The sequence below is a fragment of the Gorilla gorilla genome, chromosome 3 (assembly GCF_029281585.2).
Source record: "Gorilla gorilla gorilla isolate KB3781 chromosome 3, NHGRI_mGorGor1-v2.1_pri, whole genome shotgun sequence".
NCBI classification, from domain to species: Eukaryota; Metazoa; Chordata; class Mammalia; order Primates; family Hominidae; genus Gorilla; species Gorilla gorilla.
In genome coordinates, this window is record NC_073227.2 from 100,064,238 (window position 1) to 100,125,185 (window position 60,948).

Below are 60,948 nucleotides of genomic sequence, written 5' to 3' on the forward strand. Positions count from 1 at the left end.
ATAATTGCCAGTTCTAAAGAAACCAAGAAAATTGAATAGAACAATCTAGGACATGCAAATACAAAGCAAAAAATTGCAACTCCTGTTTCAGAAAAAAAAAATATAGGGAATAATCAAAACCAAAATGTATCTTGGTGAAGTAAAGAATAATCTATAAATCTATGCAGAAAAAATAAAAAAACAAGAATTAAGAGAAAGATTGTTCTCATATTTTTCGTAAACAAAGATGATACATTTCCATAAAGACATACAATTTTCCTTTAAGTGAACACTTTTCAAAATTGACACATATTAGTTCCAATAAAAATATTAATATAAGTCAAATTGTTACATAGCAAATAATCCATGTTGTGATCATGAGACAAGAAATCAATAATAAAAATAGAAAACAAACCAATACTTTTAAAAGTTGGGAAACAAAATTATTTTAAACTAAAACTGGGTCAAAGAGCAAGTATAATATGCCAAAAATCTGTAACTATAGCATATATATCAGAACCTATGGTATATGACTAATACAGTTTCCACAGGAAATTTTATAACATTAAAAACACTAAGAAACTACTTAAAATTTTAAAATGCTTTTTAAGGGAAAAAATGTATTTGAATGAAGAAGTTAAAGAAAAAAACAGGACTAAACAAAAGCAAAACAGAAAAAAGCCATTAACAACAACAACAACAGAATCCAGAAAAATATGAACTAGAACAATAATAACATCAAACACATATACTGCCTATTCAGGTGTTCTTTCAAATGTGTAAATCAATTATTAAAATTTTTAATCTTTATTGATTACTGTATAAAGTAGACAACTATTATTATTTTCATTTTATAAGTGAGAAAACCAAATCATGTAAGTGTTAAGTAACTTATGCAAGGTCATGCCGCAGTGGAGCTGAGATTTGAAAACAGGCAGTTTGACTCCAAAGCCTTTACTCTTAATGACTATACTACTAGAACTAGTTGATAAATCAGAGTTTGTTCTTAGAAAAGGTAAAATATGAAAACGAGAAAGCATGAAATCGCACAACTGGTCATGAGAACAGAGAAATGAATTCAGGCACAGAGAAAATTCAAAGAAGTTAAATAAAATGCTTTGCTTAATTCTATGCAATTAAATTTAAAATTCTTAAAGAAGTTTTTGATTAGCTAGGGAAATATAAATTTAAAAAATTAGCTCCAGAAAAAATAGCTACTTGTGGAAGGCACTGAGAGAATACCCAGAGTTATTCCAAAGAGACACTGATGAAGAATTTTTCTTTTTCTTTTCTTTTCTTTTTTCTTTTTTTTTTCTTTTTTTTTTTTTTTTTGAGATAGGGTCTCACATTGTCCCCCAGGCTGGAGTGCAGTAGTGTCATCTTGGCTCACTGCAGCCTCGACCTCCCGTGTTCAAGTGGTTCTCCTGCCTCAGCCTCCCAACAAGCTGGGACTATAGGCATTTTTGTATTTTAAGTAGAGATGGGGTTTCACCATGTTGCCCAGGATGGTATCGAATTCCTGAGCTAAAGCAATCCACCCACCCTGGTCTCCCAGAAGGCTAGGATTACAGGTGTGAGCCACCACCCCCAGCCATGATGAAGAATATTTTATCAAATCTTATCAAATCTTTAATTAGTAAAAACACAAATACCCTGTAAACTGTTGCAAATTATAGAGAAGATAATCTTACAATTTTTTATAATGCCAGAATATTATTATTACCAAAACCTAACAAAGGCAGACTTTTATAACAGTCAAGATGGAGTAACTAGGAATGGATTTATCTTCCTTCATGAAACATCTAAAAAACTGAATACAGTATATGCCACAAGGTTAGATTCCTACATAGTTAAATAAATTAAATTTTCAAATAAAATCTTCCTACAACAGAGCATTAGATCAAAATGGCTCTATTGTTGATATTTACTGAACATTTCAGAATAAATAATATCAACCCTCTACAAAAGCTTTCAGAAAAGAGACCACTTTTTTTTCTTCTTTTCTTTTTTTATTTTTTGAGACAGAGTCTCGCCCTGTCGCCCAGGCTGGAGTGCAGTGGCGCGATCTCCACTCACTGCAAGCTCCTCCTGCCGGGTTTACACCATTCTCCTGCCTCAGCTTCCCGAGTAGCTGGGACTACAGGCGCCGGCCACCACGCCCAGCTAATTTTTTTGTACTTTCAGTAGAGACGGGGTTTCACCGTGTTAGCCAGGATGGTCTCCATCTCCTGACTTCATGATCTGCCCACCTCGGCCTCCCAAAGTGCAAAAGAGACCACTCTTAAACTCATTTCATAGGGCCAGCATTACTCTGATACTAAAATATGACAAAGATATTACAAGAAAAACACAGATTAATGCTCCTTATGAACACAGATAAAAAATCTTCATCTAAATTATCACTTATAAAATCCAGCAATATATTAATAGGATGATATATCTTTACCAAGTGGGGTTTTTCTAAGAATGCATAGTAGAATTAATAATTAAATATCAACTTATGAATGTAATCATATTAACTGGCTTTTTAAGAAACTATATGATAATCTCAATTTAGTAGAGAAATGTCTAAAAAATTAGTCTCATTGATGATGAAATATTTAGCAAATGAAGACTAGAAGAAAACTTCCTGAACTTGAAAGAATATCAATAAAAAACTAAAACTCACATTATATAAGTGAAAGTTTGAACATTTTTTTCCTAAAATTAGGAAGAAGACAAGGATATCCTCTTATCATTCATTTCCAACACTTTACTAAAATTCTGGCCAGTGTAATAAGGCAAGAAAAATCACACAGATCAAGGAGTAGAAAGAATTAAAACTATCTCTATTCAAAGCAACATGAGCATCTACACAAAATCCCAAAAATCTCAAGGTCAATGTACAAACAAAATTTTATAGAAACTATTAGAATGAACTCATGGTTTTTGAAATGCATATTTTCTAGCTATGTCCACTGAAAAGGCTTAGAAACAATGACCAACCCCAAAGCAATGATTGATCATTCTTAGACAGCTTATTAAGGTCTCTAAATATAATTTCTTACAAACAAAAACAAAAACAGAACTCTTTGAAGAAATGGCTAATTCCAGGTCTGTGGCAAGAAATATACAAGATAAGCCTAAAACACATTGTCTTATAGCAAGCAAGGAAGCTATTGAAACCTACTCAAGCTAGATCAAAAAGAGTCTAACTTAAAACAGTTCCCTCAGATGGACAGCTGGTCAAAGACAGTCTTCAGATAGACAACTGAACATGAAAGAGTATCCTATCTACAATGGATCAACATACATCAATATACAGTGTTAACATTCATAAATTTCTAACAATACTTAAATGAGAAAGACATAATGCCCATCATTCATTTTTGGATTATGTGAAGAAATCAACTCATTACTCTGAAAAGTGACCCCAAAAATGGCAGAGTTAAGAATGTATCATGCATTTTTAAAATTGTACTCATTAATCATGTAACTGATGAGGGCAATTTCAATGTAGAAAACTTCCATCTAATAAATTAAGAAGGGATGACAGTTTCATGTTGTATCACCATGTCAAAAATCTGAATACAATAACTAATCTAGGATAGAGCCATCATTATGTGAATGACAATGAGTGTCTTACAATATATAAATCAGGGTGACAATAACCAAACTCACCATTTAATTTTAAAATAAAAAGTGAGAGATTATGAGATATTTGGGACCTACTGATATGACATAATAGGAAATGAAAAACATCACCTATAAAGTTTTCTTGCAAAACAAAAACAAAAAACAAAACCACATAAAACTATGTCTCTAGCTCACACAGAGACAGAGGAGCATGTGAATAACTCCATTAAGAATGTGGAAAATCTATAGGGTAAATAACTCGGTTTACTATATCGATAGATAGTAAGAGGAAAATTGAGATTAAAAACTTATAGTTTAAAAAGTCTTAAAAGACAAAATGTAAATTAGTTGTTGCCAAGGGTGTGGGGAAGAACGGAGTTGAGAATGACTGCTAATGAGTACGAGGTTTCTTTTTATGGTGATGAAAACGTTCTAAAATTAGAGTGGTGATAATTTAACAACACTGTGAATATACTAAGAAACACTGAATTATACACTGTAAAAGGGTGAATTTTATAATATATAAAGTGTATCTCACTACAATTATTACTTAAGGAGAGACATAAAAGACATTACCAAGCAAATACAATGTGTGGACTTTGTTTAAATGTTGATTTGAAAAATCAATTATAATTAAAATTGGTCAGAGACTTGGGTTTATGTTTGGTTTATATAAAATTTTTCTACCATAGAATTATTTCTAAATCTTCCCTATGCTTTCTTCTAGAATTTTTATAATTTGCTTTTGTATAGAAATAATTGCTTTTTAAAATATATTGTTTTCCTAATGTCTAGAGACAATTAGGGAGATCTCAACAATAAAGAATAATCGATGTTATGAAAGAATCATTAACTTTAGGAATGACAATAATACTATTTTTAAAGTCCTTATCTTTTAGGCATGCATGCTAATTATTTAATATTGAAATGCTATATCCCTGCAATGTTCCTCTATTATGACCTGAAGGGAGGTGTACGGATGAAAAGAAACTTTTCCACAGATTAATATTTCTTGAAGCTTAGTGGTGGACATATAGAAATTTATTATATTAATTGCTGTCTTTTTTATATATGTTTCAAACTTGCCATTATAAAAAAGCAGGTAAAATATTATTGAGGTCCAGGAAAGAAGAGTATGATAAATTGAAATATACACATTTTTCTTGGATAGGAATTTTCCATATTTAAAGGTGTCATTTCTCTCTAAATTAATCTAGAAAGTTGATATCATACTGATAAAAATATGAACAGAATAATTTTAACCTGACAAACTGGTTTTAAAGTTCCTAATAAGAAATAGGCTGTAAGATTTGCCAGGAAAATTCTGAAAAACAAACAAGCAAGCAAAGAATCCTAAAGGAATGTGTATGAGAAAGAGAAACCAAAACTACTAGATGTGAAAATATATTCTAATGCTATTATTTTGGAATTGGCTCATGGATAGTCAGATCACTGAAACAGAAGAGACTATCAGAATTAGACTCAAACATAGATGTCTTGTTATATGATGAACATGGCATTTCAAATCAGTGGAGAAAAGATGGGTCGTTTCCTTAGCAATGTTGGGAAACTAAGCAGTCATTTTAAAAATGAGGAAGAAAGAAAAAAAGAAATAATGTTAGATTTGTATTTTGTTCAACACATCAATATCCTTATCTTATCCAACACAGAGATATACATTTTAAAAACCAATGATTTTCATATAAAAGCAAATCATAAAAATTCTGGAAGAAAGCATAAGAAAAGTTTTAGAAAAAATCTTATGGTAGAAAAATTTTTTATAAACAGTGTAAACCCAAGTCTCTGACCAAAATAAATTGGTAAATTGAAAACTTTCATAAAGCTCTAAATTTAATAAAAAATAAAAGGGCAATTAAAATGTTCCATATGTTTCTATTAATTTGTCAAAATGTACACATAAAAACTATGAATTTCAATACTCAAAAAAAACAAGTGAATAGTTGAAGACTTTTTTGTGACATACACAAGAGAAAGAAAGGCTCATTTGCTTGTTTACTGTAAGGAAAAAAAGCAGGTAAAAATCCACTAACAACTCTTTTTAAAAATTTAATATTATTTTATTTTAAGTTCCAGGATACATGTGCAGGACATGCGGGTTTGTCACATAGGTAAATGTGTGCCGCAGTGATTTGCTGTACCTATCAATCCATCACATATTCAGCCCCACATGCATTAGCTATTTATCCTGATGCTCTCCCTCCCGTGCCCGCCCTGCCCCTGTGTGTTGTTTCCCTCCCTGTGTTGCGTTCTCATTGTTCAGCTCCCACTTACAAGTGAGAACATGCAGTATTTGGTTTTCTGTTTCTATGTTAGTTTGCTGAGGACAATGGCTTCCAGTTCCATCCATGTCCCTGCAAAAGACAAGATCTCATTCTTTTTTATGGCTGTGTAGTATTCCATGGTGTATATGTACCACATTTTCTTTATCTAGTCTATCACTGATGGGCATTTTGGTTGATTCCATGTCTTTGATATTGTGAATAGTGCTGCAATGAACATATGCATGCATGTATCTTTATAATAGATTGATTTAGATTCCCTTGGATATATACCCAGTAATGGGATTGCTGAGCCAAATGATATTTCTAGTTCTAAATCTTTGAGGAATAGCCACACCATCTTCCACAATGGTGGAAATTATTTACATTCCCACCAACAGCATAAAAGCGTTCCTGTTTCTCCACGACCTCACCAGCCTCTGTTGTTTCTTGACTTTTTAATAATTGCCATTCTGCCTAGTGTGTGATGCTACCTCATTGTAGTTTTGATTTGCATTTCTCTAATGATCAGTGATGTTGCTCTTTTTCTCATATATTTGCTGACTGCATGAATGTCTTCTTTTGAGAAGTCTCTGTTCATGTCCCTTGCTCACTTTTTAATGGGGTTGCTTTTTTTTTTTTTCTTCTACATTTGTTTAAGTTTCTTGTCAATTCTGGATGTTCGACCTTTGTCAGCTGGATAGATTGCAAAAACTTTCCCCCACTCCATAGGTTGTGTGTTCACATTGATAATAGTTTCTTTTTTGTGCAGAAGCTCTTTAATTTAATTAGATCTCATTTGTCAATTTTTGCTTTTGTCACAATTGCTTTTGAAATCTTTGCCCATGCTTATGTCCTGAATGGTATTGCCTAGATTTTCTTCTAGGGTTTTATAATTTTGAGTTTTACATTTAAGTCTTTAATCCATCTTGAGTTAATTTTTGTATATGGTGTAAGGAAGAGGTCCAGTTTTAATTTTCTGCACGTGGCTAGCCAGTTTTCCCAGAATCACTTATTAAATAGGGAATCCTTTCCTCATTGCTTGTTTTTTCAGGTTTGTCAAAGATCAAATGGTTGTAGATGTGCAGTCTAATTTCTGAGATCTCTATTCTGTTCCATTGCTCTATGTGTCTGTTTTTGTACTAATACCATGCTGTTTTGCTTACTGTAGCCTTGTAGTATAGTTTGAAGTCATGGTAGAGTGATGCCTCCAGCTTTGTTCTTTTTCCTTAGGATTGCCTTGGCTATGTGGGCTCTTTTTTCTTTCCATATGAATGTTAAAGTAGGTTTTTCTAATTCTGTGAAGAATGTCAGTGGTAGTTTAATGGGAATAGCATTGGATGTATAAATTACTTTGTGCAGTATGGCCATTTTCACAATATTGATTTTTTCTATCCATGAACATGAAATGTTTTTATATTTCTTTGTGTCCTCGGTGATTTCCTTGAGCAGTGGTTTGTAGTTCTCCTTGAAGACATCCTTCACATCCCTTGTTAGCTGTATTCCTAGGTATTTTATTCTCTTTGTAGCAATTGTGAATGGGAGTTCATTCATGATTTGGCTCTCTGCTTATCTATTGTTGGTGTATAGGAATGTTTGTGATTTTTGCACATTGATTTTGTATCCTGAAACTCATTTTTTAAAATGGCCAATGGCATAAGGAATAAGTTCATAGAAAAGTACAAATTTGTTATAAATTCAGGAAAATATACCTAATCTTACTCATAAATAAAAGCAATATAAAACACAATAGGATTCTAATTTTTACACATTACATTGCCAAAAAAAATTTCAATTAATGCACAAGATTTGTGGATGTGCAGGAAAATAAATTCTTCAGTAACGTTGGTGAGACTGTAAGTGGGTTCAAACTTGTTTGATAAAGTTTAATTAAATTATATACTGAACCCAAAAGAGAATATGAACAATAAAAAGTGAACCTATAGAGATGTAAGTTAAAAATCATGAAACTACCATCTATATGTGTATATATATATGATTTAATATATTTTGTATAATATGAACTACTTCATATACTTCTATATAATCTGTTTGTATGTACAGACATACACACTGTATATATGAGGTAGTGTGTGTGTGTGTATATATAGTATGTGTATAGTATATAGTGTGTGTCTATAAATAGTATGTGTGTATTTATATACAATCCTTGTGTGCATGTGTATGTAAATTTAACAGTGAATATGCTGCATATATTGATAGGGATTTTTCTGTTTGAGAAATAGTTTACATGTAAGTAAAAAGTGAGATCTAATATGAACCTTGTGGAGTTTAATTGGATAGAAAGTGGCAGTGTGAACTCATGGTTTTTAAATATATATTCAGATAGATATAGGAAATCAAATAGGTATGTATATATAATATGTGAGTTGGTATATTTATATTTCTTTTTTCTGTCCACTGAAAGAACCTAGGAGCAATGATACTTCTAAAGCAATGACTATAGTTAGTACTTAAATCTAGGTTTCTAAGCACTATACTCTAATAAAGGAAACTAGAGCTTCTTGGAAAAATCAACAATCTTAGGGTTGGGGCAGAAGAACTGATGAATCCAGAACATTTTATAGCACCAAAAGCAAGACAGAGATTGCACAAGAGATGGAGACATGTCTAAAAGATATAGAAGCCAAACTAAGAAACTCCCAATAGCCAAATTTGGAACAATGAGAAAAAAATAATTAATAGTAGCATTTAGTTATAACCCAGAGTATAAAATAAATATCCATGGGTCTATAAAGATATGAATAAATAATTGAGCAAATAAATAAATGGAGAAGTAGCAGCCCTTTCTTACCAGAGAAGGAATGAAGGAAACACAAATTCATCATTGGGTAAACATGACTGTAATAATTATTCCAACCAAGATCTGTCAGTGAATGAAAAATACAGTGAGTGAAAGTTGGCAGAGAAATAGAATATTCACAGAGTCCCAAAATATCTCCCTCAAGATATTTGTCTATTAAAAAAGGAAAATAGTAACTATACTTGAGAAACCTAGCAAACATCACTTTTTCATGTAATAGAGGTTTACACCACTAGTGGTAATATATACATGGGAAAATCTTTTTCCTCTCCTTATGATTCAGTGAAAAAGAGACATTACTTCTGTCGTTTTCTTCCCAAAATATACTACCTCATTCTAATGAGGGGAAAACATCAGGCAAACACAAATTGAAAGACAGTCTATAAAATAAGTGACCAGTACTCATGAAAGGTGTCACAAAAGGGAAAGATAAGGAAAGACTGAAAAACTGTCACAGATGAGAAAAAACTAAGGAGTCATAACAACTAAATGCAAGGTAGAATCCTACCTGGATTATGGAATATATATATATATATATATATATATATATATATATATATATATATATATATATACAAAAAACTGAAATTTGAACAGGTCTCTAGTTCAGCCAACAGTATCATCCCGATGTTAACTTCCTGGTTTTGATAATTGTACTATGATTTTGTAAATTATTAACATTGTGGAAATCTGGGTAAAGCTATGCATGAACTTGGTACTATATTTGCAAGTATTCTGTAAGTCTAAAATTATTTTAAAATAAAAAGGTTTTTAAAACTTACTATAGAAAAATTATGTAAGTTGATGTACTTCTAGAAGTTTATCTTTGAAATTCAATCAAAGAAAATTATGCCACTTCAACAATTAATCTCACACTTTTACTATAAAAACTTGCTATATGTAAAAAATGGTGTTTGTGTATGTGTGTGTGCACACGTACACGTACACTTAAGCTGGGTTCAAAGGCACTAATTAGAGACAGTATTGAAAATCTCATCTTGTTCTCCTAAAATTGAAAGAATTTTAATCTCAGTCACAGTTATTACATGCTTTTTTCTTTTTCTTTGTTATTTTCTTTCACTGGAGCTGCCAGTGTTTCATGCTTTTTTCTATCAAAGAGGAAAAACTGGGAAGAAAACTTGTGTTATGTCTTTTTAGAACAAAGAATTTTTTTTAAGAAAGCAAAATGTTTGCTCAGAAATAAAAGAATGACCAAATAATTCCTTTTTAAAACACTTACTCTACACATATTCTCAAACATGCATGTAAACTTAAATCAACTAGGATTTCTCTAATGGAACACCCTGAAACTACAAAAGAGAATAAGGTACATAGATACATTTTATGGAAAAACATAAATCCGTTGTAAAATTTCAAATAAGCCAAAATAGCGTGTATTTTGTTCCAACTTGTGCTTTATGTCAGCAGACATACGTGTTTTTAGGTGAGAATTTCTCACAGGATCTCCAAGAAAATTTTGACAGTGGCCACCTCTGGAGGTTAGAGCTTAGGGGATGGAGTTAAAAAGTGGTACTTTAAATTTTATATACTTTTACATCATTACATTTTTATTATGAGCCTGTATTATTTTCACAATACAAATATTAAAAGGAAAATTATTTTGGTATTTGGAAATAAAATTGCCCAGTATGTACCATTGAATATAAATAGAACAATTGAAAGACACTTCAGAAAAATACTTAGCTGCTTAATGTGAGAACACTCATTTTTCACACTTAAAATTGCCCAAAGATGGAAGTGATCATCACTCATCATATAGACACTGCTAATGAAGGTGTTCAGATATAGACTCACAACACAAGACAATCACTTAGAAGAAACCTTGTGTAGAGAATACAAGCATTTGGAAGAGTAGTTGGACTGGCTGGTTTTTAGGATCCCTTCCCTTACATCCCTCAGATTGTAGTATCCTTTCTTAAAGTACACAAAATGATGTCATGCTTCAATGATAATGTACATTTATATAGCAAAGAGAATTTTTTATCTTCTCTGAATTTTTTAAATACTTGAATGATAGAAAAACTATTATTATGGTTACTCACATACTTAGATGTTTGAATATTTTAAATTGGCATATTCAGATGTCACAATCATTTTATCTCCCAAAGGAGGGATTCAATTAGAGCAACTTGAAAGTGAAGAGTGAGTCACATTTATCTAATTCAGTCATGTCAATGTTCTTTTCTATGCAAATGAAAAAAAATGTATCTGCAACCTTCAAATTTAAATACAGGACTTAGTGGAAGGACAAGTAGAAGATTTAGGTTGTTGACATCAAAGAAGCCACCCACTATCTACCAGAAGAGCAAAGCATGCATAAGGTAAGTTTGGTCATCATAATTTACGGTGATTAACTTTTAGATCTCAGCTGAAAACAAAAGGTGTTGGACTCAAACTTCAATCAAATTTAGCAGAAATCTAAAATCTGGGTGGGAAATACTATTCATTTATTCGTTTATTTATCTACTTAAAAACTATTTATGGAGCACCTACTATATTCCGGGCACTTTTCTACACACAGGAAGATAATGGAAAAACACAAGTTCCTACTATCATGCGGATTACATTCTAAAGAAAGAAGATATTTTAAAAGACAAAACAATTTTACATAGAGTTAAGTGCTCTGAAGAAAATAGGGCAATGAGTTAAAGAGTAATGGGCAGGAATTCCCCCTTGAAGGGTTGAATTGAGTTGAAAAGGAATTTATACAAAAATATTGAGACTAAGTATTCCAAGTAGAGGGATCAGCTAGTGAAAAAGGCCCCGAAACTAATCAAAAATAACTCCCTTAACTTGTCCAAGGAACAAGAAGGCCACTGTGATTAAAATGTAGGTAGAGGAAAACAGATTGAGGAAGAAAAAAAATAAAACTCTCTGTTCAGTTCTTATCTGTGACTTGATTTCAATCATATTTGAGTAAAAATATTTTGTGGCTATTAAATCTTTCCTATGAATCTCTATGTTCTTTGAAAAGTATCAAGTTGGCATACTATGACTGTTTTATTAGTCTTTCAGTTTTCTTCCCCTTTAGTCACTCAGAACAGTGAGTTATAGATGATAGATAGATTAGATAGATAGACAGACAGACAGACAGACAGACAGATAGATAGATAGATATGAATGATTGAAAGCAAAGAAAGTAGCTAAAAAGAAAAATCTGTTAAAGGATCTAGGAAACTTTGATAGAATTGTCAGGTCTGTTGACAAGATGAACTGCTAGAGTAGGGTAACATTCTGCTTTGATCATAGTTCTCTTCTGGAAAGGATTTTTCCTATGAATTGAAATTTCTACGTGTTCAACAAAGCTTTAGAGGCATCCATCTAAATATTCATCTAGCTGAATATTTGAGAGATAGCTAGGAGTAGAATCAATGTGAGTGTAGCATTTGCCAACTTAAATCTCACCACTGAATAAACAGATGGAGAGGAAAATTATTAAACGGTATAAATGTCACCTTCACTTTTTTGATACAAGCAAAGAAATGTGTGCCGGCTTGGTTAGAAGATTTTTTCTGGACAGATGTATGCTCAGATCCAGCCTATTTATTAGAGAACACTCTCAGCTCTCATTTTCAATTTTAATCACTGTGTCAATTTTGAAAGGGCAGTTCTCATTATATAAACATTTGGAAGTTATAAAGCTGAAAGGTCAGGGTATAGCCAAGACAAAAGATAACATGCCACCAGCTGGCATAAACTTCCATGAGCAAAATTTTCCTCCCAGCAAGCCTAACCCTCAGACACCAAGATCCTAGCACATACGAACCATTGTCAAACATTTTTCTGTTTCTCCAAATAAGTATTTTATTTGTGGGGACATAGTTATACATATTATTCTACTGGAACATTATGGAGGGTAGAATTCTTCAAAAAAACTTTATGACAATTAGTATCATAATTTGACAACCAAATAGCTTTAGATTAATAATCATAATTGCTACTGTTATTCAGCAATAACTGTACCAATTGTTCACTCTCTGTTATTTCAGTTAATCCTTACCACATCTTTGTGAGGTAGGTATTTTTATCACGAATATACAGAAATGGAAATTAGGATTTAGGGAATTTAAGCAATTTTCTGAATTATAATTCAACAGGTATGTGGCAGATATAACTTTTACCCAGATCTGTCTAACTTCAAAACATGGGATTAATCTCTATATTAGGCTATCTCCTTGAATAAGTGCAGCTTGAGTTGAAGGTTTCACTTTAGATACCCTAAAATTTGTACTAGAGGATTCAGGAAATCCTAAAATACCTGGGAGAAAAGAAAGCATGAATCTTTGACATCACAGTATTTTTATCACCTTTATCTAAAAAAGTGCAATATAAACTGAAAGTTCTATAAAGTACTGGTTGGACTATTAGTTAAATATAGAAGAATAAAGGTCTATTTTCTTATTCTTTTTCTTTGAAACTTATGAAAAATTATGTATATGTGTAATTATATATATAATTATATACTCTCTATATATATCAGGTATATAAAATATATAGGCAAAGATGAAATTTGACCTATTTATTTCTCAGACTTTTCTTTTTTTTTTTTTTTTGAGATGGAGTCTCACTCTGTCACCCAGCCTGGAGCAGTACAGTGGCACAATCTCTTCTCACTGCAACCTCTGCCTCCCAGGTTCAAGTGATTCTCCTGCCTCAGCATCCAGAGTAGCTGGGATCGTAGGCACACACCACCACGCCCAGCTAATTTTTTTTTTTTTTTTTTTTAGTAGAGACAAGGTTTCACCATGTTGGTCAGGCTGACCTGATGATCTACCTGGCTCGGCCTCCCAAAGTTCTAGGATTATAGGCATGAGCCACCATGCCCGGCTGACTTTTCTTAAAATTAAGAAGCATTGTCTTAAATGGCCTATATGAATATCCTTTGATTGTAGAGACAAGAACTAGGAGTATATCTATATCACATGAGAGAATGGATAAGACCCTGGTAAAACCTTGTCTGAGATCACAAAATACAAATGAACGTGGAGCTGAAGGGGAAACTGAGCTGGTCACAAAGCTGTAAGTTCATTGTCTTAGAGAATCAAGGAAGAAAAGAACAAAGTGATAGTAACCCAGAAAGCTGTGACCTAAAAAGCTGTCTTCAAATTGAACCTCTTACATTAACAACAATAACAAGGACAGGAAAGTTGCCCCCAGGACAAAGGAAAATAAACTTATTGAGGATACTTGCAACAGCAATTCCAAGAAGATGCTGACTGGCTCATTTTACTATTTCTATTTCTCCCCAAGTGATTCTTCAACAAATAGCTTCATTGAAAATAATAATAACAATCCAATTAGTAGGAAACTCTTTAGGCAGGCAAGAGGGTAAATAAAGAAGAATCAGAACATGAGGAAAATACAGATGACAGATGTAAGAGTAAATACACAAGGAAACAGAAAAAGAAACTATAAGAATAGTTCTTTATAGATGTTGTTGTATTTTTAAAAATAAAGAAAAACTACATTTTTTTTCAAAGATGAAATTACTCAAAATCAAGAGGTGAGTTTGAACCAACAAACCTTTAAGACAAATTGTAGGAGGAAAACAAATACATTAAGAGAAGAAAAACACATTAAGCACAACAACCACAAAATACAACCACATGTGTTTACAAATATAGGGAGTGATAGATAAGATAGAGAAAATCACATAAAATGACATTTAAAGAGCTCTTACAGAGATCCTACTTCTGGTGATAATGGAAGGCCTTGTATTGAATTAACTCTTTCCATGTAAAACAGTTATAACAAAATATTTATAAACAACAACAACAACAACAACATTTTGAGATACTAGAGTGAATACAAATAGGCAGAAGCTGGAAGAAAGTGGAATCTTAAAAGAAAAAAAGAACTGCACTGCTATATATACATTTAACACAGCTTTTTAACTGAGGGCATTTCCCAGTTCTAATAACATAAGAATCTAAAACCTAAACAAAAAGTCATAGTCTTGAAGAATCAGAGGACCAAGCTGCCACAAAGTTTCAGAAAAGAAAATATAAAAATTAGTCTATAAATTCTGATTAAATCTTTGGTTAACTCAAAGTTGCAAATAAATGGACTGACTCCAAGGACAGCAGAAGGAAACACTGCTGGAAAGTTTAAAGAACCAAGTAGAAATTTAATTGCTTCTGGGAAGGAGAGGCAAAGCTGAAAGTCTGAGTCAAGCCCAGTTAACTACCTGCTAGAACTAAAACAGTACTCTTCAGAGGAAGATAACAAAATCTAGAGTCTCTACAATATATTACCTAAAATGTCTAGTATAATATAAAACATTATGAAACCTTAAAAAAAAAAAACAGAAAAGTGTTCACATAATAAAGAGAAAAATCAGCCAATAGAAACCAAACCTTAGATGACCCAGATGTCAGAACTAGTATACAGGAATTTAAAATAATTACTGCAAATATTGACTAAGACCAAGTAAAACAAAGTCACAATAAATTAATGGGTGGACTACCTCAACAGAGAAATAGAGACTATTTTCTAAAAAGCAAGTCAAAATTTGGAATCTAAATAAAATATCTGAAGTTATAAATTCACTGGTTAGGCTTAAGAGCAGCTTGGGAATAGCCCCAGTAAAATTAATGGTAGATCAATAGAAAATATTCAATCTGAAAAATAGAAGGACTGGGAAAAGCATGTCTCAATGACCTTCAAGACAATATCAGGAAATCAATTATAAATGTAACATAGCCTCAGAAGATGAAAGAGTGGATCAGGAAAAATTATTTTTAAATACTAGCAATTTTCAAAAATATATGGTAAAAAACATAAACTTACAGATGTAGAAAGCTGAATGAAACCAAGCAATCTAATAAAAAATACAGAAAAAGAAAAAATACTTAAAGTAACCAGAGAAAAACAACAAATTACCTACAGAAAAGCAATAATAGAAGTGATAGCAAACTTCTCATCAGGAATAACAGAGGCCAGAAGACAATAAAATAAAATCTTTAAAGTACTGAAATAATTTGATGTTCATTTCTATTTTTTTTTCAAAAAATGAAAACATAATATAGACATTATATAAAAATGAAAACTTGGAGAATTTTAGCAAGATATGCTGAAAGTTCTTTTGGCTGAAGGCATGTGATACCAAATGAAAACTCAGAATTACAGAAATAAATAATGAACACTGGGACTGATTATTACATGTATTTTTCTTTCACCAATTAAAAAAATGACTAATGCCAAAATTACAACATTATATTTCATGGGTTATAATGTATACTTATGTTAAGATATTTGACAATAACACAAAGGATAGGATGGTAAATGGAGCTACACTACTGCAAAGTTTCATGCTTTATGTTACGTGGTAAATTAATGATTTATAATGTGAGTTCCTACATCAACTACTAAAAATGTACTGCAAAAATTACACTAAAAAGGCAATAAAGAAATTGAAATGCAATATTAAAAAGTGTCCGATTACCCTTAAAGAAGGCAAAGTAGACAGAACAAGAAACTGAAAGAACAAATAAAAAGAAAATAGCAAAATGGTAGACTTAATTTCAACTAAATGAACTGATTACACTATATGTAAAATGGCTGAACATTCCATTTAAATGTCAGAGCTTGTCAGCCTGGATAAAAAGTAAGATGCAACTATAAGTTTTCCATAAATGATGCACCTTAAGAGATAAATAGGTACAAATAAATACGAAAATGCATACCATGAAGACAATGGGCATTACAAAATTGGCATGCCTATATTACTATAAAAACTGAGTTTACAGAATTTTATTAGAGATAAAGAGAACATATTTTATGGTAGAATAGTCAAATCATCAAGACAACATAAAAATCACAGATATATGTGCACCTAATGACAGAACTTCACAATACTTGGGAGAAAAACAGAACTAAAGGGAGAAATACTTGAGCACAGCTTCATAGTAACTCTAACACCAATCTGTCAGCAATTGATAGAACAAGTAGTGAAAAACTCAAAAAGCCTAGAGAATATTTGAATACTACTATCAAACACCTTACTTTACTTGATATTAATAAGCATTTAACCCAACAAATGGAGTATATTTGCTCTCTTTTAGTGCACAGGAGATGGTCACTAAGATAGACCATATGCTGAGTAAAGATAAAAATTTCAATAAATATCAAAAAACCTAAAATATTTCAGAGTAATTGTTATTAACACAGTAAAATTAAATAAGAGCTTACTAACAATGATTCCTAGAGAAGCACAGATAGAAACAACACATTTCTAAGTTGCCCCTGGGTCAAAAAAGAAACAGCAAAAAAATTAGAAATTCAGAAAATATTTTAATTAGAAAATTTCACAATTTGTTGGCTGCGCTAAAGTCATGAAAATGTATTACTTTAAATGCTTAGATTTGAAAGGAAGAAAGGTCTAAATCAATGACCTAATATTTCACCTTAAGAAGCTGGAAAAAGGACAGCAAATCAAACTAAAAAAAATAGTACAAGGAAGGAAAAATAAAATCAGAAAAGCGGAAATCAATGAAATAGGGGAAATAACTATGGTAGGGAAAAATCAACAAATTTATTAAGTAATTCTTAGAAAAGATTAATTAAATTGATAAAATGCTAACAGGAGTGCCCAAAAAGAAAGGGGAAAACACAAATTACCAATAACAGTGATGAAAGAATATACAACAGTGAAATCCTAGGTATAACTTAAGAAGAAGAGACTATAATAAAACTACTTTATGCCAATAAGTTTGACAGTATAGTTAAACAAATTCCTGAGAAAAGCAAAGGAACAATTTTGACCCAAAAAGAAATTGATAATATTAATAATCTTAAATGTATTAAAGAAATTGAATTCATTGTTTAAAATGTTTTCATTGAAAGTACTTAATTCAGATTGTTCTGCAGTAAATTTCCCAAAATTTTAAGAAAAAAGATTTATTTCAAATTTCAAATTATTTCAGAAATTAGAAAAAAGACACATTATTTTATGAGTCCAAGATAATTTTTATACTTAACTGAAAAGGATATGAATAGAAAAAAAACACAGACAATTCTTTTTCATAATGACAACTGTGAAAATTCTAAATACAATATTTCTGTGAGTAACTTCAAAAATCTTCTTGACTTATCTTAATTACGTGGTTTATACAAAATATGACCATTACCGGCCAAAAGGAATAAAATGGTAAAATGTGTTTTAAAAAATAATAAATGTCTAAGCAAACTGCATAGGTTTTGATGTCAGAATGATGTTACACACACGTGTGCACACACACATGGTTTAATAATACAGAGTCTATTCAGCTATCTTGCTATATGCTGCTTTTCTTAGTTCTACAGATCCATGGGAAACAGCAACATCTCACAAAATTGCATAATATGACTTACAAGAAAAAATGGCTTATCAAAAGTTGTTCTTGATATGTTGTTTACTCAGCAAAGAAAATATAAATAAGGAAGAATTACATGAACTCTGAAAGTTGCTACAAACCACAAAATATAATGGTGGGACAGGCATAGGACAGACAACTTTCATTCCAAAAGGGAGAAACAGGAAAGAATAAAGCAGTAACTGGTCCAAAGCAAGTTCAAAACTCAACAGGGCAAACAACACTAAGTCCTAAAGCTTGAGCATAATATTTGACTTCATGTCCTGTCTTACAGCACACTTAGACAGGAGTTGGCCTCAGGCAGCCTTGTTCCTATGCTTTGTGGGGCTTACTCCATGCAGCAGCTCCTATAGGTTGGAGTCCCATGCCTGCAGCTCTTCCAGCCTGGTATTGTATGCTGGTAGCTGTACAGTTCTAGTATCTTGAAGATGGCCCTGTCCCCATGGCTCCACCAGCAATTGTCCTAGTGGGGACTCTCTGCAATAGCTCTGCTCCTATGACAAGTCTGTTAGGGCTGCCAGTCTATCTATGACATCCTTTGAAATCTAGGTGAAGAAAGCCATGTCCCACCAGCTCTTGGATTTGACATGCTTGCAGAGTTAGCACCACATAGACTGCCAAGGTTTGTGGCTTGTACCTTTTGGAGTTTGGGTTGAGTCAAATTCAGGGCCTGCGTGAGCCATGGCTGAGGCAGCTGAGAAGGGTTGCCCTGGAATGCAGGAAGTTGAGACTTGAGGCAGCTCTGGGCAGTGAGCCCCAAGGTCCTGAGGGTATTCTAGGCCTCCCTCTTGACATATTTCTCTCCCCCAGGCCTCAGCACGCTCTGCCTGTGACGGGAGAATCTCCGAAGTGCCTTTAGGATCATTCTTCCATTGTCTTGATCCATAGCTTCTCACTTCATTCTATCCATGCTAATCTTCTTGTCAAATGGTTGTTTGGCCACATCCTTGGTTTCCTCTCCTGAAAATTCTCTTTCACTCTGTACCACAGTGCTAGGATGAGAATTCTTCCAATCCCTACATTCTGTTTTCTTTTTAATTATAAATTCTGTCTTTAAATCCTGTCTTCTCTCATTTTCCTACATGCAATTAAAAGAAGCCATACAGCACCCTAAATGCTTTGCTGCTTAGATATTTCCTCTGCCAGAGAGCCTAGTGCACTGCTTTGAAATTCCACCTTTCATAAAGTCCTAGGGGACTGATAACAGTTCAGCCAAGTTCTTTGACACTGTAACAAGAATGGCTTTTCCTCCAATTTCCAAAACCTTGTTCCTCATTTTCGTCTGAGATCTCATCAGAATGGCCTTTATTGCCTATCTTTCCACCAATATTTGGATTACAACCGCTTAAGTAATCTCGAAGAAGTTTCAGACTTTCGCCACAGCTCTCCTCTTCTGAGCTCTCATCAGAATCACTCTGCATGCTCCATTCATAGTAATATAGGCTTTTTTCTCACCTGCTCTTCCAAATTCTTCTAGCCGCTACTCATCACCCAGTTCCACAGCTGCTTCCGCATTGTCAGGTGTTTGTTACAGCAACACCTCAATTCTCTAGTACAAATTTCCTGCCTTAGTCTACTCATGCTGCTATAACAGAATACCTGAGATAGGATAATTTATAAGGAACAGAAATTTATTTCTTATAATACAATTCTGGAGGCGGGGAAGTCCAGGATCAAGTTTCCAGCATCTTGCAAGGCCCTTCTTGCTGCATCATCCCATAGCAAAGAGCAGGAAGAAGGGCCAAGAAGGCACACCAGAGAGCCAGAGAGCAAGAGAAGGCCAAGCTCTCCCTTTTATAACAACACTGATCCCACCCATGAGGGTAGAGCCCTCATGGCCTAATCACCTCTCAAAGGTCCCACCTCTTACTACTGTTATAATGACAAATTTTAACAGAAGTTTTGGAGGAAACAACATTCAAACCATAGCAGTTTATGTTTATTTTCTATTCCTGTGTAACCAATATCATAAGCTTAGGGGTATAAGACCACACTGATTTAACATCTCTCAGTTTCTATAGATCAAAGGTTGGGGGAACATCATGACTGGTTTATCTGCTTAGGGTCTCACGGGGCTGAAATCTAGGTGTCAGCTGGGTCTAGGATTCTCATCTGCGGCTCAGGACCCTCTTTAAAGCACTATTGGAAGAATTATTTTTTGTCATAGAACTGAGGCTCCTGCTTTCCTGCTGGATATTGGCTTACGACCACCCTTAACACCCAGAAGCTGCCCATGGTTTCTTGCCACGTGGCCCTTCCATCTGTAAAGCCAGCAACAGTGGGTCTGTCTCACATCAAATCTCTCTCATGCTTCAAATCTCTGACTTCTTCTGTGTCTGGCCTCTATAGCCAGATTTAAAGGGGTCAAGAGATTGGGTCAGGCTCACCCAGATAATCTATCTTTTTTAAAATTATGCCATAGAACATTATCTAATTACAAAAATAAAAAAAAAAACTATGAGATTCACAGTCCTAGGGATAAGGTATCAAAGTGTACATCAGAAAGTGGAAATCTTGGAGGACATTTTAGAATTTTGTCTCTTACAGGGTTGTTTTAAGGATTAAATAATATAACATGGAAATACATATATCTGAATACCTAGTCCTTAATAGGGACCTAATAAGTATCATTTATTTTGAATATGATATTTGGAGGGAGGGAAGACAGTTGACCTACCAACTAGGCATTGTCATTTCTATAGATTAAAAATATTAAAATATCAACAATTTTATATGGTTGTATTATACCATGTTTGCTCAATGTAATATTCTACAAAACTGAAGAAACACCTCTATAGTGAATTTTTAGTCAGTAAATCATTCATTTTCTTCATTCATTCATTCATTTTCCCACAAGTCTGAGCTAATACTTAATACCTAGTATGAAATAGCCAATAAGTGGGGCAATTTAGAGCATACATAAAAGAGAAAGACATCATCCCTAACCCTCAAAACTTTAGGATCTAATGGAATTTGAGTCTTCCTAGATTTTAACAGTGTAGTTGATATTAAACAAAGCTGCTTCTAACAGAGCTAAAAGAAGCAACACATATAGCAATTTCATGTGTCTAACCTCACATTGTTTATAATTCTATGACAAAAACAAATGGAGAAGATAAATTTAGAAGAAACTGTACTACACAGGCTCTGTGACAAATGGAGTTTACAGTCTTGGCAAGCAGCCTCCAAGGTTTTTCAGCGTTAGCTGGCATCCTACTTTGGAAATACCTTTCTTAGTTTCTCAGCAACAGTTCAGATATGACAAACAATTCTAGTGTCTCCTTTTTTGGCTTCAAATAAAATAGCATAAGCATATTTAAACATCCATCTTCTTCTGGCTTCTAAACTCTTTTTTCACACGAGCACTTAATTCATGGCTTTGTGCACCTTACTTGTGTCCCCCAAGGAGAGTATTCCAAACATCCCTGGACATGTAAAAGCTTCTTTTGTAAGGTGACTCAGAATTCCATACTTCTTCAATTTGTTTTTTATTATTTCATTGGTCAGAATGTGGGCAGCTTCTGCTGCAGATACAGTCTCCAGTAACTGCCCTTCTAATGGTGACTTGGCTGAGTTATACTGTGATACAAAGACAGTTTCCAAATCTCTGCCAATCTTCCTTGTGTTGATATAATTGCAATAATAAAACATACCACAGAATTTATCTTAGACACACTCTAGTCTAATCCCCATCATACTTTTAATTCTTATTGCAATATCCTTAACAATAACACTCACTCTCTTCTTGAATACTGGGATCGAAATGGAGTTCCTTAGCAAAGAACATTGCTCCTGCTTTTAATCCTTAATTTCCAAGTTGGAAAAGTTATTGCTGAATTTCTGGTCTTTTGTGTTGGTTGTGGATGGGCAAGTAGAGATTTCTCCACTCTCCCAAGATATAAACAGATTAAAACTCCTGATTTCATTAGTCAAGGACACAAATAATTAATAGGAGCAAGTTAGAAACAGATATAACTTCTCTTGATGTGAATTTTCCTAGGCCTGTAGTTCCCTAAAAAGGCAGAAACTAACACATTTCCAGAATAGGATAACGTCTGATATGAGAAAATAATCTAATTTGTGGTATGACAAGCCTTTCGTATTTGGGGTTTATCAACTGCTATAGGCAGAATTAGGAGTCCTCAGCCCCATATATGTCCATGTCCTCATCCCCAGAACCTGTGACTATGTTAAGTATCCTGGCAAAGGAGCATTAGGGTTACAGTATCGGGGAACCTGCCCCGATATTCACATAGGTTCTTTTCTATTTTCCTTAAGTGTCGGCCAGCTTGAGAAATAAAGGGACAGAGTACAAAAGAGAGAAATTTTAAAGCTGGGCATCCGGTGGAGACATCACATGTTGGCAGTTTCCGTGATGCCCCACAAGCCGCAAAAACCAGCAAGTTTTTATTAGGGATTTTCAAAAGGGAGGGAGTGTGCAAATAGGTATGGGTCACGGACATTAAGTACTTTACAAGGTAATAGAATATCACAAGGCAAGTGGAGGCAGGGCGAGGTCACAGGACCACAGGACCGAGGCAAAATTAAAATTGCTAATGAAGTTTCGGGCACTATTGTCATTGATAACATCTCATCAGGAGACAGGGTTTTGAGATCAACCAGTCTGACCAAAATTTATTAGGCAGGAATTTCCTCTTCCTAATAAGCCTGGGAGCTCTATGGGAGACTGGAGTCTATTTCATCTCTGCAGTCTCGACCACAAGAGACGGCCACGCCCAGGGGGCTGTTTATAAGCCTATACCTCCAGGTGCATATTCTCCTTCTCAGGGGTGTTCCTTGCTGAGAAAAAGAATTCAGCAATGTTTCTCCCATTTGCTTTTGAAAGAAGAGAAATATGGCTCTGTTCTGCCTGGCTCACTGGCAGTCAGAGTTTAAGGTTATCTCTCTTATTCCCTGAACAATTGCTGTTATCCTGTTCTTTTTTCAAGGTGCTCAGATTTCATATTGCTCAAACACACATGCTGTACAATTTGTGCAGTTAATGCAATTATTACAGGGTCCTGAGGCAACATACATCCTCCTCAGCTGACAGGATTAAGAGATTAAAGTAAAGACAGGCATAGGAAATCACAAGGGTATTGATTGGGGAAGTGATAAGTGTCCATGAAATCTTTACAATTTATGTTTAGAGATTGCAGTAAAGACAGGCATAAGAAATTATAAAAGCATTAATTTGGGGAACTAATAAATGTCCATGAAATCGTCACAATCCACGTTCTTCTGCCATGGCTTCAGCCGGTCCCTCCGTCTGGGGTCCCTGACTTCCCGCAACATCTCTCCCTTTCTTTTTATATAAATGTGCAATGGCGATGAAGTCTTGTTCGTTCTCCCAATTTTGACGCAGGATTCTTTGACTGGTCTGGCACACTAAAAACAAGCCGATTAAACAGAGAAACATAATTCCAAAATGTACTACAGTGGAGACCCCAGTAGACTTAATCCAAGTCGTGGGGTTTAATCCATAAAGATTTTCTGCCACCTGATCTAATGCCTCAGCTCCAGGCACAATGGATAAGTGAGCTTGAGAGGCTTCAAAAATTTGTTTCTTTAATTTAGTTATGTCCAATGATGAATTATCTTCTCTACCCAGAAGATGTCTTTTGACCATTTCCCAAGAATGATCAGTCTCATTATAGGAATATATGGTGATGTAGAAATCTGAAGTATTCCAATCGCACTGCATTTGCATGAGATGCTCGAGACTCACTACCCGATCTCCAACCCAAATAACAGACTGTCTTAAATCATTAATTTGATTTGCCAATTTTTGATCGATGCCTTGTTGAGAATTCCACATTTGGGTGGAATTGGCTTGCCAATCATTAACAAAATGAGCCGTTTGAATGGATTGGTGTAATGCCATTCCAGCAGTGGTGGCCATTCCAGTGACTGTAATTAGGCCCATGATAACAGTGATTAAAGTGAAAACAAATCTCTTAGATCTTTTTAGAATTTGCTGTAGTACTTCCTTATTGAGGGGGAGGATTCCCAAGGTCTAGGTAAAGTTACTGGAATCCAGATTCCTTCTGGAGCTCGAACATTACATTTTTCCTGGAGTCAAAATGGGAGTTAATACAAGTGTATAGATGACAATTAATGCATTGGACAGTTTGATTATGTGTCCAAATTTTGATATTTCCTACTAACGCCATGTAAGGAGGCTTAACACAACTCTGTATGGGAACAGTCAGGTTGGAGGTAAGTAAAGCAGAATGTCTGGGTCTACGCTGATACTGAGTGGGATGGTAGTGGGAACAACATTCAGAATAGTTTTCCCTTCCACACTCGCAGTCCAGACATGACAATAGCCAATTTCCAAAGTTCTGGGTGTTCTGGGCTCAGAATGGTGAGTATCATATGAGGCCTGGGGCTGGGGGGTGTAATGCCTTTATTTACCCATTTTAAGGGAAAGAATGAGCTGATCCTCCTATGAAAAGTAGAATGACGATTCTCGTTCTCTTGATAAGAAATAAAATAAGTAGCCTCCAGGCATTCCCTTCCACCAGAGGAGCAATTGTTTTTTAAATAGCCCTTTGGTGCCCAGTCTATTACTAAACCATATGAGTCATTTTTTAATATTACTGCATGTGAGTTAACACAGTCTTCCCAAATTAAAGTTTTAGATGGGCCCTCAAAATTTTTAGGGCATGGTTTTCCTGCAGGTTTATATGGAAAGTATGGGTATCTCCCATTACTCCTCCTTTCATTTGTCTTAAAGGAGAAAGGGAGAGGCCAGAGACCAAATGTCCCATTTTATCTGTAGCTGAACTTTCAGGAAGATAAGCAGCCCAGACTTGAGTTTCTAGATGTATACAACCAGGTGCATGTCCAAGGCACAGAGGGTGGTATTTATAACCCATGGTAACATTAAATGCAGTGTCTTATTCTCCTGGTTGGGCAGTGCGACGGTTATCTATGGCTCCAGGCATCCACACACTATTGTTAGTGTAGATTTCTGCAGGAGCATCTATCCAGGTGAGAGGTCGAATAAGTGGAGGAAAAGGCACATAAGCCCAATAAGAATATTTATGTGTAGCAGGTAAATCAGTGTGAGAGGAAACTGGTGAGACAGAAAGTATAAGGAGGAGAATCATTAAATAAAACCTATTGTAAGTGAGATTCAGTTCTGAAGAAGGAAGAGAAGAACAGTGTTAAGTATCCTGGCAAAGGAGCATTAGGGTTACAGATAGAATTAAAGTTGCTCGTCAGCTGATTGAAGATAAGGAGATTGGCCTGGATTATCCAGGTAGGCTCAGTGTAATCAGGAAGGACCTTTAAAGTCAGAGAGGGAGGCAGAAGAGGAAGTCAGAGCGATGTGCTGTGAAATCTACTACCGTTTGCTGGTTTTGAAGATGGAGAAAAAGAGTGATGAACTGAGAAACATGGATGGCCTTGGGAACGTGGAAAAGGTAAGGAAACACTCTTTCCCCCAGAGTCTTGTAAGAGGAATGCACTCCTGAAACGTCTTGGTTTTAGTCCAGTGACATGGTTTTAACCCATATTGGACTTCAGAACTATAAGTTAATAAATTTGTGTTATTTTAAGCCACCAAGGTTGTGGTTACCTATTATAGCAGCAAATAAAAAACTAATCAACCTTCTGACTTGGGTTGGTTTTAGGCTCTGAAATGAGGATTCATGTGAAAGTGTTTTAGTAGGAAGTGTTCCCAGGAAAAATTATTTAGGGAAGTAGGAAAATGGGATCAGGAAGGAAAAGATGCCAGGCATCGGTGTCAAGTCATGCTATGTTTCATGCAGGACTTGGATTCAATCCTATATGAAGCAACAATAATACATTTTACACTTAAAAATTTGATAAGAGGGTGGATCTCATGTTAAATGTTCTTACCACAATAAAATTTTAAAGAAAATCTTTTTAATCCCATAGGGGAACTCTGGAGAAAATGTGGGTTATTTGTCAGTTCTCCGAAGTCAAATGGCAAGAGAGTTGAGTTATTCATCTCTGACCAGACATTGCTTATACACCACCCATGGTGGTGAGGTAGAGGAGTAAATTCCTAGGCAATTTTAGATCTCCATGCACGTAGAAAAATGGAATCTGAAAGTTTGAAAGCATCCGCCTACCAACAGACACAGGTGTTGGCTGTTAGGAATGAAAGCTGACTGGGAGCTTACACATATGACAACGGCAAAGAAACCCAATGAGAGATGGGTTGAGTACTAACAGTGTCTGCAACAGTTTCCTAATCTATGCACTTTTACTCAAATGAATGTTAACAGATTGCATTTTTTTATTGATTTTGTATCAAAGTCAGCATCTGCAATGCCACATACCATCCAGGGTAAGAAAGACTCAGTGCCCAAATGTTTCTGAAAAGTATCTTCACCTTCTCAGAGATCTGCACAATTCAAATAATCCAGTTGTCAATAAGGAGTTCGAGTATTGCTGTGTTCCAGGAATAGTCTCTGAGAATCTAGTAACATACTTCTCAGGTTTCAGTAGAAGTTGTGATAAGATTACAAAAATATAAAAAATAATAAATGATCGTATTGAATGAAAACAATCCAATCTTTTATTTTGTCTGTCATTGCTCCAAAAGCATGACATTATGTAACTTCAGTGTTTAAGAATACCCTGACTATGCCCAGCTTCTCCTTATTAACTTTGCGAATGGATCCATCACATCAGAATCAGCTGCATCACTTTTCTAAGTCACCAGTTGTCTTCAATGGACATCATCTTTAAGATTATGTTCAAAATGGATTGTTTTCCCTTATAAATCTGCCTCTTTTCCCAACTTCTCTTCCTTTATTAGTGGCATTACTATTATTCTGGCCTCTCAAGTTAAATTTATTAAACTTTTTCTTCTTGGTCCTTTTCCCATTTGCCCTGAAAATACTCACTGGTGGTGCTTGTGGCTGCAGCGTTTAACCTGTGATAATTTTGCCATGAAATATCTTGCTTTTATTATTTTTACATTGCTCTAGTATATCAACTTTGGAAACAAAAGGCATCATTCTATTTATAGCATTGTGTTTTTAGTAGTGGTATTTCCATTTGCAAAATATAGTAATTCTCAATCACTGTTAAAATTTGAAGAAATTAGTACCTTCATACACTGCTGGTGGGAATATAAAATAGGGCAACCACCTTGGATGACAGTCCGACAAATCCTCAAGTGGGTTAAACATAGGTTACCATATGACCCAGTTATTCTACTCATAAGTATATATCCAACAATAAAAACATAACTTGTTTCAAACATCTATAGCAGCCATATAGTTGAAACAATGTCTATCAACCGATAAAGTGGAGGAAATCACTGTGGAATATTATTTAGCCATAAAAAATAATAAAGTACTAATATATGCTATAACATGGATGAATCTTAAAAACATTATGCTAAGTAAAAGAAGCCATTCACTAAAGAACATGAATTATATGATTCAGTTTATATAAAATGTCAAGAATAGGAAAACCTATAGAGACAGAAAGTAGGTTAGTAGTTGCTTAGGGCTTGGGTTTGGGGGCTGGAAGGATAACTAAGAGTTACAAGATTTCTTTTGGAAGTGTGTGATGTTAACATCGTTCTCAAACAGCTGTTGGCAGAAGATTCATTTCACGAATCTGATTTTTCCAAAACAGACAATTCTGATGATTGAGATGATTTTGATGTTAGTTCTGTTTAGAAATAACTCCAAGATCAGTTTTTATATTTTATTTTCACATTGAAAAGCTATCACCTTTGTTTCAGCCTCAAAGAGTGTGTTTATGTAAAATTAAATGAGCACTAGCAGTGAGCTGCACTCTTTTTTTTTTTTTCTAAAGGGGAAAAGGGTTAAACCTGGTTTCAAGTTTGTCATTAAGTCTTAAGATATTGCTGCTACTTGTTTTCTCCCTGTGACCGCAACTTCTGACAGTCTAAACTCACTTTTTGTTTATATTGCTGGCCACCTAATATAGTGAGTCCAGTAAGTCTATCAGAAAAACCAAAAATATCATTTTTCTTGTCACTTCCTTGGTCAAAAATCTGCAATGAATTACTTTTTACAGCACCAGGAATTATGACCAAAATGTTAATGTTTTATGCATGAGGGATCAAAGCCCCGGTCTCCTTCTTACTACTGAATATTATTCTGTTTGACTTCACCCTGTTGGTTTCCTCTATACCCTTTTCACAATTTGAAATTACATTATTTGTTTGTTTACTGATTATTTTTTATTTATTTTCTATTTCTATTTGGCTACATCTAAACTGTAAACTCTCCAAGGGTAAGAGATAGACATTTTTGTTTAACACCATACATCTTGTACCCTCTACAGGCTACTTATTAGTGCCAGGCAAATAGAAGGTTTTCAATCAACATTTGTTGATTTAGTGGAGAAAGGAAGTAAGGAGGGAAGAGGGAAGATGAGAGGAAGGAATTATTTTTCGGTTCTTCTTGCTGACCATCCCACCTACTTCCTTCCTTCTCCACCCTCATCTCATACTTTAGGATAATTTTTATGTTTGCCTTTTTTTATGCTATACCTCTACCCTCTAATATCTCCTTGCTTTTTCTCCTGGTCAAATCAAGTCACAAATTCTGTCTCATCTCCACTTTCTTGATTTCTGCACCCATATCCTTTCCAACCAGAGACATTTCTCATGTCTTAACTTCTGTTTTAGTTTCCATCTGTATAATTTTGAGCACTTGGTTACATATTTTCTGATGTTGCCATCTAATACTTTAGCATTTGGCATTGTTTCTACATATAGGCCTTCCAGTATTTGCCTTCTGCCTATCTGCTCTCAGACTCATTCACCAGCCTTTCCCTGCTCTGTCCTCTTTTATATTAGTCTACATTTCTCAGGCTTTCTAATCTCTGGCTTTCTAAAAAGTTTATCAATGGGAGAAATTAATGGAAAATTAGGAAGAGGGAGGAGGAGAGAAGCTGGGATATTTCTGCTTGCAGTGGCTATTCCTGCAGCGATTATGTTTTATCCATGGTTGTAGCTCCTGCCAGGCAGCCTGTACCATGGCTTTACCTCTCGCCAGATGTCCCAGTTTCTGGGTTCTGGTGATAACATCTCTTCTTGTGATTTATCTATCCATTAAGAAGGTAAGGGCTTCCTGCTGTGGCTAATCTCTGAGTTGTCTCAACCTTAGGCTTTCCAGTTTTTCCATGTCATCTATCAACAACTCCTTGTATTGAATTTCTTCTGTTTGAAAGTCTTAAAAAATTGTTTTGTTTTATTTTATTTTGTTTTTCCTGGCATAACACTGACTGATATGCCTTTTTAAGCCTCCAGGAGTATTTTAAATTTTCTATATCCTTCTACAGCTGGTCATATAAAAGTTACTTATATAAGTGGATTGTTCTTTTATGAGTGCTTCTTGCTTATATCAGAAACAATCATCTGGAAAACACTCCCATGTTCCCTATAAACAAGGTTCAAACAGTATATTATCCCAAAATGTCTCACTGGAGAAATGCAGTTTAGTTTTCTGCACAACTCACCCAACCTGGCTAGATTTTACCTGGGAAAAATAAAGGTCTTCAAACTTTGAGGTCATTTTGATTAAACCACAGACATCAAGGAAAATAAAAGTGTGTTCTCTGCATTGATTTAAGTTGGTGCAAAAATAATTGCAGTTTTTGCCATTAAGAAATGGCATATAAGGTATAGCAATGACTATAAGGTTATGAGTATAAGGTATAGCATTAAACAATGACAAAAACTGCAATTACTTTTCACCAGTATAATACCATTACACACACAATGACCTTTCTACTTTCCCTATTTTGTGTATTGAGTCACATCCCAAACATCTGTAGAAAAAGTGTTAGTTAAGACACTAAAGATAAGAATTATAGTTCAATTGTGACTAAAATCACAGTCTATGCTTTCTGGCTTAACAAATATAATCTGGGTATCAGTCAGTAGTGAAGATTCATTTAAATTACCACATCACCAGATATGAAACAACTTCAAAGCTATACCAGCACAAATGCTTTTGAAATGAAATATCATCCCACTACTGAAAATGAATCATATCATCATATTTTCCACTGTCTTCTACTTTCTCTGGCAATATAGTTAATGACTATCCAAGTATAAGATAAAACTGTAAACTGTGAGCAGAATGCAAAACAAGGCCCTAGATGGACCAGAAAGATTAGTGGAATGAGTACTTATCCCAGGGCAATTCAGGACTACAAATGCAGTCTTACATAAGTCAGTGAAATGGCCAGTTTATTTTCATTTCCTTATCTTCAATATTCAGGGCTAAATTGAATGATACATTATAACTCTTTCAATGAAAAAACATACAGATATACACAACTGAAAAAACAGAACTAAGTGGCACTTCTTTTTTGATACCAGTACAGGAGCAATCACAAATCCTTTGTGAATGAAGGAGTGTAGAGGCAGAAATAAGTAATAGGACATTCCAACCAGAAGTTTGTAATTTTTTAACCAGTTCTTTTATAGTCAACTCAACACTGCATAAATTGAGAAATAATCCCAGTTTGTGTGGCTAGAGGGAAGCAAGTTTATAATATTCAAGACAGAAAAAATGTAGTGTAGTAAATGGTATTATGATTTTACAATTAAAAGAGACCTTAGAACACTGAGTTCAGAGGGTTTTTGTTTTTTTGGCCTTTTTAAGAAAATCATTTTCCTACTGGAAAATCATTTGAAAGCTATACAATCTCTTTCTCAATAAAAACAAACCATAAGCAAGCCTGGCACAGAAAGACAAGTACTGTATGATCTCACTTACATGTAGATTGAACTCTTTATATGATTTAAAAAGTTTAACACATAGAAGCAGAGAATAGAATGGTGATGACCAGGGACTCTGGGTCGGGGGAGTGGGTTGGAAAGATGTTGGTCCAAAGATACAAAATTTTAGTTAGAAGGAATAAATTCGAGAGACCTCTTGTACAACTTGTTGGCTATAGTTACTAACAATATAGTGTATTCTTGAAAATTGCCAAAATATAGATTTTAAGTGTACTCTTTATAAAATAATAACTATGTGAGGTAAGACATATGTACACTAGCTCAACTGAGCCATTTCACAATGGATTCATATTTCAAAACATGTTGTACTTGATAAATACATATAATTTTTATCCATTAATTTAAAAATTAGTTAATTTTTTTTTAAAAAATAAATATATGTCCTGAGACAATTGTGCATAAAATTTCTGGTTGTTCATATACCTGCTGAGGTCTATTCAGGCAAGCCCTGACCACATTGTCCTCAGATAACAGGTAAAAAACTTGATACTCAAAGAATTTAAGCAGATAGTCCAAAGACACAAAGATATTTATGTAAAAACTGTACTAAAACACAGATTTCTTGCTCAATTACTCTTTCTATTTCTCACTGTCTCTTTTTTGGCTGGGACTTAAGTTAACATTATTCATCTGAAAAGAAAGAAAAAGTACTACTTGAACCAAGTGGTTAAATGTCCAAAATATAGTATGAAAAAAAAAAACAATTAGAAAAGACTTGAAGCAGGTGTACAAAAAGCTAGTAGAGAGTCTATTGGACATGTATTTTTCTAAAAAAGAATAGCTCAGAAAGGTATCAATCAAAAGATCAAATCAGCAAACAAAAGTTAATTTCAAAATAAGTTATCAAGTTTTTCACTTAAAAGATTGAATATCATGATGGAATTCCATCACCATACTTTTTAAATTCCTCTTTTCTTACATACTACAGCTGCTAACTCTCCCTGGCTTCACTGTTCCTGGGAAACTAGGTGAATGGGTCCCTTGTTGATTGCAGACTCATACCTCTTGTCCTTTTTCTGTTATTTTCCTTCTAATTCTGTATCAGAAAAGCATACTACAGCAGGAAATAGTTTGTAAGCCAGGAGAGAATGAGAAACAGAGCATGTAACATCAGTACAGCCTTTGGCAAGGACAGATTATGGAAATCATCAAGAGTTTTCATCCACTGACAAATTTTTCTAATCTGTAAATGAAAGGAAGAAACAAACATTCTTTTGGAGCAGGAAAAAGGAAAAATAGGAATGATAAATAAGCTTGGAGAGAGGATTTGAAGAAAACTTGACTTCATCTATCTAGTATTGTCCCTCTATAGTATCCCTATGACAGCAAATAAACAACCTGTATCAGGAGCTGCTTCCAAAGGCTGCTAGGAAATATTACTGGAAATAGACAATAAAATTATTTTTTAAGAAATTTACCTACATTATCTTTTTTCTTTTTTTAAAATGGCTTTATTGAGATGTAATTAATATGCTATACATGCATCCATTTAAAGTGGACGATGCAACAGTTTCTAGTATATTTAAAGATATGTGAAACCATCACTGCAGTGAATTTTAGAATATTTTTACCTACCTACAAAAGAAATCTTTTTTTTTTTTCTTTTTTTTTGAGCTGGAGTCTGTCTCTGTTGCCCAGGCTAGAGTGCAGTGGCGCGATCTCTGCTCACTGCAAGCTCTGCCCCCCAGGTTCACGCCATTCTCCTGCCTCAGCCTCCCGAGTAGCTGGGACGACAGCAGGCGCCCGCCACCATGCCTGGCTAATATTTTATATTTTTAATAAAGACGGGGTTTCATTGTGTTAGCCAGGATGGTGGTCTCAATCTCCTGACCTCGTGATCCTCCCACCTAAGCCTCCCAAAGTGCTGGGATTACAGGCATGAGCCACCACGCCGGCCAAAAGAAATCTTGTAACTCTTAGGTATTTTTCCAGGCCTCCCAGCCCTAAGCAACTACTAATCTACCTTCTGCCTCTATAGATTTACCTATTCTTGACATTTCATATAAACGGAATCATATAATACATGCTCTTTAGTGACTGGCATCTTTTACTTAGCATGTTTTAAGGTTCATCCATGTTGTGGCATATATCACATTATTATTTTTTATGGCTGAATAATATTCCATTATATGACTATCCCACAGTTTATTAGTTGATAGACATCGTTTAAACCTTATGGCTACTATAAATAAATAATGCGCTATAAATATTTGGTAGAAGTTTTTGTTGTTGTTGTGTTTTTTTGACATATGTTTTTATTTGTCTTGGATATATACTTAGTAGTAGAATAACTATATAGTGGGTTAAACGTAGAGTTACCATAAGTTATATAGTATATAACACAGATTTACCATGTGATATATGTATACCATATGTTTGCTGATTTGATCTTTTGATTGATACCTTTCTGAGCTATTCCTTTTTAAGAAACATACATATATCATATGGTAACTCTGTATTTAACCCACTTCAGGATCTGTCAGAGTATTTTCCAAGGTGGTTGCCCTATTTTTATTCCCACCAGCAGTGTATGAGCAATTTATCCATATCCTTCTCAATACTTGCTATTATCTGAATTTTAAAACTTTTTGCCATCTTGTTGGGTGTCAAGTAGTGTCTCACTCTGATTTTGGCCTGCATTTTCTTTATGACTAATGATGCCAAGTATCCTTCCATGTGCCTACTAACCATTTTTATATCTTCTTTGGCAAAATGTCTATTCAGATTCTTTGTCTATTTATTAATCAGATTGCTTTTTATTATTGAATTCTAAAATTTCATCTTTTTTTAATTTGTTTTTTATTTCAGTAGGTTTCTGGGGAACAGATGGTTATTGATTACATGAATAAGTTCTTTAGTGGTGATTTCTGAGATTTTGGTGCATCCATCACCCAAGCAGTGTACACTGTACCCAGTGTGTTGTCTTTTATCTCTTGGCCCCCTCTCACCCTTTCTCCTGAGTCCCCAAAGGGCATTGTATCATTCTTATGCCTTTTTGTCCTCATAGCTTAGTTCCCAATTATGAGTGAGGACATACAATGTTTTGTTGGCCATTCCTGAGTTACTTCACTTACAGTGATGGTCTCCAACTCCATTGAAGTTGCTGCAAATGCCATTATTTTGTTCCTTTTAATGGCTGAGTAGTATTCCATGGTACATTTATAACACATTTTTTTTTTTTATCTGCTCGTTGCTTGATGGGTGTTTGGGCTGGTTCCATGTATTCAAAATTGCAAATTGTGCTGATATAAACATGCATGTATAAGTATCTTTTTCATATAATGACTTTTTTTTCCTCTGGGTGTAGTGGGATTGCTGGCTCAAATGGTAGATCTACTTTTAGTTCTTTCAGGAATCTCCACAATGTTTTTCACAGTAGTTGTACTAGTTTACATTCCCACCAACAGTGTAAAAGTGTTCCCTTTTCACCACATCCATGCCAACATCTATTATTTTTTGATTCTTTGATTATGGCCATTCTTGCAGGAATGAGGTGGTATTATTGCATTGTGGTTTTGATTTGCATTTCCCTGATAATTAGTGATGTTGAGCACTTTTTTCATATGCTTGTTGGTCATTTGTGTATCTTCTTTTGAGAATTGTCTATTCATGTTCTTCACCCACTTTTTGATGGGATTGCTTGTCTTTTTCTTGCTGATTTGTTTGAGTTCTTTGTAGATTCTGGATATTAGTCCTTTGTCAAATATATGGATTATGAAGATTTTCTCCCACTCTGTGGGTTGTCTGTTGACTCTGCTGATTATTTCTTTTGCTGTGCAGAAACTTTTTAGTTTAATTAGGTCTCATCTACTTATCTTTGTTTTTTGTTGCATTTGCTTTTGGGTTCTTGGTCATGAACTCTTTGCCTAAGCCAATGTCTAGAAGGATTTTTCCAATGTTATCTTTTAAAATTTTTAAGGTTTCAGGTCTTAGATTTAAGTCTTTAATCCATCTTGAGTTGATTTTTGTATAAGGTAAAAGATGAGGATCCAGCTTCATTTTTCTACATGTGGCTTGCCAATAATTCCAGCACCATTTGTTGAATAGGGTTTCCTTTCCCCACTTTATGTTTTTGTTTGCTTTCTCAAAGATCAGTTGGCTATAAGTATTTGACTTTATTTCTGGACTTTCATTCTTTTCCATTGGTCTATCTTCATATATTCTTGATACAAATGCCCAGTTAGATATATGATTTGCAAATTGTTTTTTCTTCTTCTGTAGATTATTTTTTCACTTTCATGATGGTGTCCTTTGGAACACAAACGTTTTTAATTTTGATGAAGTCCAGTTTATCTCTTTTATTGTTATTTGCATACCTAGAACTCAATACCAAATTCAAGGCCATGAAGATTTATCCCTATGTTTTTTTCTAAGAGTTTTATATTTTTAGTTCTTACATTGAAGTCTTTGGTACATTTTGAGTTAATTAGTATATATGGTGTGAGGTAAGGGTCCAACTTCGTTCTTTTTCATGTGGTTATCTAGTTGTCCCAGCACTATTTCTTGAAGAAACTATTCTTTCCTACATTGTATGGTCTTGGCATCCTGGTTGAAAACCAGAGTATAGGCACGTGAATGTATTTCTAGATTCTCAATTATATTGTGTTAATCTTTATGCCTACTTTTATGCTAGTAGCACAGTATGTTGATTACTGTTGCTTTATAGCAAGTTTTGTAATGGAGAAGTGGTGAATCCTATTTTGTTCTTTTTCAGCATTGTTTTACTATTCTGGGTTCTTTGTAATTCCACATGAATTTTAGAATCAGCTTGACAATTTCTACAAAGAAGCCAAATGAGATTGTGATATGGATTGCTTTGAATCTGTAGATAAATTTCGGGAGTTATATTAGTTCATTATAACTGCCATAACAAAGTACTGCAGACTGAGTGGTTTAAATAATAGAAATTATTTCCCCACATTTCTGAAGGCCAGGTGTTCAAGATCAAGATGTGCTTAGATTCTGAGTATATTATGGATTCTGCAGCCTCTCCTACTGGCTTGTAGATGGCTATGTTCTCCCTGACTTCATGTGGTCTTCCTTCTATGAGCATTCATGTCTTAATGTCTTCTTTTTATAAGGACACTAGTCATATTGGATTAGGGCCCACCCATATGACTTTTTACTTAATTACCTCTTTAAAGGCCCTATAACCAAACACAGTAACATTCTAGTGTACTGGGATCTAGGACTTCAACATACAAATTTGGTGGGAAGGTGGGCCAGAAACACATTTCAGCTCATAACCAGGAGTTTTGCCATTTTATTTTTATTTTTTTTTAGTTTTATTATTATTATACTTTAAGTTTTAGGGTACATGTGCACAATGTGCAGGTTGGTTACATATGTATACATGTGCCATGCTGGTGTGCTGCACCCATTAACTCATCATTTAGCATTAGGTATATCTCCTAATGCTATCCCTCCCCCCTCGCCCCACCCCACAACAGTCTCTGGAGTGTGATGTTCCCCTTCGTGTGTCCATGTGTTCTCATTGTTCAATTCCCACCTATGAGTGAGAACATGCAGTGTTTGGTTTTTTGTCCTTGCAATAGTTTGCTGAGAATGATGGTTTCCAGTTTCATCCATGTCCCTACAAAGGACATGAACTCATCATTTTTTATGGCTGCATAGTATTCCATGGTGTATATGTGCCACATTTTCTTAATCCAGTCTATCATTGTTGGACATTTGGGTTGGTTCCAAGTCTTTGCTATTGTGAATAATGCTGCAATAAACATATGTGTGCATGTATCTTTATAGCAGCATGATTTATAGTCCTTTGGGTATATACCCAGTAATGGGATGGCTGGGTCAAATGGTATTTCTAGTTCTAGATCCCTGAGGAATCGCCACACTGACTTCCACAATGGTTGAACTAGTTTACAGTCCCACCAACAGTGTAAAAGTGTTCCTATTTCTCCACATCCTCTCCCGCACCTGTTGTTTCCTGACTTTTTAATGATTGCCATTCTAACTGGTGTGAGATGGTATCTCATTGTGGTTTTGATTTGCATTTCTCTGATGGCCAGTGATGGTGAGCATTTTTCCATGTGTTTTTTGGCTGCATAAATGTCTTCTTTTGAGAAGTGTCTGTTCATGTCCTTTGCCCACTTTTTGATGGGGTTGTTTGTTTTTTTCTTGTAAATTTGTTTGAGTTCACTGTAGATTCTGGATATTAGCCCTTTGTCAGATGAGTAGGTTGCGAAAATTTTCTCCCATTTTGTGGGTTGCCTGTTCACTCTGATGGTAGTTTCATTTGCTGTGCAGAAGCTCTTTAGTTTAATTAGATCCCATTTGTCAATTTTGGCTTTTGTTGCCACTGCTTTTGGTGTTTTAGACATGGAGTCCTTGCCCATGCCTATGTCCTGAATGGTATTGCCTAGGTTTTCTTCTAGGGTTTTTATGGTTTTAGGTCTAACATGTAAGTCTTTAATCCATCTTGAATTAATTTGTGTATAAGGTGTAAGGAAGGGATCCAGTTTCAGCTTTCTACATATGGCTAGCCAGTTTTCCCAGCACCATTTATTAAATAGGGAATCCTTTCCCCATTTCTTGTTTTTGTCAGGTTTGTCAAAGATCAGATGGTTGTAGATATGTGGCATTATTTCTGAGGGCTCTGTTCTGTTTCATTGATCTATATCTCTGTCTTGGTACCAGTACCATGCTGTTTTGGTTACTGTAGGCTTGTAGTATAGTTTGAAGTCAGGTAGCATGATGCCTCCGGCTTTGTTCTTTTGGCTTAGGATTAACTTGGCGATGCAGGCTCTTTTTCGGTTCCATATGAACTTTAAAGTAGTTTTTTCCAGTTCTGTGAAGAAAGTCATTGGTAGCTTGATGGAGATGGCATTGAATCTATAAATTACCTTGGGCAGTATGGCCATTTTCACGATATTGATTCTTCCTACCCATGAGCATGGAATGTGAGTATTGCCATTTTAATAATATAAGGTCTTCTAGTTTATGAACATGAAATGCTATTCCATTGATTTAGATATTTAATTTAATTTGATATTGTTTTATAGTTTTCAGGGCATATGTTTTGTTATTTTATTTAATTATTAAGTATTTTATTCTCTTTTATGTTATCACAAATAGACTTGCCTTAATTTTATTTTTTGATTGTTCATCACAAGCATATCAAAATATAATTTATTTTTGTATGTTGATTTTCTACCCTACAACTACGATGAAGTCATTTATTATTTCTAAAAGAGTTTTTATCTTTTTTTGGTGGATTTTTTAGCATCTTTTTATACAAGATATTTTATCTCTGAATAGAGATTACTTTTTTCTTTTCAATCTAAATGGCTTTTTTTTTCTTTTCTGTGGCCCTAGCTATAACTTCTAGTACAATGTTGACTAGAAGTTGTGAGAGTAGATGTCTTGTTTTGTCCCTTATCTGAAGGGGAAAGCATCCATTCTTTCACCATTACATGTAATATCAACTGTGGGTTTTTGTATGTGCCCTATATCGTGTTGAAGAAGTTTCTTTCTATTCCTAGTTTGTTCAGTGTTATTATTATAAAAGATGTTGAATTTTGTCAGATGCTTTTATATAGTCTATTAAGATTAATATTTGCCTCATTTTTTATTCAATTGATGTGGTGTATATTACATTAATTGATTTGGGGATATTAAACCAACTTACATTCTTGAGATAAATCACACTTAGTTATGGTGTATAATTTATTTCATCTGTTGCTGAATTTAGGCTATTAGTAGTTTGTTGAGAATTTTTGTGTCTATATTCATAAAAGAAACTGGTCTGTAATTTATTTTGCTTTTTATGTCTCTTTCTGGTTTTGGTGTCAGTATCATGCCGGCATCACAAAATGAACTGAAAATTGTTCCTTGCTACTCTATTTTTTGAAAGAATATGTGAAGATTTGGTATAAATTCTTTAAATATTTTGTAGAATCCAGTGGTAAAGCAATTTGAAACTAGGCCTTTCTTTGTGTGTAATTTTTAGATTGCTAATTCATTTGCTTCACTTAAAGGTCATTGAGATTGTCTATTTCTTCTTGAGTCAGTCTTCATATTTTGTGTCTTTCTAAGAATTTGTCCATTTTTATCTAAGTTGTCTAATTTATTAGCATGCAATATTTTATAGTATCTTTATAATTCTTTTTATTTCTGTAGAGTTGATGGTAGTGTCGCCTCTCAAATCTGATTATAGTGATTTCAATCTTCTCTTAGTCTCTTTTTTCTTGAGCAATCTTGACAAAGTTTGTCAACATTATTGATATTTTCAAATAACTGGCTTTTGGTTTACAAATTTTTCCTATTGTATTTCTATTTTTGATTTTATTAATTTCCACTTTAATTATTATTATTTTCTTCCTTCTTCTGGCATTAGGCTTAATTTCCTCTTTTTTACCAGTGTCTTAAGTTGAAAGGTTAATTTATTGGTTGGGAATTTTTTTTCTATTTTACCACAGACAATTACAGCTATAAATTCCTTCTAAGCACTGCTCTACTGTCTCTCCTGAGTTTTCGTAGGTTGTTTCTTCATTTTCTCTTATCTCAAATATGTTCTAATTTCCCTATGTTTTCTTCTTTGACATATTCGCTAATAAGACACATGTTGTTTAGAGTTCCCATAAGTATGAGTTTGCCCATTTTGTTTCATTCCATGGTGGTCAAAGAACATATATTGTTTTATCGCTATCTTTTAAGATTTATTAAGTTTTGTTTTATGGTCTAGCATATGATCTACACTGGATAATGGTCTACATGTATTTGTAGAGAATATATATTCTGCTGTTGGGTGAAGTATTCTATATATGTCTATTAAGTTCACTCAGTTTATATTTTCATTTTACTTTTATATTTTCTGGTTGATCCTCTGCCTATTCTATCTTTTATTGAAACTGGGATATTGAGATCTTTATCTAATATTATCCAATCATTTATTTTTCCTTCATTTATTTTTTAAATATAATTTAATTTTTAGTAGAGACAAGGTCTCACTATGTTGTCCAGGCTTTTCTCAAACTCCTCAGCTCAAAGGATCCTCCAGCCTTGGCCTCCCAAAGTGCTAGGATTACAGGCATGAGCCACCACACCTGGCCTTCCTTCATTTCTATCAGTTTTTGCTTTATGTATTTTGGTGCTTTGTTAGGTGGATATGAATTTATAATTATTATAGTCTTCTGATTTATTGACACATAAAATTTCACTCTTTAGCAATTTTTTTTGTTTTAAAATCAATTGTGTCTGATATTACTATAGCCACTGTAGCTTTCTTGGGGTTGCTCTTTGCATGATATCTTTTTCCATCCTTTTACTTTCAATATATTTGTATCTTTGAATCTAAAATTGTCTCCTGCAGAGAACATGAAGTTGGATCTTATTCTTTAAAACCCAGTCTGACAATCTATGTGTTTTGATAGGATTATTTAATCTGTTTACATTTAATGTTATTATTGCTACAGTTGGGTTTACATCTGTCATTTTAACTTTTGTTTTCTGCTCTGTACTGTTTTTGCTCCTCTATTTCACCTTTACTATGTTCTTTGCATTAAATGAATATTTTCTTATGTAGCATACTATTTTTAAATGATTTTTTACTACACAGATTGAGTTATTTCCCTAGTGCTTGTTCCATATATATCTCAATTTATTTGAATTAGCTTCAGATTTACACTAACTTAATTTCAATATGATACAGAAATGTTATTCTTGTAGCACCGTTGTCTTTCCTCTTTTATAATACTATTATTATACATATTTCACTCTATAAATGTCTCAAGCTCAACATTTCATGATTATAATTATTACTCAATATAATTTAAGCATTTTAAAGAAGCTATTAAAGGAGAGGAGAACAAGTATATATTTATAGCTTTTGTTATACTAGCCTTTTTATTTATCATTTCTGGATCTATTTGTTTTTGTAGATTTGAGTTACCATATGGAGTCACTTTCATAGCCTAATTGAGCTGTGTTTCCACCCACTTTTTTTGTGCTGTTATTGGCAAATGTATTACATTTCTATATTCATTGTATACATTTTATTTTGTTTCATCCAGTTGCCTTTTAAATCAGTCAAGAGAAGAAATATGTGTTTATACTCTTGTGATCACACAATTACATTTTCAGGTACTCTTTGTTTATCTGTGTGGATTCAAAAAATGAGGTCAGACTTCTCACTGAGCTTCTTTCTGTCTGTTGGTGGCAGCTTATGGATTCATATGAGCAGAGAGAATCACAGAACTAGCATTACTTTTGCCTTCTGTCTTTACAGGAGTATATTTGGCTGTCTTGTGAGATATTATGGTAAAAAAAAATTAGAAATCAAAGAAAAGAAAAATGAGGTCACTTGCTTTTAGCCTAAAAAATTTTCCTAAGTATTTCTTGTAAGGTAGGTCTACTAACAACAAATCAGTTCACTTTTTGTTTATCTTTTAATGTCATTTTCCTATTTCAATTTTGATAGTTTTGCTGTACATAGGATTCTTGGTTGAAAGGTTTTTTTTTCCTTTGAGTGCTTTGATTGTGTTATCCATCCTGTCTTTACCTCCCTTCCCATCTGTGGCCTCCATTTTTTCTGATGAGAATTTAACTTTAATCTTCTTGAAGTTCCCTTGTAAATAATGAGTCACTTTTCTCTTGGTGCTTTCAAGATTTTTGTCCTTGCCTTTGGCTTTCAGCATTTTCACTATGACTTGTCTGTGAATCTCTTTGCATTCATCCTACTTGAAATTTGTTGAGCTTCCTAGATGCATAAATTAATATTTTCCAATACATTTGGTAATATTTTAGCTATCATTTCTTCAAATACTCTTTTTGTTCCTTTCTGTTTTTCAGATTGCATAATTTTTATCAATTTTTGATATTGCTAATTCTTTCTTCTGCTTGTTCAAATATACTGTTGAGCCTCTCTAGTGAATTTTTTACTTCAGTAATTAAGTTTTCAAATCCAGAATTACCATTTGTTTCTTTTTTTAAAAAAAATCTGTCTCTATATTCTCTATTTCTTGCATCATTATCATTACACCTTCCTTTACTTATTTTATCATAGTTTTCTTTGAAGATATTTATAATGGCTATTTAGAAATCTTTGTCAAACCTGATATCTGCTCATTTACACAGGTAGTTTATAGTATGTGAGGTATTTTTCCAGTATATGAATCATATGTTCTTTTTCTTTGTAGGTCTTGTAACTTTTGTTGCAAAGAACATTATAGATAATATAGCAATTCTGGGTATTTGTTCCTCCCCTCCAGGGCTTGAAATTGTTATTGATTTTTATTTGTTTAGTGACTGACTGAATTATTTTAGTGAAGTATATTACCTACCACACCCCTTCCTGCTCAGGAAACTTGTAATGCTGTTTTTTGGACTTGAAGAGTCTGTGATCACACTGGAATGACAGTAGTTTTAACAGATATCTCCTTGACTCTTTCCCTGACCACACCCAGCTGTTAAGCCCAATAATTGCCAGATTATTGTTCTATTGTTTTCAGCAATGTGCTGGAGTATGAATTTCTCAGCAGACTGATCCAGTCAAATGCAGACTTCTTTGAAGGAATAGCTTCAGAGGTAGTGTTTGAAATTTGATCTGGCCTATGAAGGGTTCCTCCATGCTGTCTCTTTCTGTGGCTCTGTCTGACAAACTAGCCAGTCAATATTTTAGCTTATATCCCCAAAGAATCTACCACTTTTCTCCCAATTGCCTGTCACTACAATCCCCACTTTTCTGAGATCGTATTTAGGATTAAAATTTTCCACACTGTATTGCAAATGAAGTCAGTCCTCTTGGGAAGAGATTCAGATTGTTTTTATAGCCTGATTCTCCCACCCTGGGCAAAATCTATGAGCCATAGTTCTGGACCTGGGCATAGGGATAATGTGCATTTCCCTGTCTGAGTAGCAGTTCCACTGTTTTGGAAGCTGAATATTGAATAGAAGGGCACAGGGAGTAGCTTCAGGTCTTATAAGCTTGCCTCTCTTAGCCTGGAATCTCTACCTTACAAGCCAAGGGAAAGACAGGCTCCAATATTCTAGTGGAGTTATGCCCAAGGAGTTAGAGTCTCTGTTCCATGCATGGGGGGCTTGAGGTTGTGGGGGTGGGAAGGAAGGAGCTCTCATCTCTCAATTTTACTTACACAGAATTTAACCTCAGAACAAGTAGCTAGGAGCAGCATGAGAAATGCTAATGTCCTGCCCTTCTTAGGAGAATAGCACTCTGACCTGGAGCTGAGATTAGAGGCAACCCTGTGTTCTTAGCTGTACAAATCTGGAGTGGAGTTTGCATCTTGCTGATGTGGGAGGGCAAAGCGGGGAGTGTGTCTTGGTTCAAATACCACAAGCTCTTGCTGCTTTTGCCAAGATTTAGTAGATTTTTTTAAATTAATATTTCTTTACTTTCTGTATATTTTTCATTGAGCCCAAGAGGCGGAGGTTGCAGTGAGCTGAGGTAGCACCACTGCACTCCAGCCTGGGCAAAAGAGTGGGACTCTCAAAAAATATAGATAGATAGATACATAGATACATAGATAGATAGATACTAGTCTTTGAATTACTTTGACAAAAAAACTTTATGGATGAAACATTATTATTTTTATTGTATAGATGAGAAAGTCGTTTATTTTATAGATGAGAAAGCTGTTATTATTCTATAGTACAAGTCATTGCTGGGAGAAGATTTGAATAGAGTTCTTAGAAATGCAGACTTCAAAGCCCCTTCTCTTAACGTATTATACTAGTTCATTTAATAGCAAAAAAAAAGATACAAGAGGAAACTGATTCCTTCAAAAAACATTGAGATAATTTACTCAAGATTTCAAGGTGCAGAGGACTATTTTAACAGGTATCCTAGAGAGCAGATGTTCTGTTTTGTTTTATATTCTTAGTATTGAGGGAATGTCTAGTAATAAGGATTACTTAATAGATTAGCTGTTGGATTAATACAAAATTGAATTCTTCAGGGAAAATTTAAGACTCTGTCCTTTGTATTTTTCATTTCAGATGGTGATCATTTTGAGATAAGGCATAACTATTTCACAGATGATGAGGGGAAATTCTATGTAGAATTACTGGAGGGAAAGCCTGAAAGACAAGGATATATAGGTAAAGATAAATCAAGTCCAAGAGCTATTAAGGCAATAAAAACACATATAGACTTTATATTGACTTTTGATACTTCTAGGCAATTGAGAACACATAAATAAATAGTCAGCTTGTGAGTACTATGTAACTGCTTAAACCTTGACTATTTTTTATTATCTATATTTGCAAGTTTCCTTGCAATTTTAATTAAGCTAATAGCAAAGTTAAAGTAAATAATAATTATTTTACTTAATGTATAGTAATACAGCTGTTATATTTTCTATATAATTATGACATATTATAGGTAATATACTACATATTAATATGTAATTATACCTAAATATCATCCATATTATAAAGAAAACATTTTGTGCTAAGGTTGTTGCACAACTTTAAATCTTGATATAACTATTTTAAGCAATATTCCAAGTAGTTATAATAATCATTTTATGTATACTTTAGGGATTTAATTTATTTTGAATATTTTTTAAGGTAATGTAGTTTTGTTGTTGTTGTCGTTGTTGTTGTTGTTTTTTAGAAAGCATGTACCTTTAAATGTATGACCTCTACACATTTGGCAGTTTATGGTGACTGGCATCCTCTAATCTGATAGCAGTTAATGAAATTACTGGCATAATACCTAGGAAAATGTTTGTCCAAATATGATACTCAGGCCATATGCAATAGAAATTCTAAGAGTCTTCCTTACAAGTAGATCTCTTGGCCTCAACCTGTAGCCTTTCCAACAGAATCTCTGGCAATGTGGCCCAGGAATTTACAGTTTTATTATGCATTCCAAGATCACCCTATGCACTCTCATATTTGACAACCATGGATCAAGCAAATCAAATCCTAATAAATTTAACCTGAACATCCAACCTATTCCCTAAGTACCAAATATTATATAGAAGGATATAGGAAAGAACCACTGAAGAAATTTGATATTTCTGTTTTGACAATAGACCTACAAAGCATGATAAATTAGACCTATGAACTATGATAAGGAAAGAAACTGATTTCTCCTTTTGGGGGATTAGGTTAAATAGGTAATGGCATATTAAAGAACTAGAATTGGCCAGGTGCAGTGACTCATGTCTATAATCCCAGCATTTTGGGAGGCTGAGGCAGGTGTATCACCTGAGGTCAGGAGTTCAAGACCAGCTTGGCCAATATGGTGAAACCCCTTCTCTACTAAAAATACAGAAATTATCTGGGTGTGGTGGCACATGCCTGTAATCCCAGCTACTCGGGAGCTGAGGCAGGAGAATCACTCGAATTCAGGAGGCAGAGGCTGAAGTGAGCTGAGATCGTGTGCCACTGTACTCCAGCCTGGCCAACAGAGTGAGACTCTGTCTCAAAAAGAAAAAAATATATAAAGAAAGAAAGAACTAAAAGTCATCAAAGGTCACTTAAAGCAAAGCACTCTATTTATTCACATTTTATGGATACTAATTATGTTTTCACTCATGCTTTTCAGTATTTCAAAATAAAATGGCTCCTCATTTTCATGCCAAAACATCTTTACAAAAATTGTTACAGATTATTTCCAATACCTTTTGCTCAGCAATTTGGCATCAACACTATTCAGGCAACAACATTCATATGGTAATAGTTAAATTTGTTTTTCACTAGGGCCCTCTCAGCCAAATTTTTCATTTCCAGCCTGTGCATGCTGAACTCTAGAAGATGTTGTAATTATTTTATTGAACATGGGTATTTCTAAATCAATTAATATCATGTATGTTGCCAATTTTTTTCCTGCTTAAAGAGTGGGCGTTACTCTGTAAATTTGTTTCTTTTAATCTTATTTCTCAGGTAACAGTTAGACTGGATTTGAATTTCACCTCTTTCTCTTCTTAGCTGCGTGGCATTGCAAGAATGTTAACCTCTTTGAAGCTTACTTTCCTCATCTCTAAAATGAAAATAACACTTATTTTGCAGTGTTGTCAGGAGTAAAGATGTTGACTGAGATAATGCATGGAGATGGAGCAGAGTACTTGGCACATAGTAACCGATTCTAGTTTTTTTGGTGCCTAACAAATTACCCCCAACCTATGGAAGCAAACACTTTACTTCGTCCCTCATTTGTTAGGCTAGGGCTTGGCTAGACCATTTACTCTATGGGGCTCTGAAATGTTTGTACTCAGATGTTGTCTGGAACTGCAGTCATCTGAAAGCCCAACTGGACTTGATGTCAAAGATGGCTCACTCAAAAGCTAGCACTTGAAGTGGTATAAAAGTCTGGGCCTCTTGTCCCAATTCAGGCATTGACTCCTGCACCTGAAGGAACAATAATCAAAGATCAGAGGCATAGAAGTCTGGAAAAGAAGGAAGTGGATAAAATAATGGAAGTGGGCACAGAGTATGTGAATATGCAAATATCATGACTCACATTAATACCCACTGAAGAGCATCCATCACAGAATAGGCACCCAACAACCAACGGACAAGATGATCCCTCCTTTGGGTGTCAACCATCTTATTTACTCAGCCACATTGGTGCTGACATAATGAGTCATGAATGAAATGGCTATTGACTCAAGGATAGAGGATAACCCTAACATAATGAGATACAGGACTAAATGGGGATAGAGGACTAAATAGCATGGGCTTTCACTTACCACAAATGAGATAGTTACTGCCTCTATGGAATGCCTTAACACTAGCAGCAATGTGACACCATCCCTGAGGAGACTATCCAACTGTCTAATTTCAATTGAAATCTGGGTTTTCATTTCATACCTACAGAAAATTTTTCCAACACTACTATTATTTACCTGAACCATTGATATGGTATTACATACAACATTGCCTCACACTAGTAGACACTAACAGCAAAGGAGATGTAAGAATGTGTACATACTCACAGAATCCATTGGACCTATTAGACACCTCATCACCCAGAAGCAGTTAGTCTGATGAAACAATAGGATATGATGTTAAGTGGCTTTGCAAAGGCAACAGCTCAAGGATAACATCTTGTGAGGTTGGGATGCAGTCCCTTAGAATGTGGCTTGTACTCTGAACCAATAGCCCATTCCCAGTCCTGTATCCCCAGTAGAAAATGTACACAGGTTTGGAAACCAAAGGTAGAAGTAGCGTTGGTGATTTTCACCATCACTCTCGGTGGCTCACTTTCAGAATATGTGCTTCCTGTCACTGCCATTTTAGGTTGTATTAGAAGTCCTATTTCCTAGGATGGACTGCTTCCATCAGTGTATCACTTTAAGGGTTCTACTATGCTTGAAGCTATGACTGTCACTGGTCGTGCTGAACTCATGATGCTGGAGGATCAGTAGACAAAGAGTTAACTACACTGGGGATAATAATTGACCTTGATTTCCATGAGGAATCAGAATTGCTGTTACACATTGAGATCATGCAAGAATGTATCTCGAAAGGAGGAGACTCACTGGGATGTCTTTTGGAGCTTCTACACTCAGTGATAACAGAATCAGCAACTTCAGTGACCACAGTCCAGCAAGGGCAAGGAAACTAGGGCTTCACACCCTTAGTCCTGGGATCTCTCTACGAGGCATACAACTAGACCAGCTACTGGACAAATATAAGGAAAATTCAAAATAGATGGTGGAAAAGAGAAAATATTGATCGTGGCTTTAGGACTAGCTATGACTAGTGACGACTGTAGTTCATTCAACTCTACTATTAGTTCAACTCTGTTATTAAATCCTTGCAAGTTTGGTCACTACCTTGAAAAAGAGTCTGTGATGGACTGGAGGGAATAAGAATAACTGAGAGGTGAAAGAGATGAACTGTAGGTAAAAGGAATGATACCTCTTGGGCTCTACCTCGAATCTTCTTTATAGCCTACTCCAAGACTGCGCTGTTGATCAGTTCTTTGAAGGTTTCAATTAGTTTCCCAAAAGTGCAAACTGACAGCACTTGATACAGGCTTGGACTAAATATCTCTCAATTCCAGCTGGGTTTTGTTTGGTTGGTTGGTTATGCTTGGTTTTGATGTGCCCGCATGGAAATTCTGCAAGAACTTATGCATCATTCAGAAGTGCAAGGGAGTAAATATCAGCGAGGTCTTCCTTGACCAATGGGACACCGAAGCTAAAGGAAGGATATCTTCTCTACTCCTTTTGGACCAATTCTGAAGCACATACCATAAAACTCTTCACAGTGACCCATAGAACTGGGCACTGCTGCTGTGGCAGACTCAATAATGCATTATTGCATTTGCTTTTCCTCTTTCCTATTCAATCTTTCACCACTTCTTGCTTTCAAAGATTGCTTCATAAATAAACTACCTCTACAGAAGCTTTGTCTTAGAATCTGGTTTCAGAGGATGTCTAAAACAAATGATTGTTAGGCCTGGATTATTTCACTTGATATAAGACAAAGGGTAAATACTTGAGGGGATGAATGCCCCATCCTTCATGATGTGTTTGTTGTACATTGTATGCCTGTATCAAAACGTCTGTGTACTCCACAAATATATACACCTAGTATGTACCCACAAAAATAAAATAAAATAATTTAAAATAGAAAAAATATGTAAACAAGTGACTATTAGGGAATCTAAGGTCATGGTAAGCCAAAGTAAAAGAATTTCTGGAACAAGAAAATATTAATCATGTTGATGCAGTATACTTCTACACAGGGATGTGGGAAACTTTCCTTGTTTATTACATCAGGAGTTGGCCCAATTAAGTTATGTTTGAAACCTTTAGAAAAGTACCTAATGAGGGCATTTAATTCTCATTATTTCTAATTCTAAGCCTGGAAATTATCATAATATCTAGATCTAAAGAGTTCAAAACATGATGTATCCAAGTCTGGAAAGATTTCAATCTGACCCTCCCATTTATGTCATCGGGATGTGTGCAAGAAGAGCCAAAGACAATGCTTGGCTGCCCTTTACACAAAGGGAAGTCTCCCTGTTATGGAAGATAGACACTGACACATGTCATTTCTGATTTCAAAACACTTTCCACTCATCTCTGAGCATTTCTCAAAAAGCTTGAGAATCTGGTGCCCTAAAACATAGCAAACAAGATGAATTCAGAATTCACAAACATTGTTTTCAACTTCCTCTGCTTGGCATATTTTTTTGAGCATTTCACAGTGGGATACACGCTTCCAGGTTTTCTTTGAATAAACAAATTTTAAAACCTTAAAACTCTGTGTTGACATATTAGTTTTAAAGGTTAGATGAAGTATGTGATTGCAAATATGATTATCAACAAACTTTAGTTACTGAGATTTTCAGATTTGTCACAATTCAAATATTTTATCATGCCTGAAAGTTAAAACTGAACATTTTTAGAGTTTGAGATAAGTTTTCCAAAAGCTCCCCATTATCTATAACTCCCTTACTAACTAAATTTGGAGGGTGCTGACATTTTTTGTTTTCTCAAATTAGATAGTAGTGATAACTGTGAAATTAATAACAGAAGTTAAATGCTATCATAAACATAAAACTTATTTTAAAATTAGTGTATCCTTGACCCACTAGAAGAGAGGCTATCATTATTTAAATGATATTCATTCGAATGAATTATGATGATGATAAAGATTATTATAGGTAGCACTTACTGAGGACTTTCTATGTCACAAGCACTTTGCTAAGTATTTTACATATATTATTCTATTTAATTCTCAAACAACTGTGTGAAGTAGATTCTGATATCATCTCTATTTTGTAGGTGTAATGACTCAGGCACAGAGAGATTAAAAATGTTCACAATAACTCTCAGCTTGTGAATTATAAAGCAGCAATGAAATCCATTTAAAGAGCCAAAATAGAGGGGAAAAATTGCCTCATGTATCTCTGAGATATGCGTTAGTCATTGGTTATTTCAATATAGAGGAATAAGATAAAATTGCATGATAACAACTGAAACATACTTTCATTTTGTATTATGGATACATCAACAGTTCTAAAGGATCATTTTTTAAAAAAATGAGATTTTTTAAAAATGAATCACAATGTGAAGAGTGACACTGAACCATTGAAAGAACCCTTAAAATACGGATTTCAATGATTAAAACACAATGGGAATGTATGTATTTTCTGCAGGACTTTATGCCCTATTGTTGTATCAAGAGCATCTGTTCTTAGGCTTTGGTAAACATGTGTGTCATCATATAACCAAATGCTAAAACATATACAAAACTTTAAGCCTTGTTTACAAAAGTTTTTTGCCCTGCAATGTGGTCACATCACTCAAACTTGCATTTTGTTGTTTTTTTCTTTCTCCTCACACTGACATTGTGTTTGATAAAAGTAACCTCAGGATCCTTAAGTTTACTTGGTAAAAAGAGGATTTCTAGACCCTCTATAGAATCCTTGGGGATTTTTTCAGCCATCCCTTCCCAGCTGTTCCCTCTCCACATGGCTGTGTTCCGAGAAAATGATGCAAGGCTGTGAAATGGGGCTATGCTTGGGATCCAGCTGACAGGAAAGCATGCCGGGAAGGTCACAGCAACTTCCATGTAAACAGAGCTGTGGTTTGCCTGGCTCTAAGTTAACAGGATAGGAGGTTCTCCTCACAGAAGGGGGCACACAGACAAACAGCACCCAGCATGTTCTGTTCCAGATGTTCTTCCTGTCATTTATGGCACATGAGGAGGTGCCTTTGATGTTTCCCTCCTTTCTTGTCAGTATGATTCCATGAGCTTCATTATAAATTATTTTACCAAGGGATGAGTCATATTGTATTATAATCAGAGCAGGCCCTGAGCACAATTACAAACCAAACCAGATTCATCCACTGAAGCCTCTTCCCTTTTGACGCTTTCAAACATCATCTTTTCCTTTTCTATTAGATTTTGAATATCCTTAAGTGGCACTCATCTGATGTTAAAGTGTCACTCCTTGTGCCATGCCTCAGCCTGATGTTCCTCATGACAGTGTTCTAAATCTCATCCCAACCAAAATTCACTTGTGCATTGCCCCTTCCTCCTTGTTCTATCATCACAAAATCTGTGGTATTTAATTGGTATGTAGTTTCAATAAGAACTGATGAGCTGACTAGGTTCAAATGTTGGGAAGGCCATCTAGAAATTATCGATTATGCCAAAAAGCAAAGCTAAGAGAGAGACTTCCAAGCCATACTTGATACTGGAGAAGACTGTATTTGCAACTATTTCAAGTTTCTGCTATTCCTTGGCCATCAATGCCTTCTTCACATTGTGGTTATGTCATTATATATTTTCACTCCTGTAGGAGAAGACTTAAAACATTTTTTTTAAATTCTTAAGTTATTGTCTCTCTATTGCACTGCAATTTTGTCTGTTGCTTAGAATTTGCGATGGAAAGAAATTCCCAGCACCTTGTAATCCAGGTCTTAGCCTTCCCAGTCTGTCCAGTTTGCTCAGTTAAACCCCAGCTATAAGCCTACCTCCAACTTTTTCTTTACCAAAATAAAAAACTAAATAAGGGCCGGTAAGGGTAAAGGGATCACTGAAAAGAGAAACAAATCCTATTCCCTTCAAAATTCTTGGACTTTTTTAAAGTATGATTTTAATTAATAATCTGACTGGCTCTAAGGTAGTGTTCTACATTAGCCAGAGATTATCAGTTATTTTTATGGAAAAAAAATTATTAGGCTCAGTATCCTAGCCCAGGGGAAAAAGTATAGAACCTGGAGTCAGAAAAAAAAAAAAGATATTTAATTCTCAGCTTTGCCACTTTCAGCTATGTGGGCTTGATCCTGTTAGTTACCTCTATAGGTCTCAGTTTTCCTGCTGGTAAAACAGGTAAAATAAAATCTACTCATCAGGATTGCTACAAAATTAAAACAAATTCTATGATATGTTACACATAAGGATCTTTGTTTATTAGCACATACTGAATTTTAAAAAAAGAAACACAGAAAAGAGAAAATAAACAATAAACAACCAGGCTGAAACAAATATATGTCCTTAAATGTTCTCTGGTGAATGGCATGTCTTACAGTGTGCATCCCCTTTAGGGCTGTATGATCCATCAAGAATAAAAGACCGTCACTCTGATGTAATATTCGAAAACTTCTGTGATCCAATCTCTAGCCTCTTTCCAGCCTCTTCTTCCAAAGCTTTATTCTTTCACTCTAAAGTTGTGTCATTCACACTAAACTGCCTTGATTTGCTGAATTCCCCTGCCAAATCACATCTCATTACTTTTCCGTAAGCCAGTCCTTCTACCTAGAAAATATTTTTCCATCTTAATCTCCTGAAGAAGAAGCTAAGACCCAACTTCTTTCTGAAGCTTTGTCTTCCTTCCCAACTCACACATGCGCGCGTGCACACACACACACACACACACACTCTAAATACATATACACTGCCTCACTCTTTCATTTGTGCCCATGCTATACCACAAAGATTCTAAAAATGAGGTTAAGCCTGTGTGGATTGCATGAATGACCTGCAGGAAATCTAAACCCTCTTGCAATTGTATGTAATATTTTCTTGGTAAGTACCAGTGCACATTTTGTTTTTCCTGGAAATAGGATTTGCAGCTGTGATCATATTCTCAGTAGGGTCTCTGATCCAAGAGAATGTAAAAGCCACTGTCACACCTTTACAATGGAAATCATTACTGTATGGCAATAATGTTTGCTGAGATCAAGTGTTATTAATCTCTGTTTTCCAAGCTTCTAACATTTACTAAATACTGAAAATATATTTGATAGATGATTAATTGCATTTGCAAGAAGAGAACATTCTCGGGGTACTGCAAATTATAGTCATAATGTAATATACAACATTAAAGCTTGGTTGATGCAGTTTACAATTTGCTAATAATTAGTGCTTTTTCTACATACAAAATTAATTATAGCATAATAAAATCCAATAGCATTTGTTCTTAATTCTCCTCTGATCTGCATTCTGTTGTTTATTCTCATTTGTTCTGATAAGGTCCGTTGTCTCTAATGTTGCTTTCTAAAGGGTAAGAAATAAATCAATGGTACTTAGCTTTTCTAACCATCTGGTCTGGCAAACATCCCAAAATTAATGTTTAAATCTGGGTGCAGTTCATGTATTTTTGTCTTGTGTTAGGGAACATCTCTGGAAGTAGGGAATGAAGGGTAAGATTTGCTCTCTAATTTCACTGAGAAATTTGGCCTTTTTATACATATCACTCTGTAAATATTATCGATTTCCATTACATGTTATGTGGTTCAGTTACTCAGCAAAGGCCACAGTCGGTTCAAAAACTTCCTCTTAGGACACTTTCTTTTATGTTTTAGAGCAGAAGTTAGCAAACTTTTTCCCATAAAAGGCCAGATAGTAAATATTTTAGCCTTTGTAGGCCATAAAGTTCCTATTGCAATTATTCAACACTGCTGTTGAAGTGTGAAAGCAGCCATAGAAAATATGTAAACAAATGGGCGTGGCTGTGTGCTGATAAAATTTATTTACAAAAACCGGCAGTAGGCTGGAGTTTGCTGATGCCTCTTTAGAGTAAAGCTTTTTGCAAAACCATTAATTTATTCCTTGATAATTTCAAGTTTCCACTGTGTAAGTTTACTGGCTGTGATTTATAAAGGGAGATGTGTAATGTTTTTGAGGCCCAGTTTTCTCATTTGTAAATCAGCAATAAAAACACAACCCCGAAGGATTATTTGGAAGACTGGGGAATATGTTTTAGTATGCATGGAATCCTTACTCATACTTAGTGCTTAATAAATATGGTGATAACATTCCATTGGAATCTCTCTATTTGAATCTGCTTGACCATGCTCATCAAAAACTAACAGCTCATATGTACTGAGTGCTTACCATAAGAAGAAGTAAGGACTTTTTAGAGACTATCTCATTTAATCCTCACAACAATATTATGAGGTAGGCACTAATGTATTCCCATTTTCCAGAGAAGAAAATTGAGGTATAGATATATTGTATAATTTTTCCAAGTTCACACAGCTACTAATTTGCAGAGCCAAGATTGAAAGTTTTCAGGATGAACGTATTAATTAGGTATAATTAATTAGTTAATAGTCATCTGGGGGAAAGAGCAAAATGGACAAGTGTAATAAGCTATTCCCATTTTACTGTGGGAGGGACATTTCTTTTTAAATGGCCAAAAGTTCTTTGATACTTCTTCCAAGAATGTGGTGGTCTATAATCTCCTCCCATTGAATCTAGGAGGACTTACAACTGGTTTGGCCGATGGAATATGATGTAAATGAAGCTGTGTGACTTCTGAGGTTAGGTAAGAAAAGGCTTTGAAGTCTCCTGGTTCTCTTGGGGCGTTCACTCTGGGGAAGGCTTCTGCCATGGAAGAAGTCCAACCATCCAAGAAAGACTATATGTAGTCTATAAAGGCAACCATCCTAATTGAGTTCCCAGCAGCAGCCAGGAGCCAGCAGCCAGCATGTAGTTGAACTATCTTTTATGTCTATTCCAACTTTGTCTTCAGGTAACTGCAGCCCCAGTCCTCATCTGACTGCACCTGGATGAGAGACTCAAAGCAACTGCCTAGCTAAGCCCTTCCAAAAATTCCTGACCAGGAATTCATGAGCAAAGTATGGCAATCATGCAGAGAGACAGTTTTAACTTCCTTCCTCTCCCTGATACTCACCTTCAGCTAGGTGTCAAGACTCTTTTTTCTCTACAATATCTTTTCATCAGTCACCCTCTCTCCATTTGCGTGCTACTACTGTATTTCTAACTAGTATTATCTCCTATCTTGAACAAATATAAAAGCCTTCTGTTTTTATCCATACCTCTGATCTCTCCCCAATATCATTTAATTTGAAAATTAATTCTTCTAAAGCATGTGTGATACTAAGATTCACTTTATTGAAAGAGTATATTAGTCTGTTTTCATACTGCTAATAAAGACATACAAAAGACTGGATAATTTATAAAGGAGAGAGGTTTAATGGACTCACAGTTCCACATGGCTGGGGAGGCCTCACAATCATGGCGGAAGGCAAAGGAGAAGCAAAGGCGCGTCTTACATGGTGGCAGGCAAGAGAGCTTGTGCAGGGGAATTCCCATTTATAAAACCATCAGATCTCATGAGACTTATTCACTACCATGAGAAGATTAAGGGGGAAACTGCCCCCATGATTCAGTTATCTCCACCTGGCCCCACCCTTGACATATGAGGATTATTACAATTCAAGGTAAGATTTGGGTGGGCACATAGCCAAATCATATCAAAGAGAATCAATGCTGTCTTGTGTAATTAAGAATATTACTCTGTAACCCAGAATTGTTTGGTTAGATCATAAAAGGCTATGCCCCTTCCTCCTGGTTCTCTAGGGTTGCTCACTTTGGGAAGACTGTCACCATGTAAGAAGTCCCTGGGCTCCCCCATTTAATAAAAAATGCTGTTCTTTAACCCAGAATTCCAGAACCCTCATACTGTAACCCTAGACTGCTTTTCTCACCTTACCCTGCACTGTTTCCTCTATGCATTGTCAGGTCCTATATTTACCTTCTGTGGCAGTGAAATTGATGAAGACAGGAATGATAGGGCAGCTGCTGCTTGGTGATTGAGTGTATTTGGATAACAAGGAGGCAAATATAAAAAAGGATTCTGGGATTTCATAGTTAGATGAATAAAATGTAATATCTCCAATAGAAAGCCTAACATCAGACGAGAGAATTCATTTGAACAAAAACATGTATCTATCTGATATAAAACCACTATTATCATGAAAATCACTCTTGTGTACAACTCAATTCTCTTGCACCTCTCTCATTTTATCATTTTAGGCTGCAAAAACCTCAACTGGATTACGTTCAACTCTGATTACTCTGCACCTACACTCAGCTGAACATGGCTGGAAAAAAGCACCCAACTTAAATGTACATGCCCCACTGTCAAATGGGCCCCTAGTGTTGCTCGGAAACTATATACCTTTTCTGAGTGTATTCACTCTCCCACATTTCTAGAGGACCATTTCTAACTTCCTTCTCTATCCTCACACATCAGCATCTCCTCTCCCATCTTTACTTTGGCTGTTAATCTTGCTTCTTATTTCACAAGGGAAATAAAAACAATGAAGAGACAGCTCCTACAAGCTTGCATCACCACATCTAACCACCTCTCTGCCTCCATGCCCAATACATTCCTCCCAGATTCCTGTCATCCTGAAATTTTGTACAAATTGCTCCTATCAAAGGTTCCTTGTACCCTGGATTGCATGACCTCTTGCCTACTCAAGTACATAGCTCTATCAGTTCTTTCTCTTCTTCTGCATCACAGTTTTCCCTCTCTACCAAATAGCTTCTAACAGTGTACATGCATATTTTTATCTCTCCAATATTAGCAGAAGAATTCTTCTCTTGGCCTCCTGGGCCCCCTTACAGCTACTTCACTCTGGTCTTCTCTTTACAAGTTGTTTGTGTTCACAGTTTTTAATTTTCTTTTCCCTAACTCTTGAACTCCTTCTGACTTTTTCCCATACCATTCTACTGAGACTGGTCTTCAGGGTCACCAATGGCCTCCACATTGCTAAATTCAATGGTTAATTCTCAACGTTCATCTCCCTTTTCAGTGTTTGACACCGTTCAAACTCTTTTCATCTGGCTGCCAAGATTTCACATTCTCTCCATTATTCTCCACCACAATATCCACTTCTCCTCTGGCTTCTTTGCAGGTTTCTCCTTATTCCTCAACTTTTACACAATGGAGTGACCCAAAGCTCAGTCCTCAGACCTCCTCTCTTTTCTCCATACACATACTACCTCTAGGATTCATCTAGTTTTTTTATTTTAAGTACCATCTCCATGATGATGATTCCCAAGCTTACAATTCATTCCAGGAACTCTTCTGAACTCCAGACACATATACTTAGCCTATTGCCTAATTTATATTTCCATTTTGATGTCTAATAGGTATCTCAAACTTATTTTATCCCCAAACCTACCAATTGTCAAAGCCTTCTCAGTCTCAGTTAATAGCAACTTGTTCCTTCTCAATCCTCAGTTAAAACTTTGAAGTTATCCTTCACTCCTCTCTCTGTCAGTTGACTCACATCTTGCCTGCTAGAAAATCCTATTGGTTCTACCTGCTAAATATATCTAGATTCTCACCTCATCTGCCTCCATCTATTGCTTCCACCCTTTACAAAGCCAGTATAATCTTTTCACTGAATTATTTCAAGAATAGTTATGAAGAATTTTGTCTGTACTTTTGTCTGTACTTTCACAAGTCCACATACCTTCCAGCCTAGTCCCAACACATCAGCCAGATCATGTCAGTCCTTCTTGCAAAATTTTCTGTTGAGTTCCTGTCTCATCATAGTCTAAGCCATCATCCTCAGAAAGGCCTAGAAGGCTTTCTATATCCTGGCACCATTTTCCCTCTCACCTCGTTTCCCACTCTTCTGTCTCTCTGGCTAACTCTCTTACAGAAGGAGCACTGGCTTCCTTTGGGTTCATGAACATCCCAGCCATACTTCTGCATTGGAGCTTTTGTACTGTTTCCGTGCCTGGAAGGCTCTTTCCCTCAGAGAGGCTTACTCTCTTCTCTCCCTTCAGGTCTTTGTTGCAATATTACATTCCCAGTTAGGTCTTCACTGATCACATTTTGAAAATTGCACCCACCCCCTCTCCACACTAGTGCTCTTCTTCCTCTTCCTTGTCTTACTTTCCTCCATAGCACTTGGCATTAGCTAACATTTCTGTCTCACCCTACTCCATGCAGGCACAGATATTACTGTGTAGCTGAGGTCCTATCAGGTTACAGCTGCACACTACTGGTTCCTGCCACAATAACTGGAGTAAAAATATGACTTAAGAATATGTGAGGTAGGGCATACCCTACACAGATTACAATGGACACAATAGATTTCTTCATACCAAAAGCCAGCCTAGTTCTTACAACCTATTGAAAACACTGCCTCTATGCACTTCTTTGAAGTGATTGTGTGGAAACAGGTTTGAAACAGATTTCCATTTCTCTATTTGCTTAACCCTTTGACTTAGCCCATTGGTTAAAAAAAAAAAATTATGGTCAATTTGCTATACTTCAAGTGAAAAAAGTATTTGACATTATCGACGTTTCTCTATACCCCAACCTGCCAGTTTGTTATGCCTCTGGAAAAGTGACCCTTCTTGTGAAGAAGTAAGAACATAAATAATTTTGGTAGCATGTTCAGTTATACCATGGTTGGGATGTCTTAACAAATGAATTTTAAAACCCTATTTTAACAACTTGGTATAACCAACTAAATATAAAAAAAAAAAACTCTCTCAATATGTGCATTTGCATATTTACATGTTTTCAAAAATAAAGAGAAAATACATAATATTTAGGAATATATGAAAATCATTTTTACAGGTTACAGCTGCCTGATAACTCATAAGTAATGAAACTATAAAACATCATCTCTAATGAGTAAAAACATTTGTGCTTTCACACTTCCCACATCATTTACTCTGTTTATAAGAATTGCTTAAGATGTTTTAACATGTAAAAAAATTTAAAGGTACTTTATTTAACTATCAAAACTAAGTAGATATATCTGTACAGCTTGGCAATGCTAAGCTCTTATCTGACAAAAATATCCTGTGGAATCTTTTACATTGGTAGTTCAGATCACGCATCATAAAAAATTTTGTGTAACTCAGATCATGCATCATAAATTCTGTGTTTTGCTTTCTAATCATTGTAAATGACTCTGCCTTAAATCTTTCCATATAACAGAACATTTCTGTGGGTGTAATGGTATAATTGATCTCTGATTTTAAATACATATGTATTCATAAATGTATTCAACTTTTAGGTCATTTTAGGGACAGAAATCAACAGTAGATGCATCATAAGTTCAAAAATATATTTTTCCAACTTAAAGATTCCAAAAATCACTGGGAAATTTCAAATTTTAAGCTCACAGCATTCACATTAATTATGTGTACATTTAATCATACAATTTCACTTTCCATGTCAATATATTTACCTTCTTTAAAACTTTTTCCTAATATAAACATAAGGAAAAGTGAGAACTTATATTTGTTCAACAATCTACTATGTAACAGTACTTATAGGTATTGTTAGCTGACTTTATAGTTGTTGAACTAAGTTTCAGAAAAGTTAAGACACAAATACTCATTTTGGTAAGAATCGTACTACAAGAAAAAAGATACAGAAAAGTGAACTGCTGAAATGAGAAAGAAGCCAAGGCAGCATTTATGGCATTTAGATGGGGGCAGAAGAGGACAAAAGGGATGGAGAGATCAGAGAAGAAGCCAGTTACTGGGACCTGGGTACAACCTGGGCATGTGATTCTGGCTTCGTCAATCATGGTACCACATCCTATGGCCATGGTATATATATGTGTAATTTTTTATGCAAGGGGTTACAGGAACTTTTCCATTCCCATAGGCACACTGAAATGGGATGACATGAACTCAAGGAGGCTATTTATGACCATGTCATTTGCAACATGAAGGAAGCTTATCTGGAGTGAAAGTAAATGAGACCAACAGAGATAAGAGACCCAGAGAAATCTTGGTTACACTGCTTGAATCCTGTCAGTCCTATACTGGAGTCCTGTTAATACAAAATAATAGTAATAATCCCTCTGTTTCTTATGTTTATGCCAACTTCAACAAAAAGAAACTTGACTAAGAGACAATATAAGAATTTAATGTGTAATTAAGAAAGAACTCTCCACCACGGGGAATGTGAAAGGTATATGAGTCCCTTTTTACGATGCGATGTCATGTCTTTTAAATAAGCCATACTTTATGTTCAATAAAAAGAGAATAAGCAGGATTCGCAAGAGAACACAATCCCTTTTTAACTGCTGGGAAGATACTTTTAGTCATTAATGACTGGATGACAATTTGGGACACATATATGGATATTGGCCGGTTTGTGATGATGTGATTGGGCCTCTAAGCGACAACATTGTTCCCTGTATAGAGTGAGTGGCAAGTGCATTTATAAAATTGGCCATCATGGCTGTTAAATTTATGAGTCTAGAAGTGTGCCTCTCAGACAAGTATTTGAGAGGTTATCATGAAGAAAAACAAAATTAAAATTATTCTGCTGAGCTCTCAAAGGCAGAACTATCGAATCAAAATTATAGGAAGGAAGGTTCAAACCAACAATAAGAATGCCTCTCTTGCATTCCTCATCACTAGAAGTTTCTGATAAGATTTTTAGAAAAATTTAGAGAGTATTCTTGAATTGAGCAGGGGGATAACACAGAGATAATTCAAATGTGATTTGATGAACTTCTAAAATGGTTCCAACTATAAACTTCAATTATTCTAGCCTCCAAGACCTACACATAACTGTGCAATGTGCAAATTATTCAATAGTAACATAGAATTCTGAATAATTAGCATTTTCCCACGGTTTGATATTTGTATAAAGCAATCTTAGCAGTCTGAATAACTAGAATACTTCAAAGCAATATGTTTTATTGCTTTATATTTAAAAAAACCATGTCAGACATTTAAAATGAATGGCTGCTATCAGGAAAATGGATCTCGAGACACAAGAAATAAATCACAATGACTTCCTTATTTGTGGAAATTCTCCTTTTACTAGAAAGGAAAAGTAGAAGTATGGAAAATGTCTTCCAGAAAATTACATTTTCCCAAAGTTTATTTTAAATTTTAATAATTTAATCAACCATCTGATTCTGATTTCAAGTGTCACAGATGTTCATTTTATTATAAACAACAACAAAAAAACTTTGTAGTCTTGTAAACACTGGTGACAGAGAATAACACCACTAACCGTGCTGAGCAGAAAACAGGAGCCAAGTAAGGGAAAAAGATTCTTTATGTCACTCATCAATTTAAAAGTGTTTTTCACCCCAGGACCATCCTGAAGCCAAAACTGGGGAAACATTTACTACTTTTACAAACAAAAATTTATATTCCATCCCTTGCATGATGTGTGTGTCTCCGACATTTGGTTTCTGTCTTAAGTGTCTAAAGAAAGGCCTTATTTGGAGCAAAATACATTTTTGTGGGCATTGATGTGAACTTCAGGTCTGGGTTATCAATGACCTAAATTGAGAAAATAGAGGTGCTGTGTGGACAAGGAGAGAGAAGAGAGCATACAGCTGCCCTATGCCGTTGCTCTGTTCACAGTGAGGATTGAGCCATTCTAAT

General features: G+C 35.0%; 1 non-coding gene across 1 annotated transcript; it reads left to right on the plus strand.

The window, feature by feature from the left end:
* The first annotated feature begins 40,991 nt into the window (after window positions 1–40,991).
* LOC115934457 (small nucleolar RNA SNORA75) lies at window positions 40,992–41,125 on the plus strand. The gene has a single exon (XR_004070251.1). It is a non-coding gene; the product is annotated as a small nucleolar RNA SNORA75 (small nucleolar RNA).
* The last annotated feature ends 19,823 nt before the right edge of the window (window positions 41,126–60,948 follow it).